We start from the raw sequence: 64,791 nt of genomic DNA on the forward strand, positions 1-64,791 counted from the left end.
CTTTACAATTATTTAAGCCCACTCCAACATGCAAAGTTTACAATGTTTAGTTGTTTCCACTAAATTGGTGAAGAATATGCCCAAAATTACAGTTGTGTGAGCACATCCCACCTTGCGAAGTGGGTGTCTTCCACAAAGAGATAATGCTTGGACATTTAGAGAACTGAGCTTCCCAAAGACAAACGTATATTATGATGCCTCCTTCAAAGTGAGAGGCTCATTTCTCGCGAGGTTTTCGGTGGTATTTTTTTTTTTTTTTTTCTTAAAAAAAAATCGTGATCATCTTCAAAGTTTTTTGACTAGATTTAGTTGTGAAATAGAGATGAGAGATCGATTGTTAATATATTTGGGAGAGCTAGTCTAAAAGGATTTTTCAGCTAGTGTTTTGTCGAGGGTTAGGAAGGTATTTCTATATCCCAAAATATGTGACGAAGCTCTTATTAGTATAATAGATTTTAGTGTATCATGCTTATAGATGTAGCCCTTTTAAGGTGAATCACGTAAATTTGTGTATTCTTGTAGTGTGTTTGTTTCAAATTTTATTTCTTGTATTTGTATTATGGTCTATACTCTTGGTGATTGAGTTTTTGGCCAATTAAATACCCGATCCTGGTGGGATCCAACTTTCGGGATTCTTACTTCTTCCGTATATAACAGCGCTCTGGTAACCTCACAATTATGAATTTGAATAAAAAAAATGGAATTTTTATGCCCTAATAAAATGGTGTCTTGTAATATAATATCTGGACCATCCACTTTCAAGCGCTTAAGTATTTGTACTATTTTTTGAACTTAGTAAAGGGAAGAAATTAATTTTTAGGTAAAAAAAAAAAAAAGAACAATTGTTTCATGCAGGCTAGACCGTATTTCTACAATATATGGTCTAGAGGTATAAAGCATCCATCTTAAAAGATGGATGCAAATAGGTGGTCCATCTAAAAACAATGTTTTCTTAATATAATTATTACTTTTAGTTTTATTGATTTATTATTATTTTTCCATATTTATGATCTCCATTATAAAATTATATATCCTCTACAAATTAGGATCAATTATATTTTAAAATATATTTATTTTCAAGGCCGCATTTCTATATGTGCGGGTTTGTCGCATGCTAACCGCGTCCAAAAAAAAAAATTATGACACCAATTCTGCATTTCCTAGCGGTGCTTTAACGTGAAACTCTCTTTTTTTTTAAAGCCGTACATGCTAGCCACAAAATTCCTCTAAAAGGAGGTGCTAATTTAGATTGGGATTTCAGGAAAATTTTATGTTTTTTGGGTAATTTAGTGGGTAAGACAAAACCCTACCCCTTTTTAATGGGTGCGATTTATATAGAGCCTGGGTTTTAAACAATCAAATTAGAGCCTACCTTCAAATAGTATCTGAGAAATGTGATTTCGATATTGGAAATCTTTGTGATAGCCTTAAAATATATTTTTATTTTTATTTATAACGTTTAAAGCTTCAAAAATAGTGTAGATCGACAGATCTATGAAAACTTACAAATCTTGAAAATTGATGGTAAAAAAATGCATTATTTCCAAAACTTGAAATCCATTTTTTTCTCATGTTCATCCGTCTTGATGTCGATATGATCAATTTAAGGATATTTGAGCATCAAAACAATCTCTTCTAATGAAAATTTTGATGTAGGCTCTTGTTTGATTTTTTAGAGCCTCAGTTCTATGTAAACTTTTCCTTTTTTTAATTAATTAGTGGATTTTGAAGCTATCAATAGAAATGAAGCCACAACTTACAGCTGAGGTATAGGGTGTTCTACCACCATGATCTCAACTCCTTTCCCCTTTCGGGATATTCCTTTCCTAAAGTTTAGTTATTTAAATGAAAGCTGAAAGTTTCTTAATTTAAATGGAAGCTGTTTAATACCTCATGATGAGATCTAAATATGCTAGCAAGCCATTATAGATCTTCTACTTTTTGCTGAAATGTTGCTAAAAAGGCTGAGCATAAAAAATCCATTCACATGGAAAGCACATTGTGAAAAATCATTTTTGTTGTGCTTGAGATAAGTGGAACCAGTTATTGGAAGGGAAATGTCTGCTTGTTGGGCTTAGGCCCACGACATATGGGCCATATATGCATGTTCTTGGGTTCGAATTCTTGACATAAGTAGTTTAGGACACATCCCTATGGTCTTGGGTTCAAAACGTCAGGAAAGAGAGTGAATTGTCTAAATGAAAAAGAGAAAAAAGAGTATTCCCAGCAAAAATTGAAAAGCAAGGATCCTAGCCTCAATGAGAATTTGGTTAAAATTCATTAGTTAGTGGTTCCTACTTCAATATGCTTTGGGAAAATGGTTTGATTGGGTTGTGGGCCTGTCAAACTAAGTTAAGACTCACTTCATAACCCACCAAAAGTTGCAATTCAAGTATTGGAAAGTCTTTAAATCGATTATGCAGCCTTGAACATTACGGTTGTGAAAAGAAAATAGAATTTCAAACTTCGAAAATACTGTATATTGTAATAAATTATCTAAACTGTTCATTTCACCCTAAAATAAGTATTCACAAATTCGTAATATATGCACAATTTTTTGAATTTCAAAATTTATTGTCAGTGTTGAAAATAAATTTTAGAGCCATCATGAAGATTTTTATTTCTAAAAGTGCTTTTAGGATGAGGATTTGAGGTGACGCATTATTTAGTTTTTAGATCATCGTAAAGGGTTTTTATGCTGAAACTACATCTCTTAACCAGATTTAGAGGTGCGTCTTAGTTTACCTGTTTATGGTTAACATCTTATAAAAACTACATCTAAATCATAATTGTAATGTCCCACGTATTACATGTTTGTGGAAAAAGAACAATAGACTACACACGGTAACTGTATAATTTTCTAGTGACTTTTTTTTTTTTGAGATTGTATATTATAAGATCATTTTACTTTTTATACAAAGATGCGATAGTCATTCTTAACCATAAGATGTAATATTAAATGGATTAAAAAGTATCAAAATTTTTTATTTTAAACAATATATCCGTCAATAACACATTTTCAACCTCCTGATTTCACAATGTAATGGTCAATACTCAATAGTGATTGTGATCGTATACATCTTCAATTTTGACAGGGTCGGAAATTTCGGTTGGTGAAATAGGCCTTTGTCGTACTTCTCTTCGTCCATTTCGTAGACGAGACAAGAGATGGTGAGTGCCGGTCCACGAATGAGTGGTCACAAGTCCGGTTTGAAGGTCCACGCTTTGCTATCGGGTCCCCCCACGAGTGAAACAGTACAAAACCGGTCACGTTCTGGGACCCACAAGGTACAAAGAGCATCGCCACGTGTGCTCTTTTGCGTCCGTGATTTGTCCACGTCACTGTCAGTAGCCGAAAAAAAATGCATGCGATTGTTTTCTCATCTCCCGTCTTTTTCTGTCGTGGAAAAACAAACTGGAAAATTCGACATTTAGGCCCAAAGATTTCCCTTTTCATTTCTCGTCTATTGCTTTCCACTTTTCGTCGTAGCTATTTTTCCACATCAAAATAAATAAACCCAAGAACTCTTGTCGTTTGGGATTCTACTTTCATTTCTCTCCTATAGATTCTACTTCTTTTTTCTTCGGGTATGGTTCGTATAAGGTTGTAACTTTTTCTTTTTTTTTTAGAGTTTCAATATTAAACAATCAAATTAAGACACATATCCAAATTTTATCATAAGATGTAATTTTGGTGTTAAAAATTCTTAAGATGTCTTAAGAATCTATTTTCATAATTAATTATAAATTTTAAACTCCAAAAATTGGTTAAAATAAAGTAGATCTATAAACATTAACATCTTGAATATGGATGGTCTAGATAATTTGATACAAGATGCGTTATATTTTGGGACTCAAAATCTTTTTTTTTTTTTTTTTTCTTTCTTTCATATTCATACATCTCGATTATTTATTATATGGTTTTCGAACATCAAAACTACTTTTTTTGATAGATTTTTGAGGTGCACCTTAATTCTACATTTTAATGTTGCAACCTCATATAAATCTTTTTGGTTCCCACATTATCTCATTCCACATGATTTGGGCTTTTTCGTTCAGAAAGCACTTGTTTTAGAAATTTGAATGCATGCCGTAGATATATGAGATAAGAGGTCATGTTTGTGCACTGTAGGGAATGGAAAGATTATGTACATATCAATATTAGCCATGTTATGTTTGGTGATAGCCAAATTACTACAACTATATTTTTTTCAAAAGATTAAAGATATGGGTTATATAATGGTGTTCGGAGTAATTTATCATTGTACTGTAAATCGAGTTTTTTTTAATAAGGGTATTTTTGGTCAGTACGAGGGGTGTGACGTCAATTACATGGGGTGTGACATCACCTATATGGAGCATTAAAAAATATAAAAAATATCCTTATTAAAAAAATTCTCTATGTACAAAACAATGGTATAAAAATGTCCAAAATTTGTTGAGTACAATGATAAATTACTCCGTAGTGTGAGCACCCTAATATAACCCAATATGAGATATTATACTAAAAAGAAAAATGGGCTTTCTTAGAGAGTAAGAAAAAAGCCAAGTGATTTATATAAAAGGGGGTTCAGAAATATATAATACTTGTCTTTTAAGGATCTCAAAGAAAGAGAAGGGTCTCCAAGATAGAGAGACATGACTTCTTAGAGAGAAGTGGTTTTTCATGGGATTTTGTGTTGTATAGTTTGTACTTCTAGAGAGAGAAGGTATCTTGTTGCTCTCAAGGTGTTGTTTTTGGTGGCGATACAACAGTGGGAAAGATGATGTTGATTGACGGTATTGCTCAGTCGGAAAAATGGATTTTTAGAAGGAAAGATTGATGAGGTTTTTGTCAATGTCTAAAAATAGGTACATATCTTATAATCTAAAGTTATAATATTCTTTGAGATAGTGGGTTTCTACTTGTTTAGGCCGTGGACATAGTTCTATGTGGTGAACCACGTAAACTTTGTGTTGTTGTGATGTGATTTTTGTTTTTTGTTTTAATTCTTGCACTTAATTTATTATTGTATTCATCTATTTCACATTTAACCAAAAACGTACACAATCTTGGGTGGGATCCTGATATTTTGAAATTCTAGTTCCATAAGCGAGGGGCTCTCGAGGACTCTATAGGCCATTGATAGTTTGAGATGCATCCTTACATTGGGCGAGGGGGGGGGGTAAGGTGAATTTGCTAACCTAGAACAACCTTACTCACTATCGGGGTCCTATAGGATTATCAACAATAGAGATTGGTGAACACCAAGTGTTTTGAAAATCAAAACTAGGCTCTAACTTAAGCTATTCCTAAGTTATTCCCAAGTATAAAGTAATTGAAACTAAGGGTTCAAATATTTTCTTAATTTTAAAATTTATTTATTTTTCATATTCATGATCTCTAAGTTAGAGATTACATGTTCTTAAAAATTTATGTCCAAAAATCCATTTCAAAAATAGATTTTTAAGAGGTGACTCATTTATACATGGACTCATAGAAACCGTGTCCAAAGAAAAAAGTTCAAAAACCGCAAAAGTCTTTGTTTGGCCTAAAATCTCTAGCCTCCCAATCTAGTCCGACTCAAACAAGAATCACCCTTTTAGTCACTGCATATGGAACAAGTTGTTTAAAGAATGTTGGGATGGGACTACTACAGAAAATTTGCAAATTTGATATATATATATATATATATATATATATATATATATATAGGATGTGGTTTCTATAAGGTTGCAACTTTAAACAATTCAATTAAGGTGCACCTCCAAATTTTATCATAACATATAATATTGGTGTAAAATATTTATAGGATTATCTCAAAATCTATTTTCATATCTAATTATAAAATTGAACTCCAAAAATGGTTAAAATCAAGTAGATCAACAAACATATGAAAATCTTGAAAATGGACAGTCTAGATAATATGTTGCAAAATGTACTATTTCTAGTACTCAATATATATATATATATATATATATATATATATATATATATATATATTCATACATCTTGTCATCGAGATGATCAATCAGAGGGTTTTTAAACATTAAAACAACCTTTTCTGATGGAGTTTTGAGGTGCATATGTAATTCTATATTTTAAGGATGCAACCTTATATATATATATATATATATATATATATATATATATATATATATAAGATACTAGAAAACGCCTATAGGCGAAAGTAAACAGTGATTTCGGCTACTCCCATCACCGTCCAAAGTTCATCGTGCGGTCACGATTGTCCTGTAGTGTAATATTTTTCATTTTTTTTCTACGAATCAAAATTACTTGAAATTTTGAGCGTGTATTCATAAAAAATAGGGGAATCTTCTAAAATTATAAAAAAAATATTTTTCATGAAAATAATTGACCAAAATACCTTCAAAAAATTTTGAGAGTATTTTAGTCAATTTATTTTTTACGGATAATTATTTTTATATTTTTATTAGATGTGCTTCAGTACGATGTATATACTTTCTAAATTTCAGGTCATTTCGATTTGTAAAAAATACATGAAAAATAAAACTGTACTAGACAATCGTGACCACGAGATGAAATTTGGACAGTGATGAGGGTAGGCGAAAATGAATAGTGATTTCGCCTACTCTCATCACTGTCAAAAGTTCATCGCATGGTCACAGTTGTTTTATACGGTTTTAATTTTAATTTTTATTTTTACAAATCCAAATTACTTGAAATTTAGAGCGTGTGTACATATTAGTGAAACACAACTAATAAAAATATGAAAAAAATATTTCGTAAAATATAAATTGACCAAAATATCCCTATAAAGTTTTATGGGTATTTTAATCAGTTTTTGTTTTGTGAATTATTATTTTTATATTTTTATTATATTCTCCTATTATTGATGAACACACGTTCCAAATTTTAGATTATTCTGATTTGTAAAAAAAAAAAAAAAATTGAAATACTACTGAACAAATGTTAACATACGATGAATTTTGGACGGTGATGGGTATAGGCGAATCAATGTTCATTTTCGCCTATATATATGGAGCATACTAGTGGTATTTAATGCTCAATGTGGACGATGTGATACCCCATGGAGATGATGTTACACCCCTCTTAATGATAAAAAATACCCTTACTAAAACAAATATTCATGTACAAAACAAATGTATATAAGTATATAAATTTTGTTGAATATGATGTTATATATAATTGGGTTGGATCAGGATCCAAATCAGATCCACCTATACCAGATCCGAATTACTATTTGGATCTAAATTTTGGATCCGTATCCGACCCATTGGGTCCAAATATTTAAATCATACTTGGATCTGAATAGGATCCGAAATTCGAGTTTCTCATCCAAACCAGGTAAATTCTCTCTCTTTTTTATTATTTTTTCATTATCTTATATAAAATCTGCAAGGTTCTTGGGGAACCTCTGGCATGTGGAACTGAGAATCCCAAATGCCGAGATTCCACCCAAGATAGTGTGCATGATTGGCTAAATATGAAGTAAATAAATACACTATAAATCAAATGCAAGAAATAAATAAAACATAAAAAAACACACCACCAGAACATACGATTTATGTGGTTCATCCCTTAGGTCTATATCTATGGTCGTAGAAATCCACTATCTTAATGAAAACTACAATTTTGTGTTACAAGAGATAATATCTCTCTTTAAACACCCTCACCGATCTTCCCTTTAAAATTCTTATCCGAACCGAACAATACCGTCAATCAACATCTTTCCCACCACTATACTGCTATCGAAAAGAGTACCTTGAGAGTAACCAAGAGTCTTTCTCTCTCTAGATGTTGAACCTTAACTAACCGAGAATCCTATAGGAATACCGCCTCCCTCTTGAAAGCCATGTCTCTCTCTTCGAGACCCATCTCCATCTTGGAGATCCCTTCCCATAACCCCCAAAGGAGTGACCACCAAAGATGAGTGTTATGTCTTTTTTGACTCTCTTGTATAAATATCACTTTTTTATTTCTCCAAAAAATCTTTTTTTTTTTTTTTTACCATAATACCTTTATTTTTTGAACGAAATACATATGTGGTGAATTTGAATATCACCGAACCTAACAAGTTCAATGGAACTCTTTCTCTTGTGCCCCTTGTCTCACACGAGTTCAACGGAACTTTCCTACAATTCAATGGTTGTCTCTGTGCATTGCTTTCTAATGCTCGCTTGGTTGCAAGCAATGTACCTTCCATATATTATTTACCATATAAGCTTTGTTAACAACTTAACATCAGTCTAGAATAACTTTCGTAATGCTTGCTTCCATGGATTGTTGCCTCTTTAAACTGCATCAGTTCATCTTCATCTCTGACATGCCTTGTGCATATACAAACCTAATAATATCGAGGGTATTAATACATTTTCCTTTCTATATGATGCATAATCCGTCGATTCTATTCCTTAGTTTGGAGCTCAAAGGATTACTATCATTCTCTTAGATGGGATGGGAGTAGTTGATTTCAAAGGGGCTTTGGATCCTCAATCGTTGTCGAAGACTCTTCTCCTTCTTTAACTTTTTGCAGCTTGATGCCATTGTAATTGGGCCAAGCTTTTTATGTTTTTTCTACAACATAAAACTTATATACTTCCCTTTATCCAACCGTCATATACTTCCCCTTATCCAACCATTTATTCTGAATGAAGGGTTAAGATTGTCACAATCACAATGTCACGTCTCTATACTATTTTATTTTTAAATTTTTTTAATAAATTATTTTGATACCAAATTTTGGACTTCCAATCCTCTATTAAACTCGCACTAGCGAAAAATATTAAAATAATATTTTCAATAAAATAAAATGACCAAAATACCTCTGAAAGATTCAAGGGGTATTTTTATCATTATATTTTATCGAAAAATTATTTTTAATATTTTTTATAAGTCCGCCCCAATGAGAATATGGCATATACCAAATTCCATATTCATACAATTTGTATAAAAAAACTAAAAATAAAATATTTTGAGACATTGGATCTAAGATCAAACGGTGAATGGCTCTCTTGATCAAAATTAGACGGCTGGATGGTAGGGGAAGCATAGATCTTCTATGCTGTAGGGGAAGTATAGAGACTGTTGGTACAATAGCTCCTGGAATCAATGCAGTGGTATGCTTTTCTCTTTTGATGAGTACCTAAGGAAAATGAACTTCATAGCTTTGCTATATTGTTCTGATCCCCATCACCATGCTTTACAAAGACTATTTAGCTGAAAACAAGAAGATGTATAATATCGAGTTTATTCTTAAAGACAAGCTAATTTATCGAGTTTATTGCAGGACACAAATGCTTATGGTGAGTACATTGCAGTACATAATGCTTAGGCTGAACATACCTTAAGAAAAATCTTTCCATTTAACATTCTTGAGCAACTTCGATAATGTCCTCTCAGCAATGCCATGTTTTTTAGGTCTCAATACTTATCGAGTGCCCTATTCTTTTTCAATTTTCATCAAATTCTACTTATATAAACTTTCTATCACTGGTGGTCCTAAATTTCTCTATTCTTGTGGTGAAACCATGCTTTACAAGTGTTTTGCACTGTTTTAAAGTATAGAAATACGTCAGAGTTGCTTCGTAGAAAATAAATGAACATATATGTTGCCAAATCATTAATGAAAGGGACATTGTACCTCATGCTCTTGTGAGATTCCACTAGACTTGGACCCTACACATCAGTATGGATGATCTCCAATGGGTATGGTAAAACATTCAACAATTGGACGCTTTTTAGAAAGGCAAATGCATACTTAACAAATGTGATACCATCGCATTGAAGCACAGGCATTCTGATAACTAAAATCTTGCCACCCATGTCTTTTAGCCTAGAAAGATTGCAATGCCCCCATTTTTTGGCACCATAATTTGGTAATATCAATGGAAGGAATCTTTTTTTGACAAATGTTAATGGTCTTATTAATGCTTTTGGAACGTTATTACATTATCAGAGGTAACAAGAGAAGATAAAGAGGCAGCCCCCATGGCCAAACAGTCTGCCGTCGAGTTTGCTTCTTGGTAAATATGAGTGAAAGAGACCGTAATGGTAAAAGACAAATCCGTGATGCGTAACTAGAGAGATCTAAGTTTCCAAAGAATAAATTATTCTTTATTACACCACTTAACCACATTAAGAGAGTCCCCCTCTATCCAGCATGAATGGCCACAGTTTCTGTCTCTAAAAATCTCCAAACCTTGATAGAGCGTACGCAGTTCAAAGAAATTTGCCGTTGCATACCCTATCGGCCCAGCATATCAAAAGAGCGTATTACCATCACAGTCTCTCAGAATGCCACCAATACTAGCTATCTTTGGATTACCAAGAGAACTTCCATCAAAATTGAGCTTCAACGTACCCACAAGAGGCGCTATCCACATGCTTTTAGGTCTAGTCCTAATGGCACCCAGCCGAAAAAAATTATTGAGGTTAGCAAAAAAATCAATCTTAGTCACACCCCATCTTCCTTTAGAGACACTTACAACTCTATTTACTACAATAACTCTCCACTCACAACAATAACTATTAACTTACAACAATAACTACTAACCACCTAGTAATTTCATAACTTCTTATTACACAAAACTACAAATTTTAATCTCACTATATCACTCACAATAAAATAAAATAAAGACTAATATAATTTCTAGAAAATACACTCTAACGATTTTAATAAATCCTACCTCTTTTTTGCCACTGTTACATCTCACACAGGGAAAAACATATCTGGTCTACACAAGATTTGGTATTCATGAAGAGCCTTGGCATTCAGCTTTTACCTTGCGGAGATGCTATCTCGAGCAATCGATTTTGGTTCTGTCCCATCAACTACATCCTATAGACCTCACTCTACCAAGTAACCTTTCTGATGCACCGTCTTATTCCCATTGTTCTTCTCAATGAGAATTTAGGGAACTGTCATACACAACAATGGCAAGGTTGAGTTTCTTCACTCCTTTGAAAGAAAAGAAAAAGCCTACAATGAGACTATATATCTCTACAGTACAATGTGGTCACAATTAATCTTGACCATTAGATGTGAAATTGGACGACTTTATTTTTTACATCGAAGTTTTTTCGAACTTTGTGATATACCAAAGCTATCGGATGTAAAGGTAAATGATTGTATACAAATCCCTTTTGGCTAAAATGGGTGTGCACGCTTTCTCTCTCAATAATTTTCTCACACTTGGTGGCCCTCTATCTTTCTCTAGACCTCACGCACTTCTCTCTTTTTCATTATCTTCTAATGCACGAATCTTACCCTCATATCCCACACTAAATACAAAAACTTCCGAATAGATCCCTATTTATATGCATATTTGAGATGGGAATTTACTCGAGGTCTATCTTGGCCTGATCTGTGTCCAAACTTGTTATCTAGAAATACTGGTAAAGATGTGGGCTCTAAAAAATTATGAGTTATAAGAAATAAGTCCTATAGAACTTTCCCACAAATCAAGGCTGGCTTAGATATGCATAAAACCAAACAGATTTCAAGAAAACTCGGACAAAAAAAAGTGAGGAAGGAGTTTCAAATGATTTTAAGGAAAAGACAGCAAATCATAGAAAACAAAGAAAAGAAAAATAAGGCAAAGAGAACGAAATACTTGGGAGGTTCTGCACCCAGAATTGGGGCCTAGATCAGTTAAGATGTGAATCATTTCTCTTTCACCTTCGAGTTTTGCTAAACCATAATTATCTTGAACTCTAGAGAAAGTGTTACGATATGATTTGCTTTTAGGGCTTTGGTTGATCTAAGAGGGATGTTCTCCTCTTATGGTTTGCTCTAAATTTTTGGAGGGCATAGGGTTGTTGATCAACTAGTATTTGGAGGCTACAAGGCTTAAGAGGGAGAAGGATTAGGGTCAGGGTCAGGGTTTTCATGCCCGAGAGGTCGCAAAATGGACTGGACGTGGTCTAAAAATAGGCCAAAGTCACCAAACACATGAACATAACAGTCTGGATTTACTCTAAACCATCTGTAGGACATCGGCAAACTGTGTGCCGTTGGTCTACATTCGGCTTCGGTCGGTGCAATTTTCTCGTACTTGCTTGTTTTGAAGATAATATGAAATTTTTGGGTCTGTACAGTCTCTGTTCTTCTAATTTTGAATACTGTATTCTTTCACACATGGGACGTACCTATTTTTGGTGATATTCTCCTAAATGCGATATTTGGGAATATTTGAGGAATATTCTATGGTTGAACTATGGTATGGTGTAGACTGTAGGTCGTAATATCTTATGCTCACTAGGCTAGTGTGCTTGAGGGTACAAGGATTTAAGAATAAATCTAATTTCGATGGGGGTGTCTACATATTGAAACATGGATCGGTCTTTCATAATGATATAAAAACTCCAACTTACTTTAGTATTCTAGTAACGTACTAATTTAGCAATTTATTTTCAACATGTACATGGTTTTCCTATGCCCCATGAGTAGATATTTTGTTCTCTCAATAAAAGATCAATAAATTTAGTGCTGCCTCTCATTCTCTTAAAAATAACATGTACATGGTTTTCCTATGCCCCATGAGTAAATATTTTGTTCTCTCAATAAAAGATCAATAAATTTAGTGTTGCCTCTCATTCTCTTAAAAATAACATGTACATGGTTTTCCTATGCCCCATGAGTAGATATTTTGTTCTCTCAATAAAAGATCAATAAATTTAGTGTTGCCTCTCATTCTCTTAAAAATAAATATGTAAAATTCTCTATAAAAGAAATTCAAAACCAATTTGAGGCAAGAATTTTGAGAGGGTCTAGCGATTGAAAATTGTTGTTCTGACTTGGAATCACCTGAGTCGGATTGAAATCCTTAGCTAGGAGATTTCATTTTTAGAACCTGAGCAGCACCCCAATTCTCCAGTTTTTTTGCTTCTCTTTTAATTTATTTGTTAAATACACCCCGATCATTGTTGACACATGAATCCGAGACCGCCTCATTAACCCGAGATAAAGGATTCTTACCAACGCAAATAACTCTGGATAATGTATCCCCCAATCACTTATGCTGCCATGAGAGAATACACTCACCCCTACCAACCATTTAGTGTTTCTTTCAACAACTGGTTTACAATAAAGAATTCCTTTCCAGAGATCCGATTTTCAATTATTTCCGACTGATAACGAATTTGAATCCACCTCATATTTAGCCATAAGCACCTGTCTGCATGGTTGATTATTTCCTTGAGTAGATCTCCAGTGCCGTTTAGTTAAATGTCCTCGATTCATTAATTGTAAGCCTCAATTATATATCTGATTCCAAACTTTCTCCCAAATTGAGTTATTTTCCGTAGAGCTTAAAAGGCTAAACAACTATTTCGGATAGATGGTGTAAGGGATATAATCGTTCTAAAGTAGGAGATGTTGTAAGGGATATAGGGGTGGCAATGGTCCCGACCTGACCAGGGACATGATAGGTAGACTCGACATGGCTTCACAAATTGGATCCAACGGGTCGGATCTGGGTCTTGTTTTGGATCCCACATTATATTTTTTAGTCTAATTTATAAAATATATTTAAATACATTTAAATATTTGATTTTGAGCAATCTATCCATGGATCCCACTTTATAAATTTAGAGATGAAAAAACAAATGAATATTTCTTTAACATTATGACCTATTTTACAATTATATCAATATCGTTTGAACTTAAAAAATGATTAATGAAGATAATTGTTACTATTGTTAATAGTTATTTTTATTTATTTATTAAAAAACTTTATCAAAATACTTATAAGAGATGAAATATTTAACAATGAATATATTATTATTATTATAAAATATTATCATCAATAAAATTTATATATCAAGTCGCAAAAAATATGGATGACTAATGTATGTGTTTGGCATTTTGTAAAACAAAGATATCAAATTTGTAAAAAAAACAAAAAAATATAATTAAGGGACTAATGGTCTCAAAGTTTACAACTTAAAAGGGTGTAAGGGATTTTGGTTAACCCAGGGGTTCATAGGAATGCAAATTTTAGGGAGGGGTTAGAGATCATTTTACCTAATTTAAATTTGATTCCCTTCTCCTTATTTCCCAGATCCACTGGAAAATGGCTGCAAAAATACGAGAGCGAGGTTAGAGAGAAGGAAAGAGACCTGGTATGGTGATAAAGAAAAGGTCCATTTGGGTTAGTCGAAACCTTTACCCTTCGCATTGTGAGCTCCAATTTGCAAAGAACCTCATTCACGTCTGCGTCACAATACAAAAAAAACATGGATCTTGTAAAAAAGAAAGAAAAACCAAGAGAGAGAGAGAGAGCAGTAGTAATTAGAGGGGAATCGATACATGTAGAAGGCCTCTTCGATTTGGGGAAAGAGAAGTTGAGGAGGTGGCCTAGGGCTTGCTTCAAGCGATGAGCAATAATAGAGTGAGGCGGCAGAGAAACAAGAAAGAAACAAGAAGGACACGCCGAGAGATGGGTCACAAGAGAGGAGAGAGAGGGGATCGAGAGATCTGGAGAGAGAGAAGGGTTGGGCGACAGAAGGGGCTGCAAAGAGAGAATGCCTGTTCGGTATAGAAGATAGTTGTCTAGAATTTTAAATATCAGATTGCTTTTTTGCGATATACATCTCACTTGTCCGTATTTGATTTTAACCATTTTTTGAGTTTAGAATTTTATAGTTAAATATTAAAATAGATTTTTAAATAATCATAAGAATTTTTTATACTAAAATTACACGTTATGATAAAATTTAGAGGTTCGCCTTAATTGGATTGTTTGATGTTGCAACCTTATAGAAACCATACCATGTAAGCATTGTTTTCTTGCATCTTATTTTGAAGCAAAGTAGTTTTATTTATGTTGTTTGCCATCTTTTTGCTTTCACGTTTGACCACTCATATTTTCAATTATCCACCTGTTTCTTTTGATTCAACCATTCAAAAATGGGTCGCGGTATTGATTTTACGAGTTGAACTGACCACCAAGATTCCAACACACAAGCAACCCACACCTCTATAAGTAAATTGTGTTGAGAAAGTAAGGGAAGATATGTACAGAGAGGGAAGACGGTGAGTGCTCCTATGTGCTCTCGTGTGAAGTATGATGGTGATCGAAGGTAGTGTTTGCGATGATTGTCAGTGGTGGTACTTCAGGGTTAAATGGTATGCTTTTTTTTGCGTGTGGGAAAGACCGCATGGGAAAAGCTTAATATTAAGCCGGGACTTTTCGTCACTGGCTCATTTCCACCCCCCCATTGCTGATTTCTTCGGCTTAGTTGATTGGGCTAAAAGGTGTTGGAACATTTCCTATTGTCATGATCTCAAGGTGATAGCAATCAATAAGGTGGTTTTTAAACTGAAATCTGAGGAGGAGGTTGTCATAGCTCTCAAATTTCGATTCTGTCGAATCCGAGAATGTTTGTTATCTTTGGATTTATGGAAGGTGAGGATCATAGCTCTTTTATATATAAAAAGAATATTTAAATTACTCTTAGTGGCATTCCTCTGTATGCGTGGAGCACAGAAATCATTAAAAGGATTGCTAATGTTGTGGATTGCTACAAAGATATGGATTGGGACTTTCTTAAATCCACTTTGCGATGGGGTTCGTGTCAAAGTTTCCATAATGAACAGTGTTAGCATCCTGACAATATTTATCTTAACATTGGGGATGATTATTTTGTTATTCGAGTACGGTGTGATCCCACACGATCGACCTTGAGGGCTAATATACTTGGTGGAGTTTCTGAAACTCGCCATGGCAGAAAATTGCAGTTGCCGGAGAATACTCAGGCACTGACGCCGGTAATACAACAAGTCAAGGGTAACCGCCTAGCTGGACCCCGACATAATCCTAGGGAACTTAAAATTCAAAAAACGGTAACCCCCAAATCTTCAAAACGTTGGGTGGCAGTGAGGTATTTTCCATAATATACGCAAGGTTTCTCTCTTTATTTCCGTAACCCCTGGACACCTAAGCGAGGAGATTTGGTAGGTTTGAAAAGGCTACTCCCAGCTGAGTCTTTGGTAAATGTGGATATCCTGCCGAAAATCATGCCTAAAGAGTAGATACTTGACATATCTCACTTGCACAATCAAAGGGAGCTATCAAAACATTCTCATGAGATTGTAACTACATCTTTGGCATCGACTATTATTGCTGATTCTGTGCCATGCACGTCTGGGGTAAGATTGCCATGCCATGCCATTAGCCCACCTTTGAGAAACATGCCATGGTACAGGTGGCTAATTGCACCAAGTTTGTTGTGCTTAAGGAATTTTCTATTCCTTATTTGACCAAACAAGAAAGTACACTTTACTTTCCTCAGAAGCTAGCCTTGGTTACTGCTCTCGTTATTCTCTTCTTTCACTGGAAAGGCCTCGGTCAACCGTGGTGTGTGGTGTGTGGTGCTTGTATGTGCTATTCTCAAGTGTAAGATGCACCATCTGTCTTATCGATATGTTGCGGTTAAGGGCTACTTTAAGAAAACCCGCAACTGTTTCGATCCATTGTTTATCGATCCCTTGGCTATTGTAATGGTGGACCCATATGAGCCTCCGCCATTGTTGGAGACAGAGGAGGTTCCTGCTTTACTTGCCCCTATGAAGGTTCCTGTGGTTAATGCCTTGATGGATGTCGTGTCTAACACGACCTCTGAGTTGGCAATGGTTACGGTTCCTAAGCCTTCACCTTTGGTAGTTCTTCCTTCACCTAATGATGGGCCAGCTGAAGATATTTTGGATGTTGTTTCCTTGATCCAAAAGTTGCTGATCGAAATGGGCATGGAAAATGCTCCCCTGGTGTTGGTGATGTTTGAGATCCGTAATCGAAGAAAAGCTAAAGAGAAAGTGAAGGACAAGGACTCACTCAACCCTATGGAAAAGACCCCTATTAAAGACGTGCTAAACTGTACCCCAAGGGGTAGGATCGCATCCAAGGCTAAGGGGAAGAAAACATATCGGAGGGTTGTTCGTTCCTCGGCTAGATTGGAGGCTCGAGGCATTCGTAAATGTGGTTTTCTGAATGCTACAATTACTTTATGTGATCTTGAGCTGGTTGATCTTGGTACTTCATCCTCTTTCTCTTACTGATGATTATGAATGGGAGACCATCGTGCCGCCGGATGCTCGTGATGGGGTCAGCCCTTTCGGACCAGGTTCTTCATCTTCTACTCCTTAATTTTAATGAATTTTTTTTCATGGAGTCTTAGGGGCCTAGGTGATCCGAGGCGTAAAAAAGATGTTCGCTTTTTAGTTTCGAAGTACAAACCTGTAATTTTGGCTTTGCAAGAGACCAACCTTTTTGTCCTACTCTTTCTATGGCAAGGGCAGTTTGGGGCTCAGGGGATGTCTGTTTTTGTGGTATTGATTCTGTTGGAAACTCTGGTGGGATTTGGACTTTATGGGACCCATTGGTGCTTAGAAATTTTGTTTCAATTGTTAAAGATAATTTCATACTTCTGGGTTTTTTGGGGCCTACTCTGGGTTTTTCTTGGGGTTTTATGAATGTGTATGACCCGTCTATTTGTTCTTTAAAACGTGTTTTTATTCAGGAAATGTCATCAGTAATTAGGGATTTTGCTTTGCCTGTTGTTATTGGGGGGGGGGGGATTTAAATCTTATAAGGTGGTCTGATGAATGTTTAGCAGGCCACCCAATTAACTCTATAATGAGATTCTTTAATAGGTTTATTATCAATAATGCCTTTTTGGACCCATCGATTGTTGGATTAAGATTCACTTGGTCTAATAATAGTGTTGAGAATCTTGCTATGCCCAAATTGAATAGGTTTTTTATTGCAGCAGAATGGGCAGAAGTCTTCTCCCTTGGTAATGTAAAATCCTTGGTGCATTTATCCTCTGACCATCTTCCAATTCTTCTGAATACCGGGAGTCAGAAGAGTGGGTCTAAACCTTTTATATTCGAATGAAACTAGTTGGAGAACCATGAGGTGGTCGATCTTATTAAGAGAACGTGGGCTACCACTGTGGTTTTGGGATCCTTGGATTTCCAAATCCACAAAAAATTGCTGATCTTAAAGCACAAACTATTGGAGCAGAGAAAGGAGAACCATATGAGTTTTAGAGCCAAGATTGATAGTCTAGTTGTTGAGATTGAATTGTTGGATCAAAATATTCAAGAGGGTGGGGTTCTAACTGAACAGTTGGTTTGGGAGCATAGTCCTAAAATCCAAGAATTGGAGGAGGCACGGAGAATTGAGGAAATCTATTGGAAACAGAGATCTAGGAACAAATGGTTGAAACAAGGTGACTTGAATATGAAATTCTTCCATACGATTGCTGCTGCCAGAAAAAGAAAAAATGATATTTCGGGCCTTTCTATTCCTGTCATTGATCCGGATGGTAGTGAGACGATGGAAGGATGGGTCATTCAACATTTTACGAATGCTTTTACTAGGGAGGTGACCTTTCAGTCTAATTTTGATAATGTCCCTTTCAAAACTCTCGATAGCAGTCAGATAGTAACATTGGAAAGGAACATTACCACTGTGGAACTTAGAAGTGCAGTTTTTGCATCGCCAGGAGACAAAGCACCGGGTCCGGATGGATTCCCCCTAACTTTCTTCCATAAATTCTGGGCTTTGGTGAAGGATGATTTAATGGCGATGGTGAAAGAATTTTTCAATAGAGGTCATCTTTTTTAAGGAGTTAACTCTACTTTTCTAGCTCTGATTCCTAAAAAAATCTACGAGTGGGTTATCAGACATCTACCAATAAGCTTTCTTTCAAGTGTTTTCAAAATTATTGCAAAGGTCTTAGAGAACGTATTAAAGGAGTCATGCCTTCTCTTATTTCAGCCTCACAATTTGCTTTTATCCAAGACCATCAGATTACTGACAGTATCTTGGTAGCTCAAGAGTGTATTCACTACCCTATGTTGAGTAAGAGGGCAGGTGTACTCTTTAAATTGGATATGGAAAAAGCTTATGATAGGGTTGAGTGGGGGGTGCTACTTTAAATTATGAAAAAGATGGGGTCTGGAGCTCGGTGGAGAAGTTAGATATATGGATGTTTCCCTACGACACATTTCTCTGTGCTCTTCAAGGGGAGCCCTGCTGATTTTTTAAGGCATCGAGAGGGCTTAGGAAAGTAGACCCTCTCTCCCCTTTCTTATTCACCATCTCACTGAATGCTTCAGCTTTATGTTGGCCAGGCTTGAGCTTTTGGGTAACTTTAAGGGCTTTCATATTGTAAATTCTAATATTATTGTTTCACATTTACTATATGCAGACGATACTATTATCTTTTGTGACATAGATGAGGTATAACTAAGAACTGTTACAAGATTCTTGGATTATGTGAAGTGGTGCTGGGAATTAAGGTGAATTTCTGCAAGTCATCTTTGGTAGGAATCAATTATCATGAGCTAAATGTCCAGAATTTGGCACTTGTAATGGGATGCAAAGTTGAATCATTTCCCATTACCTACCTAGGGTTATCGATTTCGGATTCAAAATTCCCCATCGCTGTTTGGGATAGGGTGCTTGAAAGGATACAAGTTAAACTGGATTTGTGGAAACATAAATAGCTATCCTTGGGGGGTAGGGTCACCCTTTCTATATCATGCCTAGCCAATCTTCATGTATACCAGATGTCAGTGATTGAAATTCCAGCCCTCGTTGCTAAGAGAATTGCAAGTATGATGAGAGGTTTTTTATGGGTTCACATGGTGAAAACAGAAAATTTCATCTTCTTAGATGTGATAAAGTGTGTACTCCCAAGTGTGAAGATGGTTTGGGCATCCAAAATGTTAGGAATTTAAATGGTGGTGGAGAAGTATTCATTTAAGGGATCACCTGTGGTGCCAAGTTCTGGTGGCAAAGTGTAACACTCCAAAACTTTCAAAAAATAAATAAATAAAAAGTATATATATATATATAATAAATATAAATAAATAAATAATTCTTTATAGTGTGATGGTCTATATAAGTATTATGGTCCTTAAGGACCATTACCACTTTTGTTAACTTTTTCCTTTCGTTACCACGTCCTTTAGTGGACGTGGCCTTTAAACGTTTCATGTATAATATAATTGTTACACCTCATATATGAGGTGTAACTTAATAAAATAATATAATAAAGTATCTTAAGAATTTAAATAGGAGAGGCGATGACTCCCACCCAAGAAAATTTTTGAGATCTTTCTCTCTCTAGTTGAAACGCAGTGAGCTCTTGCTCTCTTTAGCCGAATTTTTATTGGAAGCTCCCTCTCAAATATTTTAGGTAAGTGACTTCATTATCTTGAAAAATAATCCGTTCTTTTTAAAAATGAAATGAAATAATTACTTCTGCTTATTATCATGAATTTTAGGAGTGATAAATTTTATGCGGAAGCGACCTCATTATTTTGAAAAATAATCTTTTTAATAAACTTGTGATATTTTATCTATGTTAGAAATCTTAAATGCTGTAAATTCTTAGAAAAATAAATTTATTTATTTTTCTTGTCTATTGTTAAAAAATTTTAGATACTGTAAAATTATTAAAAATAAATGTGATATTTCTGCTTTTAATAAAATTGTGAGATTTCTTTTTACTGTTTTGTAATATGTAGACATTGTAAATTTCATGTGCAAATGACTGCCTTATTATTTGAAAACTGATATTTTGCAATTGATTATAGCATTGTCTGTGAAATGTTTATTTATGAATTAACATCCCATAAATTATGATAATTTCGTATTCTTGAATTTCTATAAGAATTTTCCTATACATATTAGATTGGCAATTATGCTAGAATGTCTTTACGAACTGCTACCTTTCTAAATTTGAGCCTAAAATTTTTGACTGGTTATTTTTGAAATGTTATTGAAAGTGACTGTTATTAATGGTTTAAGTGAAATTCATATTAATAATTTCAGTGATATGTTGAGTACATGATATTGCTGATTTCCGATGTTTAAAGAGATTTAGAAATACTTTAAGTATGCAAGTGGACTCATCCGGTTCGTCGGTGAGGTATAAGTGGACCTATCTGGTACATCGATAGGGATTAAGTGGACTCATCCGGTACGTCGGAGCGGTATAAGTGGACCTGCAGGGATTAAGTGGACCTATCTGGGATGCCGATAGGGATTAAGTGGACCCATCAGGACGCGGATGGGGTATATAGGTGACCTACTTGGGACGCAAGTAGGGTAATTTGTGAAATCTTTTAAATTATGCACTGCCATTAAAATGTTATATGCATTTCAATTATTCGGATTATACTTAATTATGCAGTTTTTAAAGTGAAATTGTTAATGCATTTCTGTTAATAGATCTCCTTTTTGAAAATATTGATATCTTTCAACCGTGATTATTTTTAGGATTATGATGATCACTTATTGAGTAGTCAAACTCATCAAATTATGGTAAACATTTTTTCAGAATAACTGCGGTTTCATTTTGAGTGCTCGTCAGGATCATCTCTGGAAGATATTGTAGTTGTGCTTAAACTTTCTTTTGTTACTTTGTAAGAATTCACCACTGCAAATTTGTCCTATCAAGAGATGTATATATGTTTTGATTGTCACATCTCAGGAATATCAGTATTGTAAATTCTTGGGGCATGACAATTATGGTATCAGAGCAATAGGTTTAAGATTCTTAGGAAATTTAAAAAGAATGAACTTAAAATCACATTTATTGCGTGTACAGACTGGGACGAAGTCAAGATCCAGAATAGCTGAAGCTAATATGGAAGGAATTCACAAAGCCTTGGAAAATATGGTTGCTCTAATGCAACATCAGATGGAAAACAACAATTCACCCAAGCAGTCAGTTACGGGAAATGGTGGGAGTAATATCGAACAATTTAAGAAATTGAACCCACATTCTTTTAAACGTGCTGTAAACCCACTGGAAGCCGAAGGAAGGATTATGCAATTAGAGAAAATATTCGAGGTAATGAAATATCCTGATGATAGGAAGGTGGCCTTGCCAGTTTTTATGTTAGAAGGTGAAACACAACATTGGTGGCGAATGGCAAAAGGAGTATAGGTCAAAGAAAATAAACTCTTGACTTGGGAAGTATTTCTAGAGGTATTTAATAAAAATTATTTCCCAGATTTTATTCGAGACAAAAAAGAAATGGAATTTCTGGAATTAATCCAAAGAAACCGGACAGTAGCACAGTACGAGGCCAAGTTTACTAAATTGGCCAGGTTTGCACCACATATGATTAACAATAAGGCAAGAAAGGTGAAAATTTTTGAAAGGGTCTCAGACCAGATATTAGAAGCAGAATATCAGTCTTAAAATTGAGAACTTATGCTGAAATAGTGGATCGAGCCCAAATTGTCGAAAAGGATTTTGAAGATTACCAAAAGATGAAAAATCAGAAAAGTCAGGTTAGACCCATACCATCTATTCGACAACAGTTTGAAAGGGCAAACAAGAAGCCAAGGCCCTTGTCACTTCAAAGCCCAATAGAACCATGTAAAAAGTGTGGGAAAAACCATCGATCGAGCCCTTGTTATTAGAATACTGGAGCCTGTTTTAAATGTGGAAAATTGGGGCACCAGATTAGAGAATGTGATAGCTTACAGATGCAACAGCTTCCAAAACAGGGAGAGATAGCTCAAAAGCCTCAGATGAAGGGAAGAGTATTTGTGATCACCCAGCAAGATGCTCAGGCCCCAAAATCAGTGTTCCAAAGTACTCTTATTATCATCAAAAAAGTAGCTCATATTTTGATTGATCCTGGATCTACTCATTCATTTGTGTCAGCACACTTTGCATGCCACTTAAAGGTAGAACCAGAACAATTAGAATACATTTTAGAGGTAGCCACACCGATGGGAAATTCAAGTGACACCAATATAGTGTACGAATCCTGTGTAACAAAGATAAAAGAAAAAGGAACTGTTGGTTGATTTAATCTCCTAGAAATTCAATATTTTTATATAATCTTAGGCATGGATTGGCTTTCTGCATACGATGCAAGTATTGATTGTTACAAGAAAATGATTACCTCTAGTATTCCGAATCAACTAGTATTTTACTTCAATGGTATCAAAGAAGACTCTCCATCATATTTAATCTCCTGTATTCGAGCTAATCGCCTCCTTCGAAAAGGGTGTCAAAGCTTTCTTGCCTATATCAAAGAAGATAGGAAGGAAGAGATAAATTTGGATACCACTCTGGTAATCCGAGAATTTCCCAACGATATCCCTAAAGAATTGCCAGGATTACCACTTGACAGAGAAATTGAATTCTCTATTGAATTATTGTTAGGGGTAGCCCCAATTTCTAAGGCACCTTACAGAATGGCACCTGCAGAACTTAAGGAACTTAAACAACAATTGAAAGAATTATTAGATAAAGGTTTTATCAGACCCAGTGTGTCACCTTGGGGTGCTCCAGTACTGTTTGTCAAAAAGAAAGATGGGACTATGAGATTATGTATTGATTATATATAGTTGAACTACGTGACAATGAAAAATAAGTATCCATTACCTAGAATTGATGATTTATTTGATCAATTACAAGGATCACAAGTGTTTTAAAAAATTGATCTTAGATCTGGATACCATCAGCTTAAGATTAAAAGTGAAGATGTTCCCAATACAACTTTCAAAACAAGGTATGGCCATTATGAATTTTTAGTCATGCCTTTTGGATTAACCAATGCACCGACTGCATTTATGGATTTAATGAATCGAATCTTTAAGCCTTTTTTGGATAAATTTATTGTGGTATTCATCGATGATATTTTAATTTATTCTAAGAATCAGAAGGAACATGAGCAGCATGTAAGAATGGTATTGCAAATATTAAGAGAAAAGAAATTGTATGCCAAACTTAATAAATGTGAATTTTGGCTTGAACAAGTGACATTTTTAAGACATGTCATATCAAAGGAAGATCTATTAGTTGATCCTTTAAAGGTTGAAGCCGTTGTTAATTGGAAACAACCAAGTAATGTGACTGAAGTTCGAAGCTTTTTGGGATTGGCAGGATATTACAGAAAATTTGTGGTAGGATTTTCTCGAATCGCAACCCCATTGACTCGATTGACACAAAAAAATGTCAAAAATGCCAAAGCTGCCCACTTTCTGCTGATTCGCACGGCGTACACTTTGGATCGACTAGCCCAGTTGTACATTAAGGAAATAGTGTGGTTGCATGGAGTTTCGGTCAGTATTGTATTGAACAAGGATACTCGGTTTATTTCTAAATTTTGGGCTAGGCTACATGTCACACCCCAAGAATTTACAATACTGTTATTATTGAGATATGACAGACAAAACATATAAACATCTATTGATAGAACAAATTTACAGTGGCGAGGTCTTACAAAGTAAATAAAGAAAGCTAACACAACAACAGTATCTTCCAAGGTTGATCTTGACTAGCACTCAAAATAAATCCGCAGTTATCTTGAAAATATGTTTACCATAGTTTGATGAGTTTGGCTACTCAGTAAGTGATCATCATAATCCTAAAAAATAATCATGGTTGAAAGATATCAATATTTTCAAAAAGAAGATCTATTAACAGAAATGCATCAACAGTTTTACTTTCAATAAATGCATAATTAAGTATAATCCGAATAATTGAAATGCACATAACACTTTAACACGTCAATGCATAATTCAAAGGATTTCACAAAATACCCTACTGGCATCCCAAGTAGGTCACCTATATACCCCATCTTCGTCCTGATAGGTCCACTTAATCTCTATCGGCGTCCCAGATAGGTCCACTTAATCCCTGCAGGTCCACTTATACCTCACCGACGTACCAGATGAGTCCACTTAATCCATACCGGCGTCCTGGATAGGTCCACTTATACCTCACCGGCGAACCGGATGAGTCCACTTGCATACTTAAAGTATTTCTAAATCTCTTTAAACATTCGAAAGCAACAATATCATGTACTCAACGTATCACTAAAATCATTAATATGAATTTCACTGAAACCATTAATAACATTCACTTTCAATAACATTTCAAAAATAACCAATCAAATATTTTGGGTTCAAATTTAGAAAGGTAGCAGTTCGTAAAGATATTCTAGCATAATTTCCAATCTAATATGTATAGAAAAACTCTTATAGAAATTCAAGAATACGAAATTATCACAATATATGGGATGTTAATTTGCAAATAAACATTTCACAACAATGCTATAATCAAATACAAAAATATCAATTTTCAGCTAATAAGGCAGTCATTTGCACATGAAATTTACAATGTCTAAATATTTAAAAACAGTAGAAAGAAATCTCACAATTTTACTAAAAGCAGAAATATCACATTTATTTCTAATAATTTGATAGTATCTAAAATTTTCTAACAATAGACAAGAAAAATAAATAAATTTATTTTTCTAAGAATTTACAGCATTTAAAATTTCTAACATAGTTAAAATATCACAATTTTTATTAAAAAGATTATTTTTCAAGATAATGAGGTTGCGTGCGCATAAAATTTATCGCGCCTAAAATTCATGATAATAAGCAGAAATAATTTTTTCATTTTATTTTTAAAAAGAATGGATTATTTTTAGAGACAATGAGGTCACTTATACACAAAACTTATAAAATAAAGATCCTAGACGGAAATATCACTATTTATTAAAAACAGACTATTTTTCAGAAAGACGATGTCACTTACTTTTAATCACTCACGAAATTGATGCTTTTGGTGTATGTTGGTTGGGGCACTAAAAGGCCGCCCGTTTACAGTAGATCTTATGGAATCAGTATGCACAAGAGCTCAGTGATAAAAGTTTCAGTTAAAAAGACACATCTCATGGTTATACCATAGGAAGATGGCACATTTAATTTACTTACACGTCATAGTGGATTGTCAAGGGCCAACACGTAAGAGAAACTACAAGCCACGTCATAAGATAAGAAAAGCTTAAGCCAAAAGCTTTTGAAAATAGTGATGGTCCCTAAGGACCATCATGCTCATATGGACCATCACTTATTAAAAGTTTATTTTCCCTTTTTTTTTTTTTTGAATATTAGGATTATTACACTACAGTCAGCCATGGGGACGAGACTCACCTTTAGCACTGCCTTTCACCCCCAAACTGATGGACAATCGGAAAGGACCATCCAAACCTTGAAAGATATGCTGAGGGCCTGTGTCATTGACTTTACGAGAAGCTGGGATGACCATTTACCCCTGATTGAGTTTGCTTATAATAATAGCTTCCAAGCCAGTATTCAGATGGTACCATATGAAGCCTTGTATGGAAGGAAATGCAGGTCACCCATCTGTTGGGACGAGGTTGGTGAAAGAAAGCTTTTGGGGCCAGAAATTGTCTAGGTAACCACATATAAGATAGCATTAATTCGAGAAACGCTCAGGACAGCTCAGAGTCGGTAAAAGAGTTATGCCGATAACCTAAGGAGAGGTCTTGAATTTGAGGAAGGTGATCGAGTTTTTCTAAAAATCTCACCAATAAAAGGTATTATGATATTCAACAAGAAAAGAAAGCTGAGCCCACGTTACATCGGACCATTTGAAATCATGGAAAGAATCAGAGGTGTCGCTTATAGACTTGCCTTATCACCCGAATTGGCAAACGTCCATAATATTTTCCATGTATTATCACTACGAAAATATCAGCCTGACCCATCCCATATCTTGAAATATGAACCTTTACTGATCAGAAAGGACTTATCCTTCATTGAGCAACCAATTTTGATACTGGATAGAAAGGTACAAGTGTTGCGCAACAAGGAGATTCCTTTGGTCTGTATAATATGGCAGTACCATTCAAGAGAGGAGTCGACTTGGGAACGAGAAGACGATATCAGAAAAAAATATCTCTATCTTTTTCAATAATCAGGTACACAAATTTAGAGGACTAAATTTCTTTAAGGGGAGAAGAATGGAACAATCCTAAACATTCAATATATATATATATATATATATATATATATATATATATATATATATATATATATATATATATATATATATATATATATATATATAAAATAAATATAAATAAATAAATAATTCTTTATAGTGTGATGGTCCATATAAGTATTATAGCCCTTAGGGACCATCACCACTTTTGTTAACTTTTTCCTTTCATTACCACGTCCTTTAGTGGACGTGGGCTTTAAACGTTTCATGTGTAATATAATTGTTAATAAAATAATATAATAAGGTATCTTAAGAATTTAAATAGGAGAGGCGACGACTCTTACCTTAGAAAATTTTTGAGATCTTTCTCTCTCTAGTCGAAAAGCAGTGAGCTCTTTCGTTCTTTAGCCGAAATTTTATCGGAAGTTCCCTCTCAAATATTTTAGGTAAGTGACTTCATTATCTTGAAAAATAATCCATATTTTTTTAAAATGAAATGAAATAATTACTTCTACTTATTGTCATGAATTTCAGGCGTGATAAATTTTATGCGCAAGCGACCTCATTATTTGAAAATAATCTTTTTAACAAAATTGTGATATTTTATCTATGTTAGAAATCTTAAATGCTGTAAATTCTTAGAAAAATAAATTTATTTATTTTTCTTGTCTATTGTTAGAAAATTTTAGATACTGTAAAATTATTAAAAATAAATGTGATATTTCTGCTTTTAGTAAAATTGTGAGATTTCTTTCTATTGTTTTTGAATATTTAAACATTGTAAATTTTATGTGCAAATGACTGCCTTATTATTTGAAAACTGATATTTTGTAATTGATTATAGCATCGTCTGTGAAATGTTTATTTACGAATTAACATCCCATAAATTGTGGTAATTCCGTATTCTTGAATTTCTATAAGAATTTTCCTATACATATTAGATTGGCAAATATGCTAGAATATCTTTACGAACTGCTACCTTTCTAAATTTGAGCCCAAAATATTTGACTGGTTATTTTTGAAATGTTATTGAAGTGACTGTTATTAATGGTTTCGGTGAAATTCATACTAATAATGTCAGTGATATGTTGAGTACATGATATTGCTGCTTTCGGATGTTTAAAGAGATTTAGAAATACTTTAAGTATGCAAGTGGACTCATCCGGTTTGCCGGTGAGGTATAAGCGGACCTATCTGGTATGTCGGTAGGGATTAAGTAGACTCATCCAGTACGCCGGTGAGGTATAAGTGGACCTGCAGGGATTAAGTGGACCTATCTGGGACGCCGATAGGGATTAAGTGGACCCATCAGGACGCTGATGGGGTATATAGGTGACCTACTTGGGACGCCAGTAGGGTAATTTGTGAAATCCTTTGAATTATGCACTGCCGTTAAAATGTTATATGCATTTTAATTATTCGGATTATAAATAATTATGTATTTTTTAAAGTAAAACTGTTAATGTATTTTTGTTAATAGATCTCCTTTTTGAAAATATTGATATCTTTCAACCATGATTATTTTTGGGATTATGATGATCACTTACTAAGTAGCAAAACTCATCAAATTTTGGTAAAAATTTTTTCAGAATAACTGCGGTTTCATTTTGAGTGCTCGTCAGGATTAACTCTGAAAGATATTGTAGTTGTGCTTAAACTTTCTTTTGTTATTTTGTAAGAATTCGCCACTGCAAATTTGTCCTATCAAGAGATGTATATATTTTTTGACTGTCACATCTCAGGAATATCAGTATTGTAAATTCTTGGGACGTGACACAAAGTAAGGACTGGACGGACATGGTGTTTGGCCTGGTGGTGGCAGAGGTAGCAAAGTCTCTTACATTTGGAAAAATATCTTTAATTGCATGCCTATGATCTCTGGCTACTTTAGATGGAACATTGGTAGTGGAAGACAGATTCTGTTTTGACATCATAAATGGGTAGGTGACTATCCACTGAAAGTGGCGTTCCCCAAGTTGTTCAAAGTGGTTTCAAATCCAAGTATCTTAATTTCTGATGCGATTGAAAGAAGAGACATTAAGATCTCTTGGAACATTCATCTTATTCATAGACAGTTGAATACTGTATTTTTGTCACAATGGTGTGCATTATTGGAAATTTTGGATAAGGTCTATATTGCACATGATGCTGATGATTTGTTGATTTGGGAAATGACAAAGGATAGTGTCTTTTTAGTTAAATCTTGCTATAATTTATTCTTCCATGACTGATGGAGATGGTCTTCTTCTTCTATTGGCCAAGTATGGAAGTGGCCAATCCCGCATAAAGTGCAAGTTTTTGTTTGGTTGGTTGCCCAAAATAAAATCTTAACAGTTGATAATCTCATCAAGAGGGGAATAATCCTGCCAAATATTTCCTTATTGTGTAAACAAGATGGGGAATCGGTCAACCATCTTTTGCTTCATTGTCCATTCACTTCAAGGATTTGGCACTGGTTGATGAGTTTGGTGGTGTGTCCTTACTCTTCTGCAAAATGTTCTTAACTGTATCCATTAGTTTTCTCCTCCTTTATTGCCTAAAGTGGGTAGTGTAATTTGCAAAATAGCAAATGGTGTGATCCAGTGGGAGGTGTGGAAGGAAAGAAACATGAGGACTTTTGAAGGGGCTGCTTTGTCTTTTGACAATTTACTTCACCTAATTAAACTGGCTATTTGGTCTAGTATTTTAGTTTCTAAAGTGGTCTGCATAAATATAAGCCAAAGGCTCATGGGTTCCTCCACCTTTGGGTTGTGTTAAGCTGAGCTTTGATGGGAGTTTTTTTGGAAATCCAAGCTTGGTATTGGTAGGGTGTTTCAAGACTCCTCTGGTGCTATCCTTATGTCCTTTGCAAGTCCAATTAGAGTGGCTACAGCTAATTTGGCAGAATTACGGGATGTGCTTACAGGGGTGGAGATCTTTATTGAAAGGAACATGGGCTCTTTGCGTTTGATTGAAGGAGATTCTTTGAATGTAATTCATTGGTGTAGAAAAGAGCAGCATATTCCTTGGGAACTTTGCTCCTTATGGCTTAAGATTTTAGATATTTCCTCAACTATTTATGTTTCCTTTTCCCATGTATACAAAGAGGTTAATGGTATTGCTGATACATTAGCCAAGGGTGGTGTTTCCCTTCCCTTTCTTACTATCTCTAATGTTGTAATCTTGTTCTAGTAATTAATAAAATTTTTGGATGTCTTTCAAAAAAAAACTAACCACCAACATTGTTGGTTGGCTTTTTTTAATAAAAAAAAAACGAAAAAACCAAATCATTATCATCGCAAAAGTTTTTTTCCAACTAATTGAAGTCGGCTAAATGAATAACCGAATGTGCTCCCTATATGAAACTTGAAAACCATTTAAGACTTTGCACAATAAAAAGACCTAAAAGGACCAATATAACACCAGACCAGAGGGAAGTGGATAAAAAAAAGGAAAATAGTGTTAACCATCACACCATAGCATTAAAGAGACAAATGAAGTAGCCATTTTACGGTTTTAAATCTTTTTTAGTTATATTTTTAATTTCTTTTTGACATTAAGTATCCCTTTCCTAAGTACTCGTTTTATATTTGCTGACTAGTTCCTATTATCCTTCTTCCTTATCTGAAATATTTGATGAAGTTGCATGATTTTTATTTTCGTTGCATGTAGTGACTGGTGACTGGTGACAAACTTCGTTTTCAAGGTTTCCACTAGGCGATATTATTCAAAGTTTCAATAATTGATTTAAATAATGGGTGAGGTTTGTATAAGGTGTCAACCTTGTATTAATGAAGTAATGTGTACCTCAAAACTATGTTAAAAATATAGTTTTGGTGCCACAAAGCCCTGTGATGATATGAAAACCTATTGTTGCCCTCAATTATAAAAGTTAAAGTTTCAGAAATGGTGATGATCAAGCAGAATTAAAAATACTTGAAAATCTTGAAAATAGACGGTCCAAATAATGTGTTAAAAGATGAATTATTTTTAAGACTAGAAACCCCCTTCATTGATGTCAATGAATCTCGAGGTCGAGATGATCGATTTGAGGGTTTTCGACCGATCTTTAGTGAGTTTTTAGGTAAACTTTACACGAACAATATATGATTGACACCTTATATAAACTTTTTCTTTAAACAATTTCGAGATATGGATCCCCTCGTTTTTCTATTGTTTTTACCATTTGATTGACTATGTTGCCTCATTGTTTTAAAATCAAGAATCGATTGAAACCAAAAAATATTTATGTTTTTTAGAATCATCAATTTTCCCCCGACCCCCCTCTTAAATCCCCACCCTATAAATCCTTTTTACAATTTTTATATTCTTTAGAATCAACGATTGTTCCGGATTTTGAAAAGCTGCATTTCCCTAGCAAAAGTGCACCTTATATGAAGAGATAGTTGCTCCTTCATTAATTTTAAGGGCAATCCGTACATTCATAATTTTTTGCATGCCCATTCACCTGAAATGGATACCACCCCCATTAACGTCAAAATAACTTTTGGCAGATTCCAATAATTTTTATGGAAAGAAAATAATAATAAAAAAATAACATGGAAAATCTTACATGAAAATTGGAGACGCTAGAATTCCTTATCCCCTTATCCCTTTTGAATCTATGATCCTTCTCGAGTATAATGCACCATGCAATAGGGACCACACAGCATTATTGCTTGAATCACTCCATCTTTGATCGCTAGAGTAATAAGCATGGTTCTTAATTCCACCTCATATCATTGAAAGTTTCAATTTGAATTTTAACTTGAAACCTGCTTAGATAAGGGGTGATTTTTAAAAAATCTAGAATGAAACTCATCTAGGCCAAAATTTTCTGCGTAGGGATCGACAAAAATTTTATTTAAAATTTGGAGAATGATTGTGGCCGGGTAGTATGGGGAATTATTGAGAATTTCAGACTACAACAGATGGCGTGATTTAGCAGTAATTTATAATGTGATGTTGGGAAAACAAGATCAAATTGGGTTGTCTTTGCATGTAATTTAATTTCAATAAAACGAATTTGGTGTGCTTGCTAGAAATGTTTTCAAGTATTCGGTTCAAAATTCAAAGTTTTTGTGATTTTGAACTCTAATCTGTAGATTTTCATAATGAATCACAGCATAACAACAGTTTCAATCCAGTTATGATATTTAGCATAATTGTGGTTTTCTATGAATCTAATTCTTTTATTTACATCTTCAGGGTTGGTTCCAACTTCCAACTTGGGATATAGTGTTGCAATAGTCGACACCTGAACCAATTATGCCGAAGCCCAATCTTTTTTGGTTTAATTATTGCAAATTTTTTTAATTCTTTGGGATTATTATGGCAACATGCAAAATATATACATAGTTAAATAAATAAAAAGACCCATTTTTCCCATTTATCTTACCAAAAAATAATAAGGGCGTACAAAATGAACACCATTTAAACGAAAGTTTATACTTAAGCAAATCTGTCCATTTTCCTTCTTGATGGCCATTATATTGGCCAACCAAGCAGGATACATGGCTTCTCTGATAAATCCTGTCTTGTGTTGGTATGTGATGCCAAAATCACTTGTCTTGTGTTGGTATGTGATGCCAAAATCACTCCCGCATCGCATTCCGTCTTTCATGAAGACTATTTCTCTACAAATTCTTTTATGGATACCATGAAAGGCATTTTTGGAGAGAGAAAACAAAAAGGAAAAGTGTAAAAAAGCTTAAAGAATTGAAATATGAGATTTTTTTTATCAAATCCTAGCACCATTCTGGCCTCAGGCTTGTTTTTCATTGGCATTTCTTTGTGGCAACGTTCTTGGTCGACGGTGATGAAGAGGGTCGACTGATGGTGGTATTGTCGTAAAAAACTTTTATTTGAGTTTTCCTTGCTATTGTATGAGATAATGTTTACAAAATCTCAAACTTGTAAATTTTTTCCATTGACATTGAATGCATCATTGCCCTTATCCATAAACGTAGCAGATTTTGGGTAAACCACGTAAATGTGTGTACCTTCTACTTTTATTTATATTGTAGTTTGGTGATTTTCTATTTTATTTGTTCTGGTGTCTATATTTTTCTCAAATATATTGCACACATATTATTGCTATTGGATATTTTGTTGGGGTGTTGGAATCATAGTTATGGGGTGCTCATTACATCAAGCAGGGCCTTGGTTATCCTGATTTGCCAATAAGCGGCATTAGAGCTCAAGGGAGTAGTATAATATTTTTGAGAAAAATGACATCTCTCAAGTTTGAGGTGGAGAAGTTTAATGAGAAAGATGATTTTAAAATTTGAAAATTAGGATGTAAGATTTATTGGTACATCAAGGACAACACAAGCTATTACTTGGGAAAGATAAAAACCTGGTAAATATGACTGATGATAATTGTAAGAAACTTGACATGACGTGCCATTTTTTGTTTATATTTAACGAATGAAGTGTTGTTAATACTGTTGGGAAAAAGATGACAACAAATTTGTGAAAAATATGGAAAGTTTGTGTCAAACAAAATCGCTCACAAACTGAATTTTCTTTAAAAAAAAAATTTTATTCCTTGAGAATAAAAGAGGGCGCAAAAGTGTTGGAACACTTATATGACTTTAATAATATCATTTGTCAACTTTAAAGTATTAGTTTGATAATGGAGGATGAAGATAAGGTAGGTCACCTTACTTTGTACATTATCAAAATCCTACGATAACATTGTTACTACATTGAGTTATAGTAAATATTATTCTTTTGATTTGGGCTCAGTTTGTAGAGAACTTCTTGTTAATGAACTTCGAAAAAATGCATCGATGGATGATTTGGAGGGTTGGAGGATGGATATCCTTATGGCAAGAAGGTGTTTAGATAAATGGTTTCGTTCGTCAAGTGATTCCTCAAGTAGTGGATCAAAGTTGAGGGGGTCTTATAGCAAAGGTTGTTGGTTTTGTGACAAGCTTGACCACAAAAAAAAAAAAAAATGTTGTTAAAGAAAAAAAATTCTTCAAAATGTTTCGGTTTGGCAATTGATTTTAAGAATGAGGCTCACCAAATTGATGAATTAACATCTAGTTATATTGAAGATGATGTGTTGATAGTGGGATGTAATCCCACGCACTATCAAAATTGGATACTTGATATGGAGCCACACATCATACATGCCCCGTATATATCGTGGTTTGATGCATATGAGCTATGTGAGGGCGGTTTGGCATCAATGGGAAATAGTTCAATGAGTAAGACGATCGGAATGGGCACGATTTGCATAAGAATGTATAATAGTATGGTTTAGACACTTAAAAATGTGAGACGTGCTGGACTTAAAGAAGAGTTTGATTTCACTTTCTTCTTTAGATATCGAAGGCTACAAATTTATCAGGTACTATGCAGTGCCCAAAGTTTCAAAGGGGGCTCTAGTTATAATAAAAGGAGTATAGGGAAGAAACTTGTATAAATTGTTGGAGAGCACAATTGCAAACGAAATGGTAAATTTGGTTGTAAAAGAAGAAAAAGCTCGGCAAAATGCATAAGGTTTGGCAATAGAAGATCTTGGTGGCATAAAGCAAGGTCTTGATGAAGATAATCGGCAAGGTGGAGAAATCGAGTATACGAGATTTTCACTAGGGGATGTGAAGCTAGAAATACCACATGAATTTCCTTTGGGCCAATGTTTAAAAATTTGGTGAAGGAAGGGTCGATGTGATTAGAGTGTTTCACGGTACTCTAATATTGATTTTAAATATTGCTATGATTTCTATAAACTTTATCATTATACTTGTTTATTATTTCCTTGATTGACTTGTGTTTAGCTTAGAAAGAAATTGTTGGAATGAAGTGAAATGTTGAAATTTAAAAAGTATGGACAAATTTAAAAAGTATGGACAAGTATTGCCAAGGTTTTGAACATACACAAAGCTTTGTGGGAATAAGTTATGTAAGGGATCTTGGTGATTGTGCTTAGTGTGTAGAAAATTATTCACCTAGAACATATATGAGGCAAGATGGCTTCAAGAACTCAATGATGAAAGTGTTGAAGAATGTGAAGTTTGCATAAGAAGCACAAGTATGAAGGAAGATAAACAAGGAATGCTCGTGGAGGTTATTGGGCTAGAGTGCTAGCGGAATTGGCTAAGTTCACTATGTTCTTCAAAAAGGGAATAACCAGATATAGTTGACAAGGCAAAGGTGTGGTTTTGTATCAATGTGGAGATTGTTGGGATATGATGTCAAAATCACTCCCATATGGTATTCCCTCTTTCATGAGAGGTATTTTCGTCACAGAAAATAGGCTCTTTTATGGAGGCTCATACAAGACATTTTTGGAGAGATAAAACAAAAAGGAAAAATGTAGAGAAGCTTGGGGGATTGAAATCGGGCATTTTTTGCTCAAACCCCTAGCACCATTGTGGTCTCGTATGAGCCAATTTTTCATTGGCATATCTTCGTGATAACGATTGGAAATTTCCATTTGAGTTTTCTTTGCTAGTATATGACGTAATCTTTACATAATCCCAAACTTGTAAATTTCTTCCATTGATAGTGAATGTATCATTACCCCTTGCCCGTGAATGTAGCCTATTTTGGGTAAACCACATAAATATCTGTGTGCCATCTATTTTTATTTGTATTGTGGTTTGGTGATTTTTCATTTAATTTATTCTTCTTGTTTCTATAGTTTCTCAAATATATTATTACACATACATTATTATTCTTAAATATTTTATTTACGTGCTAAAATTATTGTTGTGGGTGCTGACCACATTAATAAGTAGGGCATTGGGTTACCCCCAATTTGCCAACACATATTTAGGATTGACAACAAAGTTGTGAGAAGTAAACTTCAGTGAACCAGAGCCATGTGGGGACCGAAAGTCACTCCTTTAAATGGACGGCTCTATGACAAGCATGATTTGGAAGGTCTGAACCATCCACGAGTGAATTGTGATTAGATGGAGATGATTTTCTTTTGGCATGAATCATTCTCAATATTTTATTTCTTTTTTAAGCCAATTGGCTATACACTAGTTAATGTCAATATCAAGGAAATGCATTATTGTAAACTCAAATAATGAAAGGGAACTTTTGATTAAATAATTTCTTTCTCTTGATCAGTGGGGTTTTCTTTTGTTGTTTTACGTGTCAACTCTCTCCCTCTATATTATGCTTCTCTCTCTCTCTCTCTAGACTATGCTTCTCTCTCTCTCTAGGCTAACAGGTTAGTTATGACTTATGCAGGATTGCAAATCCAAATAATAAAAAATCACACCACTTGTAACCCAAGCTTTTATTTTTACCTAACCTATTAAAAAATCACTAATAATTTAAACAAAAAAAGTAGGGGCTTACCATCCTTACTGAATTACTACAAAAAAAAGAAACCTAAATAACGAAAGGAAAAGTAGCAAAGAATTACTTTTTTTTGAAAAAAAAAAAGAAAAAAAAAAAAAAAAAAGAAAGAGAATGAAGCACTTTTACATGCGACACATTATTCTCCCACACTCATAAATAGGACTTAGAAAGATAGATTCAAATTTGTTATTTATAGAAGAAAACAAGTGTCGATAAAGAAATCTCTCTTCCTCCATCTGCCCCTTTCTCTATCATTGGTATTCTACAATTATGAGGAGAGTGAAAAATGACACGTGTCAAGGTGAGATGGAACAAAGAATAAAAACCATGTAATGTGAGGTCGTAGGATTGGGTGGGTTGGGAGTTGGTGTTTGGTTTCTAATAAAGTGACCTTCTTCTCCCTAATTCCTGCCTTTCATGACAATCCAACGGCTGAGATCGACATGAAACAAGCTGACTCAAAATTAACGGTTAATACGGACCAATCCCCAAACAAAGCAATTGAAACCAGTTGTCCTTTTTAACTCCTAGTAGTTTAATTTTTTTTTTCCCTTCTTCATATTGCATCATGAAACACGCGACCGTTTTTTCTCAACTTTTGTTCCGGATCCGGCCCAGTCACATTCCGTCAAGTCTTTGGGGCCGGGTCCAAATCGGGGTCCCATGAAATTTTTTTTCGGATCCGACCCATTGCCACCTTTATGATTAGAAAGAGAGCGAAAGAAATAGAGAGAGAACTTAAAAAGAGCGATAGAAATAGAGAGAGATCTTACGCCACGAAAAAAAAAAAAAAAGAAAGAAAAAAAAAGCTTCCATTGGGTATAAAGAGGGAAAAAGACCAATTTGGCCATAGTACTCCATTCTAAGTAAAGAAAAAATGTATATAGAGCTCAAGTTCTAAACAATCAAATTAAAACGAACCTCAAAAATTTCACTAGAAGAAGTTGTTTTGATACCCAAATATCCTCAAATTGATCATCTTGACATCAAGATGTATGAATATGAGAAAAAAATGGATTTCAAGTTTTGGATAGTATATCTTCCAACGCATTTTTGGACTGACAATTTTCATGATTTTCCAGTTTACATAGATATGCTCGATCAACACTATTTTTGAAACTTTAAATTTCATGATTAATATCATAAAGATGGACCCGGTTTCTATGCGGCCAGCCCGCATATTGTAGAAATGTGGGCTTGGCAATAAATATATTTTTTAAATATAACTTGATCCTAATTTTTAGAGAATATATAATCTTTAACATGTAGATCATGAATATAACAAAAAAAATATTGAAAACTAAAAATAATATAAAATTAAAAACTAAAAGTAATAATTATATTTAAAAGACATTTGGACCGTTAGTTACACTTGTTTTTAGAGTAGACAATCTATTTGCATCCATTTTTAAGATTAATGTTTTATACCTATGGACTGTATATCGTAGAAATACGGTCCAGCCCACATGAAACAATTTTCCCATAAAGATTGGTTAGAGCTTGAGTCTATACAAGCCGCACCCTTCCAGTAAAATATATTATTTGACAAATAGTGTGTTTTCCTTGTAAGGACAGGAGAGAGAAAATAAACAATTTACGAGGAGAGAGAAATGAAACAACTTGACGTTCAAATATAGGAAGGCAGGACAGTACTTTGATAGAAAGAGAAAATAAGCGTTTTTTGGCAATAGAAAACTCTGCGTGCGTTCGCCGTTAGGAGTGGGAAATAGTTTTTTTCCAAAAGTTTATGCTTCCGCTGCAGCACATTTCCACATTCAAGTAAAATCTATGTTTTTAGGACCAAAAATTTGGGATGTAAATACATCCAACATAAATGAAATTACGTAGGCGCTCTCTATTTGCCATAGAAATAACATAGGCGCTCTCTATTTGCCATAAAAAAAAATAATATCCTGTCCTAAAAATAATATCAATTTTAGCAAACTCCGTTGGTCCAACTCGGAACCGACTGATCAAAGTGGAACTAGGCACTAGCCGATTCAATTTTGGTGGTTCGGGTATTTTTCAAAACACATATAAAATATCAAAAAAAATAAGGGATTTGTCTGTAATGTGTTTTTGAATGATTTTATGATTTTGACAACGATTGAAAAATGTTTTGGTCTTTACTACTTTTATTTATATTTTCCATCTTTTTTTTTAGAAAATTTCAAACACACCCCTAGACAAAAATCGATTTTTTAAAATCTAAATTTTCACTACTTTTCAAGTTCATGTGGTTGCGCTTTGTTTAATCATGCTTTAAGTATTTTTTTTATTTTTTTTTGGATTTTTTTTAACATGTTTTGGGCCGGGCGCCTGAGACGTGCCTAGTTAGGCTAGTTGAACTGGCGGTTTATTTGTTACTCGGACCCGGCTCTTTGTTGGTTTATGAAGCTGGTTTTATTCAACGATCCAAAAATATCAAAAAAATTAAAAAAAAGTTTTTAAGAGATGATCTAAAAAAATATTAAATAAGACTAAAAAAGAAAACTAAAAGGTGTTCCTAGGAGACATACCTTACCGGAACGAGTTCGGTTGCTAATTCTTGACCTAGATTTTAAAAACACTGGTCTTGAATTGAATAGAGACGTTTGATTTTAGATGGTAACATTTAACTCTTTCATACTTCAAAAAATGAAAATTATAATTTCTCCAAGCATTCAGATACATAGAATCGGTTTCCCGAGGGAGTAAATAAATAATGCGTTCGTGCAGGAGTAAGTTATAAGCTCCAGCAATTTAGTTAGCGAAGAAAGAGAAGTGAGAAAGGCATGCATCTTACCTAACTTTTACATGGGTTTAATCTGCAAAATAACCCAATCACAATTTTATGGGCCCCCATACTGTAGAGAGAGAAAGAACCCCTGTTTTTTATCCTCGCCATCGCCCCCACATAATCCAATGCGACCCTCTCTCTTTCCACCACGAGGGTGGTGAAATTTGCCAGGCCTTTCATGCTTTCTCTCTCTACCCTCCAATTGCTGGTCTTTCTCTCTCTACCCCCTCTGACCAGCATTCGATTTATGAGAAGGGTTGGTCGCCTGCAAAACCCAACTCACAGTCAACCACAAACGAATCATTTCCCACCCCTCGAACCTCTCTCTAGAAAATCCACTGTGGGTGATAACCTCTCTCTAGGAATTTGAACTTGGGTCGTTGCTGTAATGCTTCTGGGGCAATGCGTTTTTGTCCGAGATTTGGTACGAGCCATTAAAGCTGGAATTACATGATGAGAGAGAAAGAAGAGAGAGGGAGAGGACGGGTCGTCTGATTGGGTGTGGAGTAGTTGGGAACTACCACCGCCATCACGTGGAGCTCTGGTGTTTGTACCTTTCCACTTTGTTTCTCTCTCAAAAAGACATTAATGCGTTTTAGAGACTAATTTTTGGCCTCTAATCACTTCAGTATAATAGTGGTCGCCCGTCTTTATATTTATTATCTTCAGTTTTCAGCCTCGTAGAGGGCTGGTTTTCCTCAGAGAGCTGGTTCGGGCTTTTCAAATGGGGTGCTCAAGAAGAGAGAGAAACAAATAATTTTCTTGGGTTTTCCCTCTATTGCTGGGTGATATTCTAATCAGATGTATGACGACTAATTTTAGCATCCGCAATTTTTGGGTCTGAATTTTTATTAGACTGTGTTGACCTATTTCTCCTCAAATTCTTATATGTTGGCTCTCTCTCTATGGGCTTGATAATAGTGTGATTGACTAGACTTCTTATTAGCTCAAATTTTGAGTTTAGGGGCTACTTAGTTTTTGGAGTTCTTTTTTGAAAATGGACTTAGTTTTTGGAGTTCTGTTTTTGCACATGAATATCTGGTTCGAGATCTTCTCAAGCTATCTTTATGAAAATCAATCCACTTTTCTTTACTTAATTTTCCTACAATTTTTTTTTTCTCACCTAATTTTCCATTGTCCAGTTTCAGGCTCCACAATTATAGTTAAGGGCATGGTATTTTGTTCTATCTCTGAGAAAAACCTCTTGTTTCTTATACCCATAATAGCTGTTTCAAAAAGTATGCTAACCTTTGTTGTTCAATTGGTTTGACATATTTCTAGTCTTTTCTCTATCCAAATATAAACATTACAAGAAAATAGAAAACTGGTTTTTCCAGTTAGAAGCTTTTCTTATGAAGCATATTCTTCAAGGACCCTTGTTACTGAGATCAGGTAGTTTGTAGCTCTGTTCACTGAGGTACAATTGAAGCTAATTATAATGTTAAGTTAGAATGATGCCTTTTACTATGATTATCAGTTTTATTTGCAGCAGTTGTGCTTGCTACTTCCTCTGTATCAGTTTCTTATTTTCTTCTAAGGCAGATTATTAAAACAAAAATCTGTCTGTTCATTCTATTTTTTATCTTTCTGTTCAATTGTGCTTGTCTTTATCTTCGTTTTTAAATTCTACTCAGTATCGGGCCCTTTTCTATTGATTCTATCAATTATCATGATAAGAATTATGTCTATTAATTCAAAATTTCAGCTTTCTTGAATTGTGTTTGCATACAATATTTTTGTTTAAATGTTTTGTTAGTACTAGGCCCTATTGTGTTGATCGTATTATCATATATGCAAAAAGAACACATATTGATTCATTCCAGAATTTCATCTTTTCCTTTGATTGGCTTCACACATAGAAATCTTCCTTTGAATTTGAAATTTCATTGCTCTCCAGTTGGTTTGGTTATAACTTCACTGTTGATATTTTTTTAGTGTCACAACACCATGGCTGCCGAAATACAGAGGGGGATGATCCCTGGTGAGGCCTGGCGTGCCAATGGGTTCACTAATGGAAAGACCCAAGTGAGGCATGCGGCTGCATTGCCTCTTATCGATGAGTTTTGCTCGGCATTGGGTGGCAAGAGGCCGATTCACAGTGTTTTGATTGCAAATAATGGCATGGCAGCTGTGAAATTTATGCGTAGTGTGAGAACTTGGGCTTATGAGACATTTGGGACTGAGAAGGCGATTTTGCTGGTGGCCATGGCTACACCAGAGGACATGAGGATTAATGCAGAGCACATTAGAATTGCTGATCAGTTTGTTGAAGTGCCTGGAGGAACCAACAACAATAACTATGCGAATGTGCAACTGATAGTTGAGGTGGGTTCTTCATGCCTAGTAATGAATTATTTGTTCTCTTTCTTCTCTTCTTATCTTGATTATTGGAATAGGAATACCATATTTTGCTCTCTCCAATGGCTTGAATTGAATGCTTTTCTCTTTGCTTTTTACCTTTTATATGTCAGTGGGACTCTCTCTCTCTCTCTCTCTCTCTCTCTCTCTCTCTCCCTCCCTCCATAATTCTTCACATTACTGCAACTACCAAAAGAAAGGATTGGGTAGGAACATAACATTCCATTGTTGTCCAAAAGTTCTCAGTGCAAGTTGTTAGGGGAAATTGTTGGGAACAACTATCTATCGAAACTGAAATGTTTTGTCCCAAATAAAAAATACATCGCATTCTTTTATGAAACCATATTATGGTTCAGAAATAAATGTTTGCATTGGAAACCACTAAGCAGATTGGGTTTTGCTTAAGCTATACAATTATGTTGGGTCGAAGAGTTTAACTCTCATTATATCCTTACTGCTTCCTGCATTATTTTCCAATTAATATTATTAATGAACTAGTCAACTTTCATTACCAATTTGTTGATTCATTCATTCAATTTAATGGAAGTTTGCTTTGATCTTTGAGCCTTTCACAGACAGCTGAGAGCACACGCGTTTCTGCTGTGTGGCCTGGTTGGGGACATGCATCCGAGAATCCTGAGCTGCCTGATGCATTGGATGCAAGGGGAATTATGTTCCTTGGACCTCCTGCTATATCAATGGCAGCACTTGGGGATAAAATTGGATCATCTTTGATAGCTCAAGCAGCAAGCGTACCCACCCTTCCATGGAGTGGTTCACATGTAAGATTTATTCTTTTAGTTTCGGATTTGTAATAAGAGAAAGTATGTTTTAACTGAATAGACCATGAAAATGAAACTTTCTGTTGAGCGTTAGTCTTCAATAATTGACTGAAAGATGAAATGATGGACGGTGATGGAGAATGGGAACAATATATATGGGTGATGTTCCATTCTGGTGAGTCCCAGCACTCCTTCATCACCATCTGTCTTTTCATTTGGACAGTGATGAGCCTAATGGCTACCTAGATTTGTGAGTAATATAAGTTGGTTGCAAGTGTGATGATTCAAATACTTTTTAATCCCAGGTTCAAATTCCTTCTGAGAGTTGCGTGGATGCTATACCAGAGGAAATTTACCGTGAAGCTTGTGTGCATACAACAGAAGAGGCCATAGCAAGTTGCCAGGTGGTGGGCTATCCAGCTATGATCAAGGCATCTTGGGGCGGCGGCGGGAAAGGGATTAGAAAGGTTTGCTGCCTGCCACTTTTAAGGTTTTGATCTTTTAATTTTACTGGGAGGTTTTGTGATCTGCCACCAATTATTTCTTAGCTCTCAGTAATTAAGTCTAACTATAGGATAGTAGATTTTTTATGACAATGATATATAAAATGTGGAAATATACATGAAGTTGCAATTATCTGAATAATGTTAATAACTGCAGCAAGTGGTTAAAAGCCCTAATTATGATCTCGACTCATTCAGTGCCAACACTAGGAAACTCCTATATTATTGTATCGTGCAATCATCTTGCTGCCCAATTCACATATTCAGAAGTGTTGCATCAGATTTGTTTTGTTTTACCTCATCCATCAACCGAGCTGTATTGTTTAAGACCACGGTTTTTTGGATGTATAGGTTCATAATGATGATGAAGTTAGGGCCTTATTTAAGCAAGTTCAGGGTGAAGTTCCTGGCTCTCCAATATTTATTATGAAGGTTGCTTCTCAGGTAAGGTCATCATCAACTGACATTCTCTCTCTGTCTCATACATGCACATTCTGACATGCAGTGGTCACTAATGCATGCATCATACAAGACCTTACCAGATTTAATTGCATTATTTGTTGGTTTCTATATTAGATTCTATACTGGTGATCGGCTTATTTGTTCTCGTCCTTTTCTTCCAGAGTCGGCATTTAGAGGTTCAACTACTTTGTGATCAATATGGCAATGTTGCAGCTTTGCACAGCCGTGACTGTAGTGTTCAGAGGAGGCACCAAAAGGTAAACACTTTTGGTTGATAAATTCGTATTTCTGGCAGTTCAGTGGCAACTTTTCATGTTTTGTCACATTTCTCCATTTCCACGTTGCTCAATTCCTCCAAGTCCATGTGGCCTATCGTGACATTGATGAAGTACAGTAACACATTGATTTGGACATCTAATTATAATTTGGTTATATTAGCTATCACCCATTAAAATGTTCAGATAAGCACATTTAGTTTTTGAAACTCAGGCTTGGAGTCATGTTTCAGACAAATCATATTAGTAAAAGTTTGGCAGAATTCTCTGTGAACTCAGCCAGTCAGACTGAATTTGACTGTAAAATCTGTAAATCAAGCAATGTGGTCTTAAAACTTGCTCTTATTAACTTGGTAGTATTATGCTAGACATTGATGCTTTGGAATGCCCCTTTTATGTTCGATAGATTATTGAGGAGGGTCCAATTACTGTAGCCCCACTTGAGACAGTGAAACAATTAGAACAGGCAGCAAGAAGGCTAGCAAAGTGTGTAAATTATGTAGGAGCAGCTACCGTTGAGTATTTGTACAGCATGGATACTGGTGAATACTATTTTTTAGAGCTCAATCCTCGTTTACAGGTTTGTAAGGATCATTGTCCCATTGAATATCATCTATCTGATAACCAATGAAGAATAAAAATAATCTAACTAGTTCTCATATTTATCTTGTAGGTGGAGCATCCTGTCACTGAATGGATAGCCGAAATAAACTTACCAGCAGCACAGGTTGCGGTGGGAATGGGTATTCCACTTTGGCAGATTCCTGGTAAGAGTTTGATGATTTCATGGCTATCTTCTTTAATGGTATCTTACCATGGAAAACAAAAACGCATTGGGTTAAAATACATTTCAAACAAACCACCTATGCATAAAAATTTTTAGCATAATCAAATGGACTATGGAAATTATTGTCCGTTGGGGTCTTGTCATTCCATCAAAATGATGAATGATGATGGAGAGAGAGTGTGAGACTCACCAATGATTGCGGTTATGTCCTATTCTGGTGGGGTATATTCTCGACCACCCCATCATTTTTGATAGATGGTCGGGACCGCAGTGGACCATGGTGTTCCGTGGCATATAGGGACTAAATTTCCTAACAGGTGCACAAAAAATTAGTGGGTCTACCCAATAACATATTTTTTTGCCTTTTTGCAGAAATAAGGCGTTTCTATGGCATGGATGCTGGTGGAGGGTATGACTCATGGAGGAAAACATCGATTGCTGCAACCCCATTTGATTTTGACTTAGCAGAGTCTGTCAGACCAAAAGGCCATTGTGTTGCTGTGCGTGTGACAAGTGAAGATCCAGATGATGGGTTTAAGCCTACTAGTGGGAAAGTACAGGTCATGCTTAATGGTCTAGAGAAAGTTGTGGTGTTTTTGTTCAGTCAATATATTTTTTGATTCAGAACAAAATCACGAATGCTTAAGAAAGGCATTGCAATTAAAATTGCGCTGTCTTTTTTTTGGTAGTTAAAAAATTGTGCTGAGTCTTGTTTCTCTTTTGGGTTGGCATCAAAATTAAAAACATTTGCATGCTTCAAAAAACTTCTATCCCAAGTATTGATTGGAGCTCACGGTCTATTGCAGGAATTAAGTTTTAAAAGCAAGCCAAATGTATGGGCTTATTTCTCTGTGAAGGTATACTTGTGAAGCAGCTTCATTCATAAATATTTTTTGGTTATAGATGGCAGTTTTAATCTGGTTCATATTGGTACATTCATGTGCATTTGTCTGTTTATTAGAAACAATCATTTCTTTGTTTGTGTTGATTCTGATTGATTGTATGCATCACTTTCATGGCCAGAATAATGGCTTTGGTACTTTGTACCTTAATTATAAAATAGTACCCAGTGGTGACTTATTTTTATACTTTTTATTAATGATGGAGAAATTTTATTCAGTCTCTAATATATGTGGAACTTGTAACATGTACGATCTTATGTTAATGTTTGGTTGCCAGGTCATTGTTGCAAAGTGTTTCCTATGTATCCTCAGTCTCAGACCTCGTTGATTTTGTATAATTAAAGTGCTTTAGCATAAAGCATAGTTGTAGACATGCTTAATTTTATGTTGCATGTTTGCAGTCTGGCGGAGGCATTCATGAATTTTCTGACTCTCAATTTGGTTAGTACGGCTCCCTATTTCTTGAACTTTCTTGATTAGTGTACTTCAGTTGAAATCTTATTTATATGCTAATGCATATAATAATGGCTTCTTTTCAGGACATGTTTTTGCTTTTGGAGAGTCTCGAGCCTTAGCCATAGCTAATATGGTTCTTGGACTAAAAGAAATTCAAATTCGAGGAGAGATCCGTACTAATGTTGATTATACTATAGATCTTCTGCATGTAAGCTTCCAAGCTACATTTTTAATCAATGTAGCAAAGGCAAAGTATATCAATAACCCAATGGATAATGACATTATACCATAGTCCAGTAGGGTCATCATTATCCAGTGTAATGATGGACGATGATGGAGATATCAGGACCCATATGAACTGGAGAGACCAAAACATTGGGTTGCATTACCTCTCCATCACCTCCATTTCATTGGATGTTGATGACACAAATAAGTATGGTTTTCTGTTGTCTAATGGATTATGGTATCTTTTTTCTTTAATTGATCATTCGTGAATTTGATTTCTCCTTTCTTTGTTTTCTGTTCAATAGAAACTAATCATTCATGATTAACTATTAACATGGGAACGTGGAGACCTCATTCATGGTGGAGTTGTACTTGATAGTTACTTGACCAGCTGATGCTTTAATGAGTGTATTGATTTATCATTTTGCCAGGCTTCAGAGTATAGGGAGAACAAGATTCACACTGGTTGGCTGGATAGTAGGATTGCAATGCGAGTTAGAGCAGAAAGGCCTCCTTGGTACCTTTCAGTTGTGGGAGGGGCTCTATTTGTAAGCTTATATCCAATTTTCTAGCAGCCATTAGATTCTAAGACGGTTATGGTTGATTGTAGAATTTTCAATACAATGGATAATGTATAAGTGTTTCTTTGATTCTTATCTCTCTTCCTCTCAGAAAGCATCAACTACCAGTGCAGCCGTCGTTTCTGATTATGTTGGTTATCTTGAGAAGGGGCAGATTCCGCCAAAGGTACATCTCGAATCACTTATATAATTATTAGGGGTTATGAAAGGAAACTAATAAGCAGAAAAGTAGATAGCTGTGTCTCTCTTTCTCTCTCTCACCCCCCCCTCCTCTTTTTCATCCTTGGTTTCAAGGACTGTCATACTGACCCTCCTGGAACTTGCAGCACATTTCACTGGTCAATTCCCATGTATCTCTGAATATTGAGGGAAGTAAATATACGGTAATGTATTCCATAAGTAAGAGTTATAATACATGTTTCTTTTTAGGTTCATTAATTTTCCTTTTCTCAAATAATCAAAGAATGGCTGACTTGGTTGTGTTTTGCTACAGATTGAAATAGTAAAGGGAGGACCAGGTAGTTATAGACTAAAGATAAATCAGTCAGAGATTGAAGCAGAGATTCATACACTGCGTGATGGTGGTCTTCTAATGCAAGTATGTAACCGATCTGATCTATTTTTCCGTCCCTCTTCTTTCATCTCTTTAGGAACTGACATTTGCTGCTCTTGAAAAATGAGGAACCCCTTTTTTTTTTTTGGTTAAGTCAGTGAGGATGACGAGCCCCTACCCGTTTTTGAGATTTTTGAATCCGTTAGTGAGAATGGGGGTCATGACCTTTAACTGGGGCTCAGGTGGTACTACCACCATGACCTAGCCCCATTCCCAAGGAACCTGCATTTGTCGCTTCATCATTAAAAAGACCAAAATAATAATAATATAGTTGCTCTTTTTGCAAGAATAATTCGTAGATATAAGATTCAGAGAAGTGAAAAAACTCTTTTATTTTCTACTGTTTTCCCTTTACAAATACTTATTTTTCACTCTTCCGAACTTCTTATCGTCTTATATCTGAACTTTTGTATTTAATGGTGGGAGAATTTTTCAATTATTTTAGCTGTTGATATGTAATTCTGTCGGTCACAGTTGGATGGAAATAGCCATGTGATATATGCAGAAGAGGAGGCTGCTGGTACTCGCCTTCTAATTGATGGAAGGACTTGCTTATTGCAGGTTAGTCAATCATTTTGCATAAATTCATTAGTCCATGAATTTTCCAAGAAACAGTTGAAATTTGTTCTGTTCCACATTTCTTTTGAATATTTCATATTTACTTATTGGTAAATGGATGGATGTAATAACCGTAGATGCCCCTCGTACAAGGCTACATTTGGATTTGGCCTAGTTGGTTTTTAAATGTCCGAGTTTCCTCCCCTATACGTGGTTGTGTAATGCATTTAATGCAAGTAAAAACTAATTATGAGTATTTGATGCTTTTATTCAGAATGATCATGATCCATCCAAATTGGTGGCGGAGACGCCATGCAAGCTGCTTCGTTTTTTAGTTCCTGATGGCAGCCATGTGGATGCTGATACACCCTACGCAGAGGTGGAGGTCATGAAGATGTGCATGCCACTCTTGCTACCAGCTTCTGGGACTATTCATTTCAGAATGTCTGAGGGCCAAGCAATGCAGGTTAATCATCAAAACCATGCCCATTCTTTCGGTGAAATTATTGTTTTTCTTGACTGGAAACTCTCACCATGCATTATTTGGAAACCATTAAGTCATACAAATTAATGGAGACGTGTGCTCAGTTGTGTGAAAATAAATAGGTGGAAAGTCTCCATCCTAATGAACTTAGTGGAGATGTATGCTCAGTTGTGTGGAAATACATAGGCTGAAAGTCTTATTCAATTGCAGGCAGGTGACCTTATTGCAAAGCTTGATTTGGATGATCCATCAGCTGTGAGGAAAGCTGAGCCTTTTCATGGATGCTTTCCACCTCTCGGTCCACCAACTGCAGTTGCTGGAAAAGTTCATCAGAGATGTGCTGCGAGTATTAATGCTGCACGGATGATTCTTGCTGGCTATGAGCATAATATTGATGAGGTACATCCTACATTTGTCCTGTGAACTTAGGTGTTGATCTTTTGATGGGTTTTGTCCTGTCAATTAATTGGTAGCGGTAATGTTCTAAAAGGTTCAACGAAAGATTGATAAATCCCTGTCCTTATTGAAACATCATGTGTTGTGTTTTAAGGGAAAGTATAGTATACAAGTATTGACTATGGAAAAACTGTAGCCTGTTGGGTTCATCACTCTCCAATTATTTGATGGACAATTATGCAGAGACTGGGACACCCCAGAAGTGGGATACGAGCCAGTGGTTGATCCCTCTCTCTCCACACCTATCATTTCATTGGATGGTGATGACCCCAATTGACTATAGTTATCCTTATCCATTGAGTTATAGTTCACACTCCCTTCATTTTATAGAAAGAGAACCGATTGTTAACTGAATGAAGTCATGTCCCCGCATTGATTAATGGATTGTTGAGGTGGAAGCAGTCCCATTGTTTTAGGTATCGCAAATTGCTTCGAAGTTGTATTTGGTCTTGAAAACAAATTTTCAAATGCAGTGTTTAAAATATGGTTCTCGGCTATGAATAGCTTCCCAGAGTTAGTCATAGAATCAGCCAAGTTGGAGGCTAGTCTGCGGTCCGGCTCAGCCAATTTCATACAGAAATAGCCAAAGGATACCTTAAACTAGGATACTTGACCGAGTTTTGGGCTTCTCCCTATGGAATCATGGGCCATCTGATCTGGGCCAACTCGGACGAGTCCCGAATTCTCCGAGTTGGCCCAGCAAGCTTTTTAATCGGTGTTCAAGTACAGTCTCAAATGTTTAAGACTCCAATGCTTATTCTGTCCTGTCCTTTTCTGTTTCTCTATCTTCTCTGGAAATGTCATCCATGGCATCGTTGGGGGTTTAGGATTGAGGATTGATGAGGAATGGTTATATATATTATGACGCCATCTCTGAGATCAAATATGGAATCATAACAGTACTTAAATGTTCTTCCTACAGGTGGTTCAAGATTTGCTAAATAGCCTGGATAGCCCTGAGCTTCCCTTCCTACAATGGCAAGAATGCATGGCTGTTTTGGCTACCCGTCTTCCGAAGGAACTACGAAATGCGGTAAATTACAATCCTTAGAACTCATGTACTATGGTGAAAATTGAGTCTTCCTTGGGAAAGTATACGACATCATATGGTTATAACATTGTCCATTGGGGTGATCACCACCTTTTGACTTGATGGAAATTGATAGATGGTGTGTGGGACCCATGATTGAGGCCATGTCTGGTTGGAGTGTGGGTCACCATCTCTCTCCCCCTTCTCCCAAGGGGACTCCCCACCCCTCTGTCTCTCACTCATTTTAATGGATGATGATGACACCAATGGATTATGGTTTTACTTAATCCCTTATGCTATCCCTGTATCCCATTTACTACAACTTGTTTGATCTGGATAAAATTAATGCATTTGTGTATCAATATTTTTACAGTTGGATTCAATATTTAAGGAGTATGAAGTCCTTTTGAGTACACAAAAGAATGTGGAATTTCCAGCCAAAATGTTGAAGGGGGTAATGGAGGTTAGTATTAATCTAGATGTCATTTATTGTTCCCTATATAAGTCTGAATATGGTATCTGGCAGATCCCATTATTGCCTGCTTAAGTGATAGAAATATCCAGTGATGGATATTGGCTTATGTACTTTGGGTATGCAGGCATACCTTTTATCCTGTACAGAAAAAGAGAGAGTTACCCAAGAAAGGCTTGTGGAGCCTCTGATGAGTCTTGCGAAGTCATATGAAGGTGGAAGAGAAAGCCATGCTCATGTTATTGTTCAGTCACTTTTTGAGGAATACCTCTCTGTGGAAGAAATTTTTAATGACAATATACAGGTCATACTCTTTTTGATGTTTTATAAAATTGGTGATGGTTTACCTTACATGATTGTAATGTTTTTTCTGCTTGTATTGCAAATTCGGAGTAAAACCTAACCATTACTGAGTACAACAAGCTCTAAACTTTGTTGGGGGGAAATGGCAAATTTCCTTTGAGAAATCTTGACATAAGTATACTTCAGTGGGAAAAATTATAGGTCCTGTTAAGCATCATTGTTTGGTAAGATGATGGACTGTGATGAGAGAGAGAGAGAGAGAGAGAGAGAGAGAGAGAGAGAGAGAGAGAGAGAGAGAGAGAGAGAGAGAGAGAGGGTGGGGGGAGGGAAGGAGGGAGGGACCCCAGAACAGGTAATGAACCTAGTGGTGAGTCCCTCTCCATCTCTGCTTTACTACTCATTATTTCAGTGGATGGTGATGACCTTCATTTTCCCATGGTTCCTTACATTATAGAGTGCCTTCCTGAGTTCTTGTGAAACACATTAAATACTTTTCCGTGGCTTGCGATTCAGCAAGATTCTCACTTCTTGTTTTCGGTATTTCAGGCTGATGTAATTGAGCGCCTCAGGCTTCAATACAAGAAGGATCTTTTGAAAGTTGTCGACATAGTTCTATCTCATCAGGTATGTTGTGTTCTTATGAGTGTTATTTGATCCCTATTCAAATCAAACCAGAAAACGTATCCCATTTTTTCTGGGTATTCATTTTGTAGGAATTTGTGATTCTATTTTTGGATTCCTCATCATTTATCTACATTATAGGGTGTACGGAGCAAAAATAAACTCATACTAAGACTCATGGAAGCACTGGTTTATCCTAATCCTGCTGCCTACCGGGACAAGTTAATTCGTTTCTCTGCTCTTAATCATACAAGCTACTCTGAGGTTTGCCACTATACCTGACTGATCATGAATGAACCTATGATATATTGATATCCTTTTTATGGAAAAGTTAATGGAAGTCGTCAGTATTTATTTTCTTATTCCCTTTTTATGTTGGAGACTTTTGGGGACCTTTTATTTTTACCAGAGCACATTATGTAAATAATACCTCTATTAATTAATATTAATTGATTATTTATTTACATTTCTTTTATTACAGTAGTAATATTAGTTTATCTTCAATTCTAAGTAGCTTTAGTGGTGATTGTCTTTGAAATTCAACACTTAGTTTATTCAGAAGAATGGCTAACTTGTGTGTTTGAATTGAACTCTACAATGGCCAGAGAAAAAACCATTTCATACTGCATGTCTGTGTTATGCGAGAAATATCAATATTGGGTGGTATATTGAGTTTGTATGTCAACATTGCATTGGAAATTTCATTCTCTCTTTATCTTTTGCAACTCCATAGTTTATAGGCACATGGATTTTGAATTTGAACATCCTTTCTAAAATTTAACTAAAGTTTTCTGTTTGTGTAAACTTCAACTAAAGCTGGTTACATTTGTTTCTCTTTTTCTCTCAACTGAATTTAACCCAGAGGTTCTTTCCTTTTGCAACTTCAACAAAGACTCACACAGTATTTCCAAATATTAACTAAAGCCATCCAAAGTTTTGGGCAACATTCTGAATTGCATCCATGTTTCCTTTGTTTAGTTAACCATTTAAGAGAATGGATTTCAGATTTTTGAAATCCAATACTCCAACATTGGTTTCTCTTAAAAAATAAAATCTATTCCAACATTGGTGTTTACAAATTTGTATTCTATGTGCTTTTTGCAGCTAACACTTAAAGCAAGTCAACTACTTGAGCATACCAAACTGAGTGATCTTCGCACAAGCATTGCTAGGAGCCTCTCGGAGCTGGAGATGTTTACTGAGGAAGGTGAACGCCTTAATACTCCACGACGAAAGAATGCCATTGAGGAGAGGATGGAGGATCTTGTTAGTGCACCTTTGGCTGTTGAGGATGCTCTCATTGCTTTGTTTGATCACATTGACCATACTCTTCAAAGGCGTGTTGTAGAAACATATGTTCGCCGGCTTTACCAGGTTACTTTTATTAACATTTCCCCATGAAGTGATCAGCTTAATTTATTTCTTTTTGTTGATCAAATTGAATATTAGAAGCCGTATGTCCAACAAAATTATGGGTGATGGTTGAGAGAGAATGGGCTCTGTCTTGGTTATTGCCCTTTTGTCTACTTTCTCAGTTTCTTAGAAACAAAATTTTATGCATATTCTTACACTGGTTATTTTCTGGGTACTGAACATGGCTTAACACATTTTCTCTTTCAGCCTTACCTTGAAAAGGGCAGTGTCCGTATGCAGTGGCACCGTTCTGCCCTTATTGCTTTGTGGAAATTCTCAGAAGAACATGCTGCAATGAGGGATGGTTCAGGATATCCAATGTCTGATGAGCCAAAGATTGAGAAGCATGTGGAGAAGAGATGGGGAGTCATGGTTATTATCAAATCTCTTCAATTTCTCCCTACTGCAATCAATGTGGCATTGAAGGAAACTGCTCATTCCTCAGGTTCCAATGCAAGTGATGAACCTTCTCGAAGTGGGTCTTCTGCATCAGCTAGCCATGGGAACATGCTGCATGTCGCATTAGTGGGAATGAACAATCAAATGAGTCTTCTGCAAGACAGGTAACCCCATGCCTCATCCTTCTCGAAGGTGTCTGTTTTTTATCATGATGAGGATTAATATTGGGTGTATAAATAACTATAGCAACCCAATGACCTACCCTAGGAATGGGCTCAAGCCTGCATGGTTAGAGTGGGTGCGCGCCATAATGTGATGTCTTGAGTTCCATTTCTACCACAGGTAGGGACCCTTTCTCTATTGAATATCCAAAAAAACAAAAGAAAAAAAAAAATCACCTAGCCTGCCCTGGCTAAAGATAAAACAATTATTAAAAGTGGGGGTAAGCATTAATTTATTGGTTTCTTGCATGATTTTCTTGTGAGGTATGTCCTGACCTGGCTTTTCCATGAAGCCATGGTTCACATGTTCGCCAAGTATGTTCTTGGATTATTTCAGATATTGGTCAATTTCTTTTGCAGTGGTGATGAGGATCAGGCCCAAGAGAGAATTAATAAACTAGCAAAAATACTGAAAGAAGAAACAATTGGATCAAGTCTTTGTAGTGCTGGTGTGGATGTTGTCAGCTGTATTATCCAAAGAGATGAGGGGCGTGCACCCATGAGACACTCCTTTCATTGGTTATCTGATAAGCTGCACTATGAAGAGGAGCCTTTACTCCGTCACTTGGAACCTCCTCTATCTACCTTTCTTGAACTGGTTTTTTTCGATTTTTGCACTCGTTTTCTTTCTAGAATCTTTTGAGATGGACAACATTTTTGGGCAGGTTATTTAGGCTCTACTTTATTTTCCTCTTCACTAGAAAATGATCAGGGATTTGGCTTCATTAACGAAGAACTGACTCTCTTTTCAGGACAAACTTAAAGGCTATACAGATATACAATATACACCATCTCGAGATCGACAATGGCATATGTACACTGTTGTGGACAAGCCACTTACATACAGGATGTTTCTTCGGACCCTTGTGAGGCAACCCAACTCCCAAGACTCAGAAATGGCAGTGGATGGTGCAAAAATGGCCATGCCCTTCACAGCTACCAGCATTTTGAGGTCTTTGAATGCAGCTTTGGAAGAGTTGGAATTGCATGGGCATAATGCAAATGTTAAATCTGATCATGTTCATCTGTATCTTTGCATCCTACGAGAGCAACAGTTGCTTGATTTGTTACCAAATTTCAGGTGAGTTTTTCTCAGTCAGGGTGTCCAAGACTGCTCTTTGTTGCCTTAGTTTTTCTGTAGGGAAGGGTGTTCTATAATTCAATGGATTATGAATAACCAAAGCCTATTGGAATCATGACAAGCCATTGAAATGATGGGCTGTGATGGAAAGAGAATTGGATCACCAAAATAAGATGCCCTCACGGTTGTCTAATACTCTTTTCTCCATTACCATCCGTCTTTTTAATGGACAGTGATGACCCAAGTGTGCTTCGATTTTCAATTGGGTTAAACCGTGAAATGAAATGATGGATAATGATGGGGGACATTGGACACCCACCACATGGGATCATGAACCCATTGGTGGGTCCCACTCTCACCATCCATCATATCTTTGAATGGTTATGATTCTAAAGTATTTTGGTTTTCCATGGACTTTCCTATTTTATGATCTGAAAAAATTTCTGACATTTGAAATTGCTGATCCAGTGATGTTGAAATAAAAGGGGAGGAGGAAAAAGCTATTTACATGATTTTAGAGCAGATGGCCCGAAGTATCCATGAGACTGTTGGTGTCAAAATGTACCGACTAGCAGTTTGTGAGTGGGAGGTGAAGCTTCGAATAGGCTATGTTGGACTTGCCAGCGGGGCCTGGAGGGTTGTAATTACAAATTTGACTGGCCATACTTGTACCATCCATGTAAGTCATTGATAATAGATGATGATTTTCTTTCTGTGACTATTAAAGCTGCGAAAGTTTGGTGGAGTACTTCACAAATAGTTGAAATATATTCATTTGCAGGCACATGCGTTTCATAAAAATGTAAGAATAATTGCAAGATCACAATATTTGACGAAATCATTAAACAAACTCAAAAGTAAACATAACAGGGTTGGAAAAAAAAAAGAAAGAAGAAATATAATAAGGAAATATATACAATAGGACCATTTACTTTTTATATAAGAAGAGCACAATCATTATTGACCGTTAGATTTGAAATCAGGTGGTTGAGAATGTGTTATTGCTTTGGCACAAAGTCCAAAATAAAATTTCTCAAATGTTGTGACATACTTTATCTATTGGATTTCACATCCAATGGCTAAAAGTAATTGTGACCTTCTTGTATCAAAAACATATGGTCTCATAGTACACAATCCCATATAATAAAGGCAAGTTGTTTCGTTAAGGAACATAATTGTCATTCAAAAATGGTATTAGAATGGTACAATAGTCTTTAGGTCGAATCTCATATATATTATAAACCAACTGAATAGTTGAATGCTATAATCATCACAAAATATGACTACATTTGAGTGGTCAAATAATTGCACGTTAGTTTTTAACTTCAATTCATCATAGAATAAAGTGCATCTAGCTGTGTAAACTCTATTGCAGGTTTATCGAGAATTGGAGGACACAAATAGACATGAAGTGGTGTATCACTCTAAGCTGTCCACCTCAGCTCCCGTACATGGCATTCCGTTGAGTGGACGATATCAACCTCTGGGAACCATTGACCGCAAGCGTCTTTCAGCAAGGAAGAGCAACACTACCTACTGCTATGATTTCCCTCTGGTGAAGTCATGAAATTTTCCCTTTCGTTTATTTTATTTTGCTAAAGTATGCTCTAATCCAATTGATTGGGGTGTTCTCACATTCCATTGAGAATTGGATGGACGAACCCACTTTTTCTCCACCATCCATCATTTAAGTTGATGGAAATGACCTAAGTTACTAAGGTTTTCCATTGCCCATTGGATCATAGCATACCTTCTCTTTATTATTTTAAACTATAGAATCGTCCATGCATCTCTTACAAATTTTTCCTGGTTTGCAGGCATTTGAAACTGCATTACGAAAACTATGGGCATCCCATTCTCCAAGTGAGAGCATGGTAAAGGAGAAAGACATCCTCAAAGTGTCAGAGCTCATATTTGCCGACAAGCAAGGAGCATGGGGCACCCCTTTGGTTTCTTCAGATCGCCCACCTGCTCAGAACGATGTGGGCATGGTAGCATGGTGCATGCGCATGTCTACACCTGAATTCCCATCAGGTCGAACCATCATAGTGGTCTCAAATGACGTGACCTTCAAAGCTGGCTCATTTGGCCCAAGGGAGGATGCGTTTTTCCTCGCAGTAACAAATCTAGCTTGTGAAAAAAGAATTCCTTTGATCTATTTGGCTGCAAACTCGGGTGCTAGAATTGGGGTGGCAGACGAAGTCAAGACTTGCTTTAAGGTAGGGTGGTCTGATGAAACAAAGCCCGAAAGGGGCTTCCAATACATTTATCTGGACCCTGAGAATTATGAGCGAATTCGTTCATCAGTTATAGCTCATGAGCTTAAGCTAGGGAGTGGAGAAACGAGATGGGTGGTGGATACAATTGTTGGGAAGGAGGATGGATTGGGTGCTGAAAACTTAACAGGAAGTGGTGCCATTGCTGGTGCTTATTCTAGGGCATACAGGGAGACATTTACTCTAACTTACGTGACTGGCCGAACAGTAGGTATAGGTGCTTATCTCGCCAGGCTTGGCATGCGATGTATCCAGAGGCTTGACCAACCCATAATTCTAACTGGGTTCTCTGCTCTAAATAAGCTTCTAGGTCGTGAAGTCTATAGCTCGCATATGCAACTTGGTGGACCAAAAATCATGGCCACAAATGGGGTTGTCCACCTAACTGTATCAGACGATCTCGAAGGTGTTTCTGCCATTTTGAAGTGGCTAAGCTATGTGCCCCCCCATATAGGTGGGCCACTTCCCATTTTGGCTCCTCAGGACCCACCTTCGAGGCCTGTTCAATATTGTCCCGAAAATTCCTGTGACCCTCGAGCCGCTATTTGCGGGACCCACTTGGGCGAGGGCAAATGGTTAGGGGGAATTTTTGACCGAGATAGTTTCACTGAGACTTTAGAGGGGTGGGCTCGAACAGTGGTTACTGGTCGAGCTAAGCTTGGAGGAATCCCTGTGGGTATTGTTGCAGTTGAAACCCAAACCATGATGCAGGTTATACCTGCCGATCCAGGCCAGTTAGACTCACATGAGAGGATAGTACCACAAGCTGGTCAGGTCTGGTTTCCTGATTCAGCCATGAAAACCTCCCAAGCTTTGTTAGATTTCAATAGAGAGGAGCTTCCTCTGTTCATTTTGGCAAATTGGAGAGGATTTTCAGGTGGGCAAAGAGACCTTTTCGAAGGGATTCTTCAAGCTGGGTCCACCATTGTTGAAAACCTCAGGACCTATGCACAACCTGTTTTTGTGTTTATACCCAAAACTGGAGAGCTGAGGGGTGGAGCATGGGTTGTTATTGATAGTAAGATAAATCCAGACCATGTTGAGATGTATGCAGAGTGTACGGCAATGGGGAATGTGCTTGAACCAGAGGGAATGATCGAGATAAAATTTAGGACCAAAGAGTTAATAGAATGTATGGGTAGACTTGATCCTGAGTTGGTTTCGTTGAAGTCAAAGCTTCAAGAGGCTAAGAGTGTTGGGCTTTCAGGGACGGCAGAGGGAATTCAACAGAAGATAAAAGAGCGAGAAAAGAAGTTGCTTCCGATTTATACTCAGATTGCCACAAAGTTTGCACAACTTCATGACACTTCACTGAGAATGAAGGCAAAAGGGGTCATAAAAGAGGTGATAGAGTGGGGAAATTCAAGGGCTTTCTTTTATGGGAGACTTCAAAGAAGACTTGCGGAGGGGGCTCTTGTTAAGACCGTGAGAGAAGCGGCTGGTGAGGAGGTATCTAAGGATTTGGCCTTCACTATGGTGAAGAAATGGTTTATGGATTCTTGTGGGGCTCAAGGAAAGAAGTGGGAAGATGATGATGCTTTCTTTGCATGGAAAAATGATCCAAGGAATCATGAAGGTCTTCTGCAAGAGCTGCGAGTTCAGAAAATATTACAACAGTTATCACAGTTAGGAGAGTCAGCCTCAGATTTGCGTGCTCTTCCACAAGGTCTGGCAGCTCTTCTTCACAAGGTGAGAAGCATCCTCTCTCTCTCTCTCTCCCCCCTCCCTCTCTCTCTCTCTCTGTGTTTTCTTTTCTTTTTGAAAAGAATCTCTCTGTGTTTTCCTTTTGATGTTTGTCTAGCCATGATGGTAAACAATTATCAAACTAATTTAACTGTCAACGGGCGTATCTTGCAGGATCTCCCATCTCTCTCTCTCTCTCTCTCTCTCTCTCTCTACATGCTGGTGTGACTGTAGATATTGTCAAATTCTTAGAGCTTTAGAGCAGCTCATCTTTCCTGGATTTCTGGCTCACTATGTGGATGATTATGCAGATTGAACCAGCGGCAAGAAGGCAGCTGGTCGAGGGGCTCAAACTGGTCCTCAGTTGACACTATTGACGAGCAATGCAGTTTAGTGGACTGGTGGTGTTTATATTTAACGAGTTGGGGTTCTGCATCTACATTTGAAGTACCTATCACTGAGCAGATGTTATCGAAAAACTTCCTACCTGGAAAATGCCATTTGATCTGATAACCCTATAATTGTTATCCCGTTTTATGGAGTTGTAATCCAGAGGCAATAGAAGTCGAGAGAGAAGAGCTTGGAAGCTCCTGATTATCTTTTGCTTCTACAATTGTAAATTTAGGCAAGATTTTGTTTTTCAAAATCTCTTATCTTATCAGACTCGACAAGAATAATAAAGCCTTTTGGTTATTTATGTAAGGACTTGGGGCTTTTTGGTTATTAGAACAAAAGAGAGGAGAGTTTCATAAAGGTTTGGGATGCTGTGATGGTGACAGGTTCAAACGATGCTGCTCTTTTCCTGATTTCTTTAATTTTTCTTTTTTTTTCAAATTTTAATATTTCTGTTATTGACTTTTCTCCTTTGATCCTCATTAGTCTTGAAAGCAGAGATTTGGCTTGGCCTTGATTAGTACCAAAATGATAATATTAATAATAATAAATTTAAAACTTTAAATCGATAGGCCTTTGTATTTGTTTTTTAGAGTTATAGGCTTCTGTATGTTATTCGAAGTTATTTGACATTTCTGTCATTGAGTATTCCATGATCAATTCTATTTGAATAGGGATTCCAAGAGATACCTTACATATAACTGGTCTTCTGACCTTCCAAGTTCTTAGTGATTGAGATGTTGATGAACTGACTCGAAGTTTTTAAAGTGGTAGTTGTTTTGGATATGTATACTGCAAACAGCAAATTGTTATATGCAGGCGGGGCTGCATGCAGGCACGCCCGCATAAAATCCTGGTCTACTACAATATAGCGTATCAAAACCATTTTCCAATTAATGCCGTTCATTGTAGGTAATCTAACTAGCGTCGAGTGTGCGTGTTGAAATCCAAGGAAGTGGCCCGAGGAAGAAACCATATGCTTGATCCAAAACATAGAAAGAATACGAACATACATTAGGGTGGATGGGTGGGATTGAAAGCTTTAGAGGTAATATAACACTAACACATGTTAAAGAAATGAAAAACAAGAGTGGGCGCCTCCCTTTTCTTTTCCCACTTTTCCTTTGTAAAACAAATAAGAAAGGATATCCCTCCATATGTCTCCACACATATAACGATTTGTCTACAAAAAGATTATTCGTCTTTTATATGTGGATGTCATAATTATTCTCAATCATTATATGTCAAATTGGATGGTTTGGGGTGAGTCCTGAAGTTTGAGATCTTTTTTTTTTAGAACTTTGTGTCTATTCAATAACAGTCTTACAACTACCCACTCTGAAATTTAAGAGACAATAATAATTGTGACGTCTATGTACAAAAGATAAATGGTCTCTTTATAGACAATCTCTTTTGAAATTGAAGGGACAATAATGATCGTTGCTTCCATGTACAAAAGATAAATGATTTCTTTATAGGCAATCCCATAATTTAATAAGTCTTGAGGTTCACAACTATTTAATTCAAATTGGTTGAATGAAAGTGAACTAAGAACAATAATATGAGTTGGCACTGATTTACTTATCAAGTCATATTAATATGCACATTGTTATCAGCTTACTTCGAACTACCTAATCTTTAAGGCTGGCAAACGGCAGTGTGGCCCGGTCCTTTTACTTTTTTTTTCTTGTTTTTCCCTTTTATTTTGCTTTGTTCGGTTTTGGCCTGGCCTTATGGGGACAAGGGCCAAGCAAGGAGCAAGACTGGCCGAGCCTAGGCCCGGCTTGTTACCACCCATACTGATCTTTCTATACAGACAAAGAAAAGTACATCATCACATGGTTTCTAGGGATTCTTTGGCTTTATAAATATTAATCTATGCTCTTCCTATGATTAGAAGATGTTTTATATTTGTAGTGTCGGTTGGTTCAAATTAAGTGACAAAATCAATCAACTTAAAGATCTAAATGTTCATTTTTTTAAAAAAATTTGTACGAAACTTCGATGGAATGATGAAAGTTTGACCTCCTCTACAGTTTTACACATACAATATGGTGGGCCGGCAAGATTCTTACCCGTGGCATGCATCACACCACAATACAGGCCAACTTTAACCAACTTACATTAAACTAAAACGGAAGCCCAATTCACACCTTTCCTGTAGCCACTATGCAAGGTGAAATTCATTGTCAAAAAAAAAAGAAAAAGAAAGAAAAAGCAAGAAGCATGTCGTATAATCAAATCCTGGCTTATTCACACTAGAGCATGGTGTACACTTACTACCTCGGGCAAAAGGCGAAACCAGAAATTTTGGAATTTACTTTAGGAATTATTTATGATTATTCACGGAAACCATATTGGTTTTGAATTCTCAAACACTGGGATCTGACATCAATATATAGGACAATGTTTATTCGATATTAAGATGTTGCTAGAGATTTGATTTTTTTTTTGTGAGTGTTAGTAGAGAGTGTGTGTTTATTTTCTCTTTTGGGGTTTTTGCCACATTGAGAATGTAATATCTCAATTTTGTGAGGTCCTAAAAGTACTCGATTAGGGTTTTGCCCATGGAGTCAATAGAAGCGCAGGAGCACACAATCTTTTGGCTGAACTCGAAGATGGAAACAGTAAGAGAAAGAGAAAGAGACGAGAACGAGTGGCTCTTAACTAGATTTGACTCACTTATGCAATGGTTTTGTCTGTGAAATTGTTGTCTCCTTTAACCAACGGTATGATATATATCTGTTTCAATAAAATATATATACATATGTTAGGCATAAGATATTGGATGAATATTTCACATTTTTTATTGGTATGATATATATCTGTTTCAATAAAAGATATATACTTATGTTAGGCATAAGATATTGGATGAATATTTCACATTTTTTATTGGTACGAGATGGAATTGGGGGCGAATAAATTGGACATGTGGTGGTGCATGACAAGGTTCCAAGGAGAAGCGACGACGGCCTATCGCCAAAGCAAATGTGCTCAAAACCACAACCCTATTTTATAATGTTATTACAACTGTTTTATTGAATCACTTTTCTTTCATATTTTTATAGTGGTCAATAACATGTTCATCGATGTTATTGGGACGATATGGATCATGGTTTGTAACTTTATTTAATAAGAAAAAAGCCCATGTGATATCATCAATGTGGTCACATTAATCCGATGAGGTTATTACTAGGAATGAGCTTATGGCTAGGTAGTCAGGGTGGTAAATATGACATCTTGAGTTCTATTCTTATATTGAGTAAGAGATCCATTCCCCATTGAATTATCCTGAAAAAAAAGAAAGAAAAGAAGATAATTACTATTCCACAGGAAGGTTGGACAATAATAGATGGGAGAGTCTCACCACAATGTTCATCATTGTCAAAACTTTTTCTCAATTAATTGGAGTCAGTTACACGAATCCTGACCCGCCAACTAAGAAATAATGAGATGTTATTTTTGCTCCATAACCATACAACCGAGGATGATCAACCCCATAATCATAATTGCTACTATGAACATATGAACCATACAACTTTATTTCCCATCGTTATAAAATCGTTTGTTAGTTGTGTTTGTCTATATAAGGTGTCAACTTTGAAAAATCAATGTAAAAGACATCCAAATCTTGTTAAAAGACATTATTTTGTTGTCCGAAAACCTTTACGATGACCAAAATATCTATTTTGACCTCTATTTGTGAATATTAAAGCACGAAAAATAATGTAGATCGAGCAATAAACGGACTCAATAATAATATACATTACTTTTAAAATTTAATTTTTTAACTAATTATAAAAAATTTCGGCTTCAGATTAACCTATTTAAGTGGAATCACGAAATGCATCATACTTGTATATTGCAAGTTACAAGACGTTAACATCTTATATAAACTTTGCCCTTTTGATTGTTTATATGCTATTATAAAACCGCTGGTTTGAATGTATTATTATTGTTAAATTGATTTTAGGGCTGCACCCCCGGGTCATGGAGGCCAGGTGTTATATGCTTCGTTCCCTATTAATACATCCACTAGGGAAGTTGCCAACATTTGCAGTCCTCTCTCTCTCTCTCTCTCTCTCTCTCTCTCTCTCTCATGGAGATCTCCCCAGCTTTGTACCTAGGCACACAACTACTGCACAATCCCCCATCTCTTCACACAAAGACGATCAAACTTCACATCTCTTGTACAGCTCCAAATGCAAACATTAACACAAGAAGAGGATCAACATTCTACGACGTGTTACAGTTGAAGTCTCAAAGTGTGAGCACCGATGAAATTAAGAAAGCATTTCGAAGTATGGCCCTTCTCTATCATCCAGACGTTTGCCCTCCTACAAATAGAGAACAATCCACAGTTGCATTTTTAGAGTTATATAAGGCTTATGAAACTCTCTCTGATCCAGTTTTGAGAGAGAAATATGACCATGAATTGAGTTTGATGCATTCTGGTTTTTCTAATAGAAAAGTTTGGGAAACCCAGTTAATGGAGTTGCATAAAAGATCTGAGAATCGTCTGAGGAGGAAGAGAAGCAACAACGTAGAGAGAGAAACATAACCATGTCAAAAAATTGATGATGTTTAATTTCATTATTTGATTGGAACCAAGTTTTTGTTGTAAAGAACATGGTTTATATTGGTGTTTATTTCTCAGGCTCAGAACCACAAGCCATACAGCAAGAAAAAGAAGTTTTCTTCCTTTCTCTCTTTACCTTCCTCCCCTTCTGTTTCTCCCCCTCTTTTCTCCTCTCCACCTCCTGCTGCTTCATCCTCCTCTTCTCCTTTTCTCTCTCAAACTTCTTCTGTCTCCTCGTCTCTCTCTCTAACTCCTCTTTCAACTCCTCCATCTTTCTCAGCCTCTCCTTCTCTTCCTTCTTCTCCCTTTTCTTTCTCTCTCTATCCATCTCTTCCTTCATCTCCCTTTCTCTCTCCTCCTTCGATCGTATCATTCGTTTCTCATCTTTTTTCGCCCTTCTGTCGCCCTTTCCCCCTCTGAAACCCGTGTTCTTTTTTGTTAAATTAGGAGCTTGGTTTGGCCGGGAGAATTTAAATTCATGTGTTTATCTCTCTAGAAGATGAGATTTTTCTTTTTTGACGAAACTTCTTATGTTTCTCTCTACAAGATGACATTCATTTCGTCCATTAGCTCGTTGGATCATGGTGCAATTGCCGCATATTTGGCCGGCTTATTTCCCTGGCTTTTTGCCTTTGTCCATCTACATGCGTTCCTTTCCTTTTTCTTTCTGGAGTGAATTACGTATGGATAAATAAATAACTAAATTATAAAATGAGTCAATTTTGAGTAAAATTACGCACAAGCAGTTCAACCTGATTTTTTTATTTTTTTCAAAATTATCTTACCATCCGACGATCCTCGGATTGCATTTTTTGGTTTTCGATAATAAGGTTGTGCCCTAATGTATGGTGCAGTGCCCAATCGATCCATCTTATGTGGTGCCGGTCCACCTTATGTGGTGCTCTTCAAAGCGGTCCGAAGTTAGCATCCTCGAACCACAAAGACTGACGTTTTTGAGTATTCAGAGACGGTCCCAGCTACCAATTATTGGACCGCCTTCTTTGGTGCACCTCAAGGCCGTCCAAGGTTGGCATCTTCAAATGGCATTAGCTCATTTGTTTGCTAAGTAATAAGGAGGTCCGAGGTTGCCAACCTCGGACTGCAAAGACTGACTTTCTTGAGCATTCAAGGTGGTCCAAGATTGGCAGCCTCGAATCGCATTAGCTCATTTGTTTGCTAAGAAATAAGGCGGTTTGTGGATGCCAACTTCAGACTGCCTTCTAGACTGGGTACTGCTCCTCACACTAGGGCACTGCCCTACTAGTAAAAAAATTAATAAATAAAAAATAAAAAGCGGTACGACTTCCTTGACCGATTTTCCATGTAATTTTCACAAAAAATGACCCATTTCGTATTTTTCTGTGTCCATACATAGATTACTCTTCTTTCTTCTGTCTTGTCCTCAGTATCTACCGGAGAATGTTTGGTTCGTGTTTAACAACCCACTTTCTCATTTGTTTACCGGAAATTGGCATAAGAGAAAACGGAAATGTTTAATATCGCTATACAAATTAGCAGCATAAATATCTAAATTGGAATGGCTACTAAATCGGTGAGAGATTTGATTCAGTCAATACCAGATGGATTTTTAGTCAAACTAATTGGAATGGATTTTTAGAAAGATAATGTATGAACGGAAAAAAACATATGTACAACTCTATATTGTCTATTTTATAGGCATGTTCTCCTGTTTGTAGTTTTACTTTTTATCCTAGTTTTGGTCCCAATTTGATGATAGCTATGTGTTTTTTTCCTTTGATATTTTTGTTTTTGCGATCTCTAGGAAATACCATGACCACCCCATATTTGGGACCTGAACCATGTATGAGGTAGTTTGACGTTGTTGATGACGAACTACCTCATGTGTCAAAAAAAATATGGGGCAGCTCAATATTAGCAATATCGAATTATCCCGTACTTCTGCTAGATCAATGTGTAGGGCAGTTCCATGTTGCTAACCCCTTATATAGGGTGATTTGACTTGTGTATCATAAGGTCCTATAAG

The 64,791-nt window shown here is 36.0% G+C and overlaps 1 protein-coding gene and 2 long non-coding RNA genes across 12 annotated transcripts; 2 read left to right on the forward strand and 1 right to left on the reverse strand.

The window, feature by feature from the left end:
* Positions 1-9,974: 9,974 nt before the first annotated feature.
* Positions 9,975-14,573, reverse strand: LOC110006731 (uncharacterized). Of its 3 annotated transcripts, none has more exons than XR_016054867.1 (5): positions 14,295-14,573; positions 14,155-14,198; positions 14,010-14,062; positions 10,672-10,903; positions 9,975-10,384 (listed from the first exon to the last, which is right to left on the reverse strand). It is a non-coding gene; the product is annotated as an uncharacterized LOC110006731 (long non-coding RNA). The 3 variants fall into 3 exon arrangements; XR_002279957.2 differs by having other exon boundaries at positions 10,768-10,903; positions 14,295-14,572; XR_016054868.1 differs by having other exon boundaries at positions 10,768-10,903; positions 14,149-14,198; positions 14,295-14,524.
* Positions 14,574-16,357: 1,784 nt separating this feature from the next.
* LOC148782597 (uncharacterized) lies at positions 16,358-28,981 on the forward strand. Its single transcript, XR_016054869.1, has 2 exons — positions 16,358-17,107; positions 28,528-28,981. It is a non-coding gene; the product is annotated as an uncharacterized LOC148782597 (long non-coding RNA).
* A 10,016-nt stretch (positions 28,982-38,997) lies between these two features.
* On the forward strand, positions 38,998-58,567 carry ACC1 (acetyl-CoA carboxylase 1). 8 transcript variants are annotated; one of them, XR_016054871.1, is made up of 33 exons: positions 39,532-39,711; positions 40,809-41,198; positions 41,807-42,013; positions 42,319-42,480; positions 42,868-42,960; positions 43,140-43,235; positions 43,660-43,833; positions 43,927-44,020; positions 44,413-44,600; positions 44,847-44,897; positions 45,344-45,383; positions 45,482-45,606; positions 46,055-46,171; positions 46,296-46,370; positions 46,531-46,587; positions 46,698-46,802; positions 47,292-47,378; positions 47,650-47,841; positions 48,070-48,258; positions 49,238-49,348; positions 49,719-49,808; positions 49,945-50,121; positions 50,667-50,744; positions 50,883-51,005; positions 51,846-52,115; positions 52,362-52,526; positions 52,600-52,717; positions 53,135-53,372; positions 53,527-53,855; positions 54,324-54,534; positions 55,231-55,410; positions 55,673-57,820; positions 58,126-58,567. XR_016054871.1 is itself a non-coding variant. In XM_020665413.2 (32 exons), the coding sequence occupies exons 2-32, from the start codon at positions 40,821-40,823 to the stop codon at positions 58,180-58,182; spliced, it is 6,798 nt and encodes a 2,265-aa protein (XP_020521072.1). In that variant the 5' UTR covers positions 38,998-39,676; positions 40,809-40,820; the 3' UTR covers positions 58,183-58,567. The 8 variants fall into 8 exon arrangements, 6 of the variants coding, with proteins under 6 accessions (XP_020521072.1, XP_088721857.1, XP_088721859.1 ...); XM_020665413.2 differs by having other exon boundaries at positions 38,998-39,676; positions 52,362-52,717; XM_088865731.1 differs by lacking the exon at positions 39,532-39,711 and adding an exon at positions 38,998-39,419 and having other exon boundaries at positions 52,362-52,717.
* Positions 58,568-64,791: the final 6,224 nt, after the last annotated feature.

The sequence above is a fragment of the Amborella trichopoda genome, chromosome 4 (assembly GCF_054954075.1).
Source record: "Amborella trichopoda isolate Santa Cruz 75 chromosome 4, AtrichopodaSantaCruz75HAP2 v2.0, whole genome shotgun sequence".
NCBI classification, from domain to species: domain Eukaryota; kingdom Viridiplantae; phylum Streptophyta; class Magnoliopsida; order Amborellales; family Amborellaceae; genus Amborella; species Amborella trichopoda.

Coding starts and splice junctions, on each gene's coding strand:
- ACC1 (XM_020665409.2), top strand. CDS start 39,679: ATGACGACTAATTTTAGCATCCGCAATTTTTGG. Junction 42,014..42,318: donor TTCCATGGAGTGGTTCACAT/GTAAGATTTATT, acceptor TTTTAATCCCAG/GTTCAAATTCCTTCTGAGAG. Junction 49,349..49,718: donor CGAAGGAACTACGAAATGCG/GTAAATTACAAT, acceptor ATATTTTTACAG/TTGGATTCAATATTTAAGGA.